Genomic DNA, 72,089 nt, shown 5'->3' on the forward strand with positions numbered 1-72,089 from the left:
ATTGAATAATAAGCTCAGTTTTATTTAAAAGGTCTCTGCAAGTAATTTTTAGAATCCTGTTGTTGATCATGTTAATTTTTTGTGTGTGTTTTTCTTGTTTCACATATACGTATCAGGACTGTGCACTCATTGTTTGAGAGCTGAACGACTAAGTACTGTATCGCGCCGTGTTGTTTAAACATTAGTTTCGCACGAAGTCGAACCTGAAGTCCTTTTTATTGAAGTTAGATCTAATCATTGTTATCAAATTTGTACGTGGAAGTCAATATGGTATTTTAGAGATCAAAGAATGCTTTCAAACAACGAAGATGTACAATAACCTCAGTGCCTGATACATACAAAGCAGAAGGCAAATGCAATTGCATTTATATGGTAAAGAAGACGCTACGCGTTTATTTATGACGATTCATTTTTACTTGATGTATGTTATGCTGATAACAGCATCGAAGCATCGCACTTGTGACATACCTCTCCCGAAGCAAACCGTCCTCAAATGCATTGCATATGTTTTTCGTAACATCTAAATATTTTTTTCCATATTTTGTTCTGCCAGTAATAAAAGGTGCGTTACGGCGTGCAGGAAAGTCTCTGGCCCCTGAATAGCCTAGTCCCAGTGCACATGAACCCGCTTTTTTTCCTTTATTGCATTTCTATCCTCCCCCCCCCCCCCCCCCCCCCTCGATGACGGACGTTTTATCCGACATCTGATCTTCTCTCAACACTTGCGAATCATTCTTAAATTCAATCTCCAGTTCCGCTGTGGGTATTACAGCTGCCACTTTATAATCGATTTCCGGAACACTACTTAAATTGTTCTCACTGACAGTGAATGTACTTTCTACTGCCGTGTATACAGCTGATCTACTACTTGTGGGCGCACTCCTTTCTCTTAACACTGGCACACTCTCCCGCCGTTGATTATTCCATACGGAATTTTCATAACGACGACACCTGGGTTTTCTCTTGTTATTGGGCCTCCAAAATTTCACCACGCCCGGTCGGCCCCTCACCGGCGCGGCTAATGGTTCCCCTGTCTCGTCCCAGCAGATACGCTCCCCGGATGCTGCTGAGGCGGCTGATCACACCCTCTGGCGTTATTACTATTCTGCGAAGCCCGTATCACGCTAGTATGATACTGGTTTCCGTCATTCCTGTTATTATTTGCATTGTACCGATTGTTATTACAGTCCGAACCATTATTGTTATTGCTGCCATGGTTGCGGTATGCATTATTCCAATGGTTATCGTTGTTGTGGTTGCTGTAATACCCGTTGTTGTTACCACGGCCACTACCACTATCGCGATTATTGCACCAATTGTCCTCGTCCTCAACTCTTTCCAGGAAATCATTGATTGTCCTGTAATTGCTTCCTATGTAGCGTTTTGTATCATCTGGAAGCTTCTTGTAGAGTTCCCAGACTATTTCGGATTCCGTGCGGCGATCACGCAAATATTCCAACTTGCGGATCCAGCCCTCACAAAACTCCTTCATCGAGCCGCGCGAATTCGCATCGAAAGGCCTCGATACGACAAATTCGCGCCAGACACTTTGCTGTTTTTGCTCTGACCAGTATTCAGCCAGAAACAAATTTTTAATCTCGTCAAAAGTCAGGTTCGTAATGTTGAGGTTTAAGTCCCAACGCTTGGCATCACCAGCCAACACATCAATAACCGCATTAATTTTTCTCTCATTAGTCCATGATCTGGGTAAAACTCTTTCACAATTTTTAATGAAATCCGTCGTGTGTGTACCGCCTTTTTTCAAGGGGTCGAACCGCTCCTCTTTCGTCAACAATTCCGAACTATGTGCACAGATTGGCACATAGCTCTGTTTTTCGTCAAGTTTCTTTTCTAATTCCGACACTCTCGTAATTACTTGGCAAGTGGTTGTCGCAAGCGTTTCTACTTCCCTTTTCTTCTCTTCGCAGGTATTAGCCTGCTTCGTCACTTTGATATCTACTTCGGATGCTAAAGCCTTTAAAGTTTCCACTTTCTTTTGATCCTCTTTTTTCACTAACTGAATTTGTTCCGTCACCTTATTCTCGATGATCGGAGCAACTGCTTCACCTAAACTTTTCTCGATTCTGCTAATTTCGGAATAAAAACGAGTATTTATGCTTGCAATTTCCGCCTGAACGCCTATCATTTCCTGTTTAAGATTACCGATTTCGGTATTAATCACAACAATATCTTCTTTGATTTTATCAACTTTTGTGTTAACAACTCCAACATTGTTGTTAACAACATTAATAGCTTTGTTCTGATTGTCTAGCTTTCGTTCAATTTCTTCAGACTGAGCTTCTTGCTTGGCAGCCTGAGCTTCTTGCTTGGCAGCCTGGGCTTCTTGCTTGTCAGACAGATCTTTAATTTCTGCCGATTGACTCTTGATTTCGTTAATCAAAACATTCAATAAATCAGTTAAATTCCCGGAAACTACCGGCTTTACTTCCGTAGCGGCTTCCTCTTTAATTGTCCCCCCGTATTCGTCATCAAGGGATTCAGATTTGATTTTCACTTTCGATTCCGAAACATTTTCTGAAGTTTGGAATTCCATTTCTGCTCTTTGTTGCGTTTCGGCGGTCGCGTCTTTCATACTAGCCGCCTGCCCCTGAACAATGGGTACCGCGGTGCGCGTTTCCCACTGTTCGACCGATTGTTCCGTATCCAAGTCTACCAAATTTTGGCAATTGCTGCCTTCACTCATTTTAATAATTTTCAATATAAATGCCAAATCTCAAATCTAATTAGGATTCCACACACTAATATTCTCGCTAACGTATCGACCATTTCGTAACCAGTACTTTGTTACGAGATTTGCACAATGCAAAATTCGTGTCCAGAACAACCTCAAATCTGAAGATTGTCCTGTCACCAGGTCGCCACGTGTAACCTCCCCCTCACTTATCGACCTTAATGACAGTGAAAAATTAAACCGCGTGTACCTAATGGAAATTTGGGAAAAGCAATCGTCACCGAAGTTAATTTGTCGGTAAAGAGGGAGGAAAGGGTTACATCTAAATGAAAGGAAAAACGCAAATGAAACTGGTGGAAATTAATTTTGAAAAGGGGTAAAGTTAATAAAGAAAGTAAATGTGCGGCCGTTACGTTAACAATTAACTAGCGGTAATTAGATATTTGAGATTTGGGGGAAATTACGGTCGCCAGTCCTAAGGACAACTACTATGGTAACTGAAAAAAGAAAGGTTATTACACATATAATTAGCACTAGAAGCGTGGCAACTGAAGGTTGACACGTGTAGTGTGAAAACTGAAAGTTTGTCAGAAGTAATAAATTTCGCTACACTCTGACTTAATTTAGCAAAAGAATTAATAAAACCGGAAAATCGAAAGTTAATTTAGTGACTGAAGTTAATAGTGAGCTTTCTTTCTGAAGCATATCGAAATTCAGTAAAATAGGTTAGTCTTGGACTACCTCAACAATCATTTCAAAAGCTACTTGAATCTACGCAATTTAGAAATAAGAGATTTAACTTTGAACTTGAATTAAATGATTCTGAACAATTAACAATAGTAAAATTTAGTACGTACCAAGCTGAGCTGCAGTCACAGGTAACTAAAATACGGTAACAAAACTCGCACTCTTAATTTGTGCTTGTGCAATCTAAATATTGTAGCCAGCTGTGAATACCTTAACTGAACTTTGAAATTAAAGCAGTGAAATCGAATGATGCTGGCGTTTGAATTTCAACGACACTCAGGCTCATTTCGGAAAAGGAAGGGACCCTGCTTGGCAATGCAATTGGGACAATGAACAACAAAGGTTCATGCTAAGTTGCTGTAATTTTGTGATGCAACAATTTTAAAAGTTTGAAAAGCTGAGGACTGCCATACAGTTCTAAAACTTTACGTGCTTCCAGTCTTCCTTGTTGGCTGATTGAAGGTTTGAAGCCGTCGATCGAGGAGGTGGCGACAGTCACTCATTGTCGGCCGTCGCTGTTGCAGAAGCTGGATGTTGGCGCGCCTTCTTCTCGACACGGTCACCAGACGAAACGGGCTCTTGATGTGCGCCAGCTAATGCTTCCCGTCCGCGACACCATGTCAGAAACTATCATCGCAAGTCGAGCGCAATTACATGCTGCCAAACCCCGAAAGCGCGGCAACTCGCGGGAGCTTCACACAACACACCTGCTCCACTGCACCACCCCCAGCCAGACTCTCCCAGCTCTGCCCGCGCTCCACGCGGCAGAGTTAACACTACCAAAGATCCTAAACACTTTGGTTCTCCACACGACCTATCGATGTAATAGTTCGATAGCATAGTTTCCCTAGGCCAGACCCAGCGTAAAAATACAAATAATCTTTACACAACAAACCAATTATACATCGACATAAATGCATATATGTACAAATAGTAAAACAATTACAATATACAAAGACACAGAAACGTCATATATTCAAGTAACAAAATAAGGAAAAAAAATTATAGTACAATAGATGGAAATACGAGGATATGCATTTCTGGCGTTACAGGCACTCCAACCCAAGTTCTCGATACCGGTAATATCGTACTACTTTTCTGCAAAGTAACAGACATATTTTTGTGACAATGTTCACATTTGGTCTTATTAATGTATAGGTACTCCGATGTATCGATATATTACAGTGATACAGTTCTTGTGTGTATTCATTTCTGTGAGACTGTCATAATCTTTGATTTACTTGTAACCGTTTTGGCGCGAATGCGCACAGAGGAGTCTTTGTTTCACTTTGCAGAAGCTGTTATTTCGCTTTGTAAAAAACAGTCAAGTCTTGTGTTTGGTTAAAGTGGAAGTTAAATATATGAAGATTAAATATATGAAGTTAAATATATGAAGATGTGACAATTAAGAAGAAGTATATGTGAATTTACAAGAAGTTTAATAAAAATATGGATCGTGAACACCAAGTCAAAAATTATTTCTACCATACCATTCATCTGATCTGGGATTGTTTGATCATTAAGAATTTCCTGAAAAACACATTTGTTAGGTCTTCAAATATTGCTAAAATACAGATCTGGACCTTCTAGCAATCAAAGTGGAATCACCCTAGAATCAACAAGATGAGCCATAACGACTTCGACGAAATCTACGTGGGAATCCATTCAAGTTAAGTGCCAAAATTAATGACTTTTTTACAGTGACTTGTTTATTTCCATTCTGACGATACCATCCACAGTCAATAACTTTGTTGCTGCCCGATAAAGCGAACATACGCTGCGTGAGCAACATTATTAATCTGATTTGTAACCTACTTTGCAAGTGGTGGTACTGTTAGAACAGGCACAATTTAAAAAAAAAAAAACAAGGCGTCAGTCTGGTTTCTGTTCGGGCGAGATAAAAACACAACTATCGACAGTATGGTGGCTGTTCGCAACACTGACAGGGGACGCACAACACTGAACACTCATTTAAAACAGCACTATACAGGTGACACGGCGGCAGATGGGAGGGGGGGTCCGGGGGGGGGGGGGGGAAAGGGGGGAGGAGAGGAAGAGAAAAAAGGGGGAGCCGATGGAGGGAGGGGAATGGACCCGCTAATATAGTCACATTCTTCAGTCTACGAGTTAAAATGTTCAAATCATATCTTTAAAATGATAACAATAAATGTTGGAGAATTTGACGAACCACATTCGCCTCTTTATTGATATCAATTATTTACAAAATTGCATCCACTGAGAATAATGAACGCAGACTGGAAAACTGATGGATCGAGCAGCGAGTGCGGCGAGGTGGCGCCCCCGCGCGGACGCGTCAGCCGCTGCCGCTGCCACTGCTACTGCGCTGCCGTATCGCCCTGATGGACTCCCAGACGTCGTCGGCGAGCAGCTGGGGCTCCTCGAAGGCGGCGAAGTGCCCTCCCCGAGGCAGGACTGTGTAGCGCACCAGGTTCACGTGCTTGTCGCGCGCCAGGGACTCCGGCGTGAAGATTATCTCGTTCACGAACTGCGCGCACGCTGTCGGTGTCACATTTGGAATGCTGGAAAATAAGTGTTGTCTTTAAACAAATCCCTCCTCTTTATTCTGTCTTCATGTAAGGGCGCAACAAGAAAACCACCTAAGGTGATCCTCAATACACCTAACATTGAAACTTCCTGAAAGACTAAAATGACACACTGGGCCGGAAACGGTTTTTCGCGAACAACACTCTTGCCAACATTACTAACGGAACGCGTCTCGCTGGCTGACTCAACCAGATGTAAAAGTGTGAAACCGGAATTTCCCTATAGAAGGTGCTAGCCGTATGTGTAGGGTAGAGAGCCTGGGTGAAGTTGCCCGTGATTGGTTGATTAGCTTTGGCGCCATTTTTCTGACAAACGTCTCTCGCGCTTCTTATGTTCGCCGTGCTTTTGAGTTGAACTGAAGTTCAGAGGACTTTTGGAAACGATTAAAAGGTATTTGAATTATTGAAAGACTTGTTATGCGTGGTGCACGCATGTTCGAATTAGTTGTATATCGTTTTTAGTACGTAAAGCGTTTGCGATCTTAAATACGACTTGAAATAATGATGCGTTTTGTGACGAAGTCGGTAGGCCTACATGTTTGAAGTAAACACGTTAGTGCTTGTACAGAATTGGTTTTGACATCTGTAATTCGTTCTGCAGACGTTTGTAAACGATGCCAGGTTGTGCTGCATTTGATTGTTCCAATAGAGGCGAAGGTGGATTTCGCATGTTAGCATTTCCACGCAATGGTTGCTGAAACATTATTCGTAGTAAATAATTGTAGGTACTCTTGAAGACAGTTTTTAATAGGCCTACTTACTGTGGGGTAGAAGGGATACGGTAGTTTTCTTGTTATATTTCGTCGTTATTACAGTAGCCTACATTTAACGTTACCTGATTTTTGTAATCTTTTTCGTTTGTTATCTACGAGAGCTATTCATGTCGTAAGCAGTTGTTTACTTGTGACATGCATAAAGTTTGAAGACGTGACAAGAAGTATTAATACGTCTCACACTTTTTTCATGTCACACGTAAACAACTGCTTACGACTTTCATTCATCTGACGTAATACAGGTACATTAAATCTTTAGCGTTATGCACTTCCGATACAAAACAAATGCTATACACTATATATTTTTATTTACGTTACTTTCATTGCAATATGTCTAGTAAACGAACTTTAAAGGAGATAAATCCAAGTAACGAATAATTTTCACAGCCACTGTATCAAATTTTCCTGTGCTGTACGTAGTAGGCTACTATGAGTATATTATAGCTATAAAAAAAGGCATTTAACGAATGATTTCGCCATATTGTCTTGCGCTTTTGATTCGGTGAGTGTGTACTCCACTATTGGCCATTCAAAAGTCAAAAGTCCCGCCGGCAGTTTGGCAGAAAAATGGCCGCCGTATCGTCCGGTTGGCCACTCTCTCCCTATACAGGCTCTCTAGTGTTGCGCCCATGACACCGCGTCTGCAGCGCCATCTGCTTTCTATAAAGGCTGACGACGGATGTCAACACACAGTAATCCGTAGGGTTTTCTATTATCATTTGAAGAAAACTGCTGCAGAATCGCATCGACTGCTTGTCGAAACTCTCGGCGAGCATGCTCTTGGGAAAACATAGTGTTTCGAGTGGTTAAAAAAATTCGTAAGTGGTGATTTCGACGTGAGAAACGACGAGCACGGGAAACCACTGAAAAAGTTCGAAGACAACGAACTGCAGGCTTTATTGGATGAAAATGATACTCAAACTCAACAGGCACTCGCGGAATAATTAAATGTCATGCAGAAAGCCGTTTCTTTTCGGTTGAAAGATATAGGAAAGGCGCAGAAAGTGGGAAAACGGGTTTCTCATGAACTGAATGAAAGACAGCAAGCAAATCGAAAGATCACTTTTGAAATGCTGCTCGCCAGATACAAAAGAAAGTCGTTTCTCCAACGAATAGTGATACGTGAAAAAAAATGGATATATTTTGAGGATCCTAAGCGTCGTAAATCGTGGGTGAATCCAGGCAAACCATCGACATCCATTGCAAAACCAAATCGCTTTGGAAAGAAGACAATGCTCTGTGTTTGGTGGGATCGTAAGGGTGTCATCTATTATGAAATGCTAAACCTGGTGAAACTGTTAACATTGATTGCTAGCAACAGCAAATGATGGATTTAAATCGAGCATTACGTGAAAGACGACCGGCATATAGAAAAAGGCAACACAAAATCATATTGTTCCATGATAACGCCGCATCACACACACCAAAACGGGTCAGAGCAACTATCGAGGCGTTCAGTTTGGAAATACTAGGGCATGCGGCTTATTCTCCAGACTTGGCTGCGTCCGATTATCATCTATTTGCATCACTGGGCCACGCTCTCGCTGAACAATGCTTTAATTCGTATGAAAATGTACGAAAATGGTTCGCTGACTAGTTCGCTTCAAAGGAAGAATTTTTTTTTTTTTTTTTTTTTTTTTGCGTGGCATTCATAGCCTGCCGGAGAGGCGGGAGAAATGTATAAATAGAAATTGAGATTATTTTGAATAAAATATTGTTTATCAGTTTCAAACAACAGACGTGTAGTTATTGCAACCAAATTCCGGTTTCACACTTCTACACCTGGTAAGTAGACAGGATACAGCGGAGAGCGGATTTACCACTGCCTTCTGATCGTTACCGTAATGTATTTCTCACCCTGTAGTGGAGTGAATGCTACAATAAAACTAATTTGCCGATAATGCATTGCTGTTAAATCTAGTTCCAGTTCTAGACACAGTTTTAACACAAGAACTTTCACTACAGCATGTACTTCGCTGGAGAGAGACAGATTCATTTCGGAAGCAACCCATAAGCTATCCACCGCTGTATTACTTGGTACAGAGATGTTGGAATATCTGCAGGATAATGCAAGAACGAGAATGCCCCAGGCATATCGTTCTCGTACGGAAAGACATAAAATTACTAAAGGACACATTAAAATTGGCTCAAAGTATCTCACAAAATTGAAGTAGAAGTAAATTTGGGTGTTAGATAAGTACGATATGTCCCACGCTATTTTTAATATACAGGGTAAGCCACCTAAAACATGCACAGCAGAGATTGCGGAAATGGAAAGTGCTATTGATGCGTGGTTTTCACGGAATGAATTGGTAGTCAGTGTCTGGTACTGCTAGCCAATCAGTAGACTGTAATAATACTCTAGAGTATTTTCTGAGAAAACATTCGCACTTTTTAATGGAGCAATGCCTGTTGACAATAACATAGTAAAGGTAGGGTAAACTAGAATGTCGTTGGTGTTTGTTGCAGGATTCTAGTGCGAGTCGTTTACGAGATATCGTATTTTGAAAAATTCTCATACCGACACTTGTATAATACAATACATGTGGTAGCACACACTAAAGAACAACGCAAATGCGTACACTAGGTATGTGGATTCTGACTAGTAACGAGACAACTGACCATCACAAGCTGTGTTCAAAATGACCACCGGCAACGGCAATACACGCTTCCAGTCTGCTATCGAACGACTTCTGCACACGTGCTAGCATTTCAGCGAAAGTGACCCAGTAGGCTGCAGCAGCAGCATATCATCGAATGTTCGTATGTCCTTGTAGACAGCTCCTTCAGCTTTCCCCATAGCAAAAGGTCTACAGGCATCACATTCGGGGAACAGGCCGGCCAAAGTACAGGTACTCTGCGTCCGATCCAACGATTTGGGAACAGACATGGTGCAGTACTTCGTGCGCTATGGACATCCATCATATTGGTACCACTTTGGAAGACGGCCTGTTATGAGGCTGCGGTACTTGCGCGCGTTCGGTGTTTCGTATATGAAACACGTGCCTATGAGCTGATGGTTCACTATCCCACACCACACGTTTACACGGCATGGACGCTGACGTTCCACCTGACGAAGCCAGCGGGGATTGTCAGCAGACCAGTAGTGCATGTTTCGGTGGTTTACCTTGCCATGATTGGTAAATGTGGCTTCACCACTAAACAAGATACCCTGTCTTAATGCCCATGTACAGAAGGTAACACGATTCTCATAACCGTTTCCATGCAGTTCTTTATGGGGAGAGATGTGATGGGAATGGAATCTATGTCGATGGAGAATGCGTGGGACTCTTGCCTGACTCATGTCACTTCCTCGTGCGATTGCGCTGGAGCTACCGAGCGGATCAACTACAACAGCACCAAGAACATTTGTTTTCCCCTCTTTTGTCGTCAACTCTTTCCTTCTGTTACGTTGTCTAGGTGTTACGCTACCACTTTCACGACACTGGCTGAAGACGCTGATAAATAATTGCCGAGATGGTTGACATCTATTGGGATATCTTGCCGCGAATGGCACAAGCCAGTGTGCGTGTGGAAATTTTTCAAAATACTATATCTCGTAAACGACTCGCAATAGAATTCCGCAACTAACGCCACTGACATTGTAATTTACCGTACTTTCTGTCTGCTAATGTCAATAGGCATTGTCCAATTCAAAAACGTGTATGTTTACACAAAAAACAGACTTTAGAAGTGCATTACAATCTGTTTATAGGGTAACAATACGAGCCCCTGACTACCAATCCATTCTGTGAAAACCGCATACCAATAGCACTTTCCATTTCCGCAGTATTTGCGGTTCAAGTTTTAGGTGATTCGTCCTCTATATAGCGACAGTCTCTTGAGAGAGTGGAAATTCGTTGGTCACTATGGTTTAAAAATATCATACGAAACACAAATAAACGCTTGTTCGTCGCTGATGACCATGGAGATCGAAACGGATGGGATGCTCCCTTTCCTAGATGTTTTGATTAGAAGACGAGCTGACGGCACTTTGGGCCACAGCGTCTATAGGAACAAAAGTATGGCAAAAGTATGGCGTGCTCAAAACTCTTGTACACAGAGATGACACCCTCTCCGACAGGGACAGTCTCCAACAAGAATTGGACCATCTGAAGACCGTGTTTTGGAGGAACGTTTACAACGAAGGGCAAATTCGGAAGGCTCTACATCCCACGCCTGCAGCACCGGCGGAAACTGAGGATGAATCTCAGGAGGAGGCGGCCTTGGCTATTATTCCGTTTTGTGGGGCCTTATCCGGAAAAATTGGATGCATTTTACGTAAACACCAAGTGAAACCATCTTCTATCCTCCAAGAAAAACCAAGAGCCTTCTTGCTAGTGTCAAGGACAGCCTTGGTCTACGTAAATCAGGGGTTTATCAGACACCTTGCCAATGCGGTAGTGTATACACAGGGCGGACCATTCGTACCATTGAGGACCGATGCCGAGAACATCAACGGCACACTAGACTGCAACAGCCCAGTAAGTCGGCAATCGCTGAGCATTGCCTGTCGGAACTCCACAGCATGGATTATGACCAAACCAAAGTCCTGGCACAGATTTCCAAATACTGGGACTGTGTCATCAGAGAAGCCATAGAGTCCAGAGTAAGGGAGCCACAACTAAATCGTGACAGCGGTTACATCCTTAGCAAGGCGTGGGAAACCGCGATCACCCGGATTAAGAAGAAAAATGATATTTCCCAGAGAGTACCTACTTCGGGGGAGGAGGGAAGAATAACGAGAGTGGTGGCGGCAGACCCCCCCTGAACGAGAAGACCTAGGACGCAGCGCCCAGACGGCGGGAGAACGGAAGCTGTACCTGGACCGCGCGCGGGGCGCGGACCGCACCGACTCATAGGAAGCGCCTGAGGGAGGAGCGGGAGGGGGATTGTCCTATATACATGGCGCCGGCCCACCGCCGGTCAGTGCATCAGCGCACCTGATGATGGCAACGTGGTCGATTGCCGAAATATTGTGTCCTATGCCCACGTATGCCAGGCTGTTCACCCGAGATTTATTTCGTCATAAAATACGCCTGGAGAAATTGAAGAATCACAGTTAATTACATATTATGATGAAGATAAACTGCAATTGCTGTCCACAAACTAAAGTTACTATGCCAGATCTCTGTTGATAAGACAAAAGTAATTGCATTTCCACGAGTCGAACATATAACATAAGAACTGTCACTTATGAATGATAGTAGCACAAGTAAAATGTTTTCCTATCTTGGAAATTAAATAAGTTATCTAGACGATCAAGATGCACATAAAACGAGTAAAAGTCGAAAATATGTAGACCCTATTGTACTGTAAACAGAACTTTAAAACATAAGGCGACGAAATAAACTAAATTTTATAAAACTATGGCAGAGTAACTTGGACATTTACCAAACAAAACGTAAAATTCGAAGCATCTGAAATTAGGTTCCTAATAGGTGTGAAACGACGTGAAAAATTAAATGAGAGTTGAAAGGTGAACCAATAAACAATAGAAAAGATGAAAATAGGTATAAATTGAAGGGTTATATGGAAAGGAAATCTTAGTACTCTATAACAACGCATTTCATTTCAAGCAGCCACCGTGCCTGAACTTGACATTTCAATATTAGAGATAAGCTTATGTCTCAGAAAGTCTTCTTCATCTTTGTATATCAATTATCTGTGAAAGACATTTTCTTTCCTTTTTTTGTTAAACTAATAAAATTTATATTCCTCTCTACTTCTTTGAGCATTCCTGTGATTTGTACTCTGTGTTAAATAGTAATGCTAAGTCCGATTGTAATAATTATTATTACTATTATGCAAACTAACTTTTTGCATCAACGATAATACCATTTCTTGTCACCAGGCACGCTGCTTTCCAACGACTGCTTGATACGAAGCCAGTTCTTGCTCGAGAATGAAAGTAAACTCAAACGAGTAAAAACAGTTTTATGCCGTAACGAAAAACTAACAAAGCTAATTCCTTCTTTTCAATGTTATGATTACACGTTTTCTTTTCTTATTGGCAATTTAATGTATCTTTCCTTCGACAGCCGCGCTGGATTAGCCGAGCTGTCTAAGGCGCTGCAGTCATGGACTGTGCGGCTGATCACGGCGGAGGTTCGAGTCCTCCCTCGGGCATGGGTGTGTCTGTTTGTCCGTAGGGTAATTTAGGTTAAATAGTGTGTAAGCTTAGGGACTGATGACCTTAGCAGTTAAGTCCCATAAGATTTCACACACATTAGAACATTTTTTTTCCTTCGACAACAGTTTACTGTCATTAACAAATTTAAAATAACAAAACCTACGCAGGGGGACAAAGGTGACAGACTGTTACAGGACCCGAGAAGAGAGGGCAGGAATAAGGCTGACCCACGAAGATAGAACAGGCATTACGCCTGATCCCTGAATGGGAAGATAATGATGAGTTAGTCCTTCAAGATACGTGTGAGAGCCTCTGGATGTTCGGAAAACAGGAAAAAAACTGCTAAGGTATCTTTGATTTTGTTATCGACATGTCTCAGTCGATACGACTGTTGCCCGCGAAAGTCAAGACTGGCGCAGAGCTTTACCCTGTTAGGAAGTTACATTACAGTTTATATACCGTTGCTGAGTGAAATCTAACATGCCAGGTGGCTATAATTAAACCGCAGCTAGTCACACAGGTCCAGTATGATATGTAATTATCTTATAGCAGCAAAACTTGGTATATATTTTAATGCATTAACGCGAACCGATTTACGGTGGCAAAAATTAGTTCCAGCTTTAGCAATAAGGCGCAAACCTGGCACTGTGAATTCGCCGCTTACACAACTTGCTCAATATGATTACCGGAGACGTCGACGAGATAATGTACAGCGCCAGATTTGTACCAGGTGGCCATAATTGGAACTATTATTTTTCCAGTGTAACTCTGTTCCGAATTAACGCATTGGCTTATTTACCAAGTTTCTCTGCCATATGATAGTTACAGCCCACGCTGTACCTAAGCGAGTAGTTGCACTGTAATTATGAGCACCCGGTACCAACATACTTTCCAACAGCAGTAAAAAATTGTAGGAATTGAGCTTCCTTTCACAAAAAAGAAAGGTAGTAGAAAACAGTTAGTTTATCTTTGCACTACGCATTAACCTTACTGAAAACATAGATTCATGTGAGAGTGAACTGGGCACCACAGACGATAGTGCTGCTGTGTGAGGACGACGCCATCAACCACGTAACGATGGCTAAGGGGTACTACGTCGTAAGCTAGTTGAAGTTGACGCACATGACGCGACAGGAATCTCGAGAAGATATTATCAACTACAGATGAGTGTTACTTACGACTCAAGGTTCAACGCGTATTGCGCCTTATTGAAGGACTCGCTGTACAGTCGGACTGAGGTGGTGATGGAGCCAGTGACCCAGTAGATCATGATGTTGTCCAGCAGGTCAGTGAGGGTGTACTTGCGCGTCAGACCACCGTCAGGGAGAGACTTCCAGCTGGGATTCGTCCACGTGGAGAATTTTTCCAGGATGTAGGCAGCCAACGCTGCAGGCGACGTCTGCAGAGCGATGCCTGAAACAAGGATGCTTATAGACACATCGCATTCAAGCACACAGAGAGCCACGAGAAAATGTCGTGTGAGTGTCGCTCGCGCAAAATAACGTGGCAACAGCGCAGAAAAGCATTGTCGTCGTGAGTGCTGTGCGATCCCAACCCGTAGTTCCAAGGGTGCGGCTGTCTCAACTGACAGGCACCTGCAAACTTCGAGCATGCTCGTTGTTGTATCTTTGTTACAAAGTATGACACTGCGATCTTCGCACACCATAGGTGCCAGGAAAGTTCTCCATAGTCGGAGAAAAAAATGGCTCTGAGCACTATGGGACTTAACATCTATGGTCATCAGTCCCGTAGAACTTAGAACTACTTAAACCTAACTAACCTAAGGACATCACAAAACTCCCAGTCATCACGAGGCAGAGAAAATCCCTGACCCCGCCGGGAATCGAACCCGGGAACCCGGGCGTGGGAAGCGAGAACGCTACCGCACGACCACGAGCTGCGGTCATAGTCGGAGACGGACATATAATTTCCATGTGACACATATTCTATATTTTACGTAGTCAGTACATAGGAAACGATATTCTCACTATGCTAAATTTTTGAACCCCTTTTTTGAGTTTTTCTAGCGTGCCGTTCGAGAGTGGAACGGTAGAGAGACGGCTTGAAGGTGGTTAATTGAACCCTCTGCCAGGCACTTTATTGTGAATAGCAGAGTAATCACGTAGATTTAGATGTAGGTGAAATTTCCTTTGTACAGCATATGGTCGTTTCTTGTCTTGCTTTGAATGACCCATTGTTATCTTTTGTTTATGTGACTATTTCTTTTTTATCCTTACACTGGAGAGAAACTATCACTGTCTTTCAACGTTCATATTCGTCTTATTGGTCATACAGACAAACACGTTAATACGAGTACTTGCGGACTCGCTGGCTGTATCTTAAAAGTTACTCGAAGTATACACGGTCCAGTCACCTGCCAAAAGCCTGAATAATCGTCTTTTGCAGCGCGCACGTGCAGGAAGAGTGTCAGTGAGGTTCTAGAAAGTGCCGACAGGGATGTGGAGGCATGCCGACTCCAGTACCATGGGCACTGCACTAGGTTTATCGGCTGTGGATCATGTCCGAACAGCCCAGTCGAGGTGGGCCCAAAGATTCTCGTTTGGGTTTAAATTCAAAATGTTTGGTGGACAGGGAGAACGGTAAACGCATCCTGATGCTCTTCAAACCACGTACATACACTGTTAGTTGTGTGACCCGTTACTTTGTCCTGTTGGTAGATACCACTGTGACGAGGAAAAAGAAACTGCATGTAGGTGTGGACATGGACCCTCAAGGGTAGATGAATACTGCTGTTGATCCAGTGTTCCTTCTAGAATGACGAGATCACACAGAGAATACGACGAAAACATTCCCCAGACCGTAACACTCCCTCCTCCAGCCGGGTCTCTTCCAATTATAGTTGCAGGGTGTTTGCTTTCAGACTATTTAACGCCGATGTGGTATAAACGTGTTTCATCTGAGAAGGTCACCTGTCTGTACTCAGTGGATGTCCTGTTGCGGTATTGGTGTGCAGATTCCAGCCTTCATCGTCAGTGAACAGCAGTCAACATGGTTGCATGAACCAGACGCCTGTTGTGGAGGCCCATAAACAACAACATTCACTGAACAGTCATTGAGGAGACACTGTTGGTAGCCTCTTGGTTCATCTAGGCAGTCAGTTGCGTAACTGTTGCAAATCTGTTCACCTGTACACGTCCCCACAACTGTCGTTCACCTCTGTCATATGTGGCCTATGGTGCACCATAGTACCATCAGCACTGTTTTGCATAATGCCATTTTGCCTTGCATGCGAAAAGTTCACAAACTTACTCGTTTCGGAAATGCTTCCATCCTAGGCGTGAAAGACAATGATCATACGCTTTTGCACGTCAGGTGTTTCGTTCCATTTCGGCATTACTTCGACGATGACGACTGCAGTGTTTTCCACGCCCCCCCCCCCCCCCATCTCTCACCCCAACATACTTCATATACCCTCCACTGCTAGTGCTGCCACCTAATGTCAATGAATGATTATTACACATTGATATCGAACGAGGGCGATGGTCGCTTTAACGTGACCGGGCCGTGTAAGTTTGTGCACAGATTTCAGCTGTCAAAATGCAGCCTCTTTATTGCTCACTGGTCGTTCGCAATGGAGCCCCCACCACTGCCACTTTCCCCTTCCCCATCACGCCGTCTGCACAGGTATGAGCCAAGTTGTTTCGTCCACAGTGTATGAGAGTACTGATTTGAACAATGGAATCTGTTGGGAAGAGACACAAATACACAGATTATTGTAGCCAGAAACAGCTGCTGTATTATCCTGTAATAGAAATGACTGTGTGATGGGCGGTGCAGCGCATCCTTTCAGATGGAAGGTCACGTGTCTGGATGCGGTGTGCCGCTTGTTGCAGTTATTCTTCGGCGTGCAGAGCACAAATCCCACGCTCATGGTCGCTGAGAGTACGCGAAGGAACTTGCCCCCCTTCTTGCAGAGGTGTACCGTAGGTCTCTAGAAGAGCGTAGCGTTCCAAAGGATTGGAAAAGGGCACAGGTCATCCCCGTTTTCAAGAAGGGACGTCGAACAGATGTGCAGAGCTATAGCTCTATATCTCTAACGTCTATCAGTTGTAGAATTTTGGAACACGTATTATGTTCGAGTATAATGACTTTTCTGGAGACTAGAAATCTACTCTGTCGGAATCAGCATGGGTTTCGAAAAGACGGTCGTGTGAAACCCAGCTCGCGCAATTCGTCCACGAGACTCAGAGGGCCATAGACACGGGTTCACAGGTAGATGCCGTGTTTCCTGACTTCCGCAAGGCGTTCGATACAGTTCCCCACAGCCCAGAACGCAGCATGTCATTCTCAATGGAGAGAAGTCTTCCGAAGTAAGAGTGATTTCAGGTGTGCCGCAGGGGAGTGTCATAGGACCGTTGCTATTTACAATATACATAAATGACCTTGTGGATGACATCGGAAGTTCATTGCGGCTTTTTGCAGATGATGCTGTGGTGTATCGAGAGGTTGTAACAATGGAAAATTGTACTGAAATGCAGGAGGATCTGCAGCGAATTGACGCATGGTGCAGGGAATGGCAATTGAATCTCACTGTAGACAAGTGTAATGTGCTGCGAATACATAGAAAGATAGATCCCTTATCATTTAGCTACAAAATAGCAGGTCAGCAACTGGAAGCAGTTAATTTCATAAATTATCTGTGAGTACGCATTAGGAGCGATTTAAAATGGAATGATCATATAAAATTGATCGTCGGTAAAGCAGATGCCAGACTGAGATTCATTGGAAGAATCCTAAGGAAATGCAATCCGAAAACAAAGGAAGTAGGGTACAATACGCTCGTTCGCCCACTGCTTGAATACTGCTCAGCAGTGTGGGATCCGTACCAGATAGGGTTGATAGAAGAGATAGAGAAGATCCAACGGAGAGCAGCGCGCTTCGTTACAGGATCATTTAGTAATCGCGAAAGCGTCACGGAGATGATAGATAAACTCCAGTGGAAGACTCTGCAGGAGAGACGCTCAGTAGCTCGATACGGGCTTTTGTTAAAGTTTCGAGAACATACCTTCACCGAGCAGCCAAGCAGTATATTGCTCCCTCCTACGTATATCTCGCGAAGAGACCATGAGGATAAAATCAGAGAGATTAGAGCCCACACAGAACCATACCGACAATCCTTCTTTCCACGAACAATACGAGACTGGAATAGAAGGGAGAACCGCAGAGGTACTCAGGGCACCCTCCGCCACACACCGTCAGGTGGCTTGCGAAGTATGGATGTAGATGTAGATGTATATGTAGAACTGTCGCGAGTCGACATATGATTGCTGACGTACCAGCTACGAAATGTTTCCCACGGAGGAAGTAGTTGTGGCTGCTACAAGCGTTGTTATTAAGAATAATAACAAATTATATCTCTTCATGAACGAGAACTTTGGGAAAATAAATCTATACATAACATCTGAGGGTAGCCATGCGGCCTGAGGCGCTTTGCCACGGTTCGCGCGGCTCCCCCCGCCGGAGGTTCGAGTCCTCCTTTGGGCATGGGTCTGTGTGTTGTCCTTAGCGTAAGTTAGTCTAAGTTAGATTAAGTAGTGTGTAAGCCTAGGGACCGCTGACCTCAGCAGTTTGGTCCCATAGAACTTACCACAAATTTCCAATTTTCCAATAACAACTGATGTATCCTGGAACAACGGATACGCCATTTGTATTTGTTGCGGACGTGGCTTTCGGTTCACCTAAGAACGAGATGCGATCTTTTGCAGTAAGAGTTTTATCTCTGGACAACAGAGCCCTTATTACCTTGTTGATGCAGCAAGACATCTTACTGAACGTACACTGCCCGACGAAAAAAGTAAAGTACCCTGAATGGGAGGAGGTTAGGAAATGAAACTTCACGATTTGAGAGCGTAGGTGATGTTTCAGAGATTAGAAAATAGAGCCAAATTTACAAAGAACTTGGCAGTACAAGCCCAGTTATCAGTATGAAGTTTCAACTCTTCTGGCCAGGATTCATGCAGAGATTCGATTGAGAAGCACATCATAAAGCCGTTGCATACCTTCACGATGCAAGCTGACCCACAACTGTTGTAACTAGTCCTTGACATCATGGATACTGGCACTGGGGCAGAGTTGACGCCCGAGATGTTCTGACACATGTTCAACCAGGGACAGATCTGAGGATCTAGCTGACCTCGGCAGTACCTGAAATCACGCGCACAGCTCAAAGAGACACGGACCATGTGTAAATGAACACTGTCCTTTTTAAAAGTGTCGCTACACTCCTGTCGCATGGGAAGTAATACACGAGGACGCAGAATGTCTTTGACGTACCATTGAGCCGTCGAGTTCCCTTAGTCATTCGTGACCTGAAGTTATATCCGATGCTGCACACTACATGATGCCAGAATTATCACCAGTATGCCTCTCGAAAGCACTGGAAGAAAGGGACCTCTCCCCAGGCCGGCGCCATACTCATCCACGGTACTGATAGACTGCGATTCACCACTGAACTCATTGCGACGCCATCCATCAACCGTCCAGGCCTTCCGCTCGTGGCACCACTTCAGACACAGGATTTGAGGTGTGCAGCGGGCGAAACATAGTACAATGAACTGTACACTTATTCGAGCTGTGCTTGAACGACAGATATGGGTGCGTCATTCAGTTGTGTGCCACAAATCGCATGGGGTGGTCAGTGTTGGGGCATTGTTGGGAGCACCACCGTCTGCGTTTCTCTCTCGGCTGTCTCGTCAAGGGAAACTGCAACAATGGCCGCTGTGCAGAGAATCAGTGCTGCTCTAGACGTAGTCGCGCTGTCCATGTGGATGCTTGCCTTGCAATAAACGAACCATTTCCTGACTAAAGCACGCGACGTGACTGTGCGATCGTGCTCGGCAAGCGAAAGTATGTCTGTCCTATCGGGCGCTGGTCGCGTGGAAGGCATTGAGTAAGGCACTGCTGAGCCGGTCGATTCATTGTTCCTATGACAGCCGTGGGATCCCGAACAACGAATGAAGCAGCAGCAAGTAATGGTAAACTGCAGTCTCGATAGGCTACGACCCTGCACTTGTCCAATTCCAATACATACAAGTAGATGTTTCCCCTTTTACACGACACACTGCATAGTCTTCTGCCAAACATCCAACATTCAAATGCGATTTGCGACTAGGAAACTAGTTGCGTAATCTTTGCTTGTATAGAGAACGTACTTTATGCATTTGCTTATCCCAGTGTGTGATACACTTCATGCGATTTTGGCACTTGTTACATGCTGCGTGCCGTCATTGTGTTGATATTGTTAATAGCCGGTAGCTTAAACTTCTAAACAAAATAAAAAATCTTATTCTATTGATCGCCTATACGTATAAAAAAATAAAACTTACCGATAGTGTCTGGTTTGGATGACTGAATGTGCATGTAGCCCGACTCCTCTAACAAGTGGGCGAACATTTTCTCGCTGAGAGGATAAACTTTATCGACGTACTGTTCTTCGACGATGAGCGTAGGCCAGAAGCTGCCGAGTATCCTCTTCAAAGTACTCGTCGCTGTTTGCGAGAAACACATGTTGGAGTGGTAGCCTAATACTCTGAAATGTAGATCATGTAATTTATTAGAGTATAACGGTGAGTGAACATTTCGCAAATACAGTCAAATTTTTTAGAACAAACTTCCTTTTAAAGGTGAACATCGACTCGTATTCATCGAAAATAATGTGTAATATCACCTAAAAAATCCAGAAAATAGTCTTTTAAAGACAGGTGTATAATGAAAGTTGAATAATAGTCATCTAGGGTACATAGGACAACTAAAAATAAAGTCACCTTACAAATTACGCCTCTCATTTTCTTTTCCCCGTATCCCCTGTATTTTATGTAGCACCAGGTACTTTATTCAGTTGGAGCCAGTTTCTTTCTTCTCACCCAGCTGCAATTCGATGCCACCCAGGCATTTCAGATTTTTATCCTCACTTTTCGTTTTCTGTCGCTTCTTTCATTTGTGAAGCATCTTCAGTGGTCTATCATACATGTTTGTTTTTGTATGTATAATAAGTACATTATGCATTAGTTACAAGTATGTTAATATGTTACGTTCTCTCATGTCACTCTCCTGTTTTCCAGTTTAGAAACGAGTTTTGCAGCACAAGTTTCGTGGCGTTAAATTATCGTTCGGAAATCGTAAATAACACCAAACGATAATTTAATCTCACGAAAGATATGCTGCAAAATTTGTTCCTAACCTGAAAAACAAAAGAATGACATAAGAAAACCTAACATCTTAACACACTTGTAGCTAATAAATAATGCATTCAATATCTATATAAAAACAGACATGTATTGTAGGCCACTGAAGGTGCTTCATAAATAAAAGAAGCGAAACAGGTACAGCAAAACTGCCTTTCAGTTATTTGCAGAGACAGAACATACCTCCATGGCAGTGTTTATACTGATTGTCTGTCATGTTCGCTCGAAGTTGAGCAACTGGATGCCGTTCCGTTTCCAAAAATCATCGTCATCACTTTTAGTCTGTTCACAGTTTGATAGTATTTCATTACGTCTTCCTTACAAGGGAACATCCCCATCGCTCCCCCCTCAGATTTAGTTATCAGTTGGCACAGTGGATAGGCCTTGAAAAACTGAACACAGATCAATCGAGAAAACAGGAAGAAGTTGGGTGGAACTATGAAAAAATAAGCAAAATATACAAACTGGGTCGTCCATGCGTAAGATAGGCAACATTAAGGGCAATGTCAGGCGAGGAGTGCCGTGGTCCCGTGGTTAGCGTGAACATCTGCCCTCGACTGAAAATTTTGCTTTCTTTATTTTCGCAAAGTTATGATCTGACCGTTCGTTCATTGACGTCTCTGTTCACTGTAATAAGTTTAGTGTCTGTGTTTTGCGACCGCACCGCAAAACCGTGTGATTAGTTGACGAAAGGACGTGCCTCTCCAATGCGAACCGAAAGCATTTGATCGCAAGGTCATAGGTCAACCGATTCCTCCACAGGAAAACACGTCTGATATTTTGTATACGACACTGGTGACAGCATGTGCGTCACATGACAGGAATATGTTGTCGACCCACCTAACTAGTACACTTGGCGAATGGGTGAAAAGATTCTTCTACCTTGCCCGATTTAGGTTTTCTTGTGGATGTAATAATCACTCCAAAAGAAGTGATGAAAACATAAGAGTTTTTCACATAAACTGAAAATAAAAAGTTAAAATTTTCAGTCGAGGTCAGATTTGAACCGAGGACCTCTCGTTCCGCAGATGTTCACGCTAACAGGACCACGGCGCTCCTCGCCTCACGTTGCCCTTAATGATGCCTATGTTACGCATGGACGACCCAGTTTGTATATTTTGCTTATTTTTTCATAGTTCCACCCAACTTCTTCCTGTTTTCTCGATTGATCTGTGTTCAGTTTTTCAAGGCCTATCCACTGTGCCAACTTATAACTAAATCTGAGGGGGGTGCGATGGGGATGTTCCCTTGTTAGTTTTTATTTGCCATTTGGTTATTTTTCGTACATTGGGCATTCCATACTCTGGCGCTTCGTTTCTATTTTTTTTTTCTTACTTTATCTAAACTCTTGTCTCCTCACCTGTCACATTTAAATGGAAGAATACGTCAACGCCATTCTCAAGGCGCATAAGAAGTGAGAAGATGGAGAAGAGAAGACGGCTATCCACAAGAACTTTCTAGTCAACTTTTTTCTTCAATTCTGCCGTTACAGAAGTAAGCTGGATCGGAATATTCCTCGTCGTGAAAATAAACGAACATCATGTACAATTTCGTGATTTATACTTCGTTCCTTTTGTGATCTCCATACAATTTTATTATTTGTAAATTAATATCGGTGAAAAGACGCATTTTGTGAAACTCATAATTGACAGATATTTATCCCACATTAGAAAAGCAGATAAGAAAGTGGCTTTTGCCTGGCTCGCCTCTCTGCTTAGACTGGGCCGGTCTCTTGGGAAATGGAATAAACTGGCGGAGAAGCGCGCGGCAGGGTGGGGGCACAGTATCGTATTACAAGGTCGACCGTTGTTTTCTTTTTGGATGATCTTTGTGCGTGCAATTAAAGACAAAACAAGATATCAACAGTGTCAGTCACAGGCAGATTTTGCAACAGGCGTAGCATGCAGGCTACCACCATGCAGGGCCATGAAAAGGCGCTTCACTGCGAGATCTGTATTTCCTGCTCAGTTATGCATTAAAGACGCTGACCCCACGTTCGCGTTTCTATACGGTATTTTAACCTTAAATATGCAATAACCGATAAACTCAATACTGACGGACATTTCTTCCATCTTTCACATCAGGCTTCTTCAAATGGTTCAAATGGCTCTGAGCACTATGGGACTTAACTTCTGAGGTGATCAGTCGCCTAGAACTTAGAACTACTTAAACCTAACTAACCTAAGGACATCGCACACACCCATGCCCGAGGCAGGATTCGATCCTGCGACCGTAGCGGTCTTGCGCGGTTCCATACTGTAGCGCCTAGAACCGCTCGGCCACCCCAGCCGGCCAACAGGCTTCTTGCCCGAATCTAATAAAGCTCAAGAGTCTATCTGCTAGGTCACGTAGGACACCGAAGGTCATCTTGTTCAAAATCTGATCAATCTAACAGTCTAGTGCGCGAAAGTTCAACATTAACGTAGTAAAAATAATTTTGCTGTGTAATAACAGCTTATATTTACGGTCGGAATTTATAGAATATAACCACCTCCGCCCCCCATCACTTACTTTTGGGGGAGGGGGTAGTGGAAGGGGGTCAGATTTTTCATGGTCTCCATAAATCGATTAAGGGAAATGTTGGGGGTGTTCATTTGAAAAGGACACAAGCATTTCCTCTACCCTCTCTCAATGTGAGCTCGTACTCCGTGCCTAACGACTCGTCTTCGACGGTACTTCAACCCCCAACTTCCCTCATAGCTGCTCTGCGCTATCTGACACGCATGTGACCACTTATGGGTCTCTAAACAGGTGTCGAAATAATAAAAAAAATTGTGTAAGTTACTTTATTGTTGAAAGTTTCACAACGCATTTGTATAGTTAAGTGTTCACCGTAATATGACATGATTATTGTGTAGGCTCACGACGAGGAAGAATCACACACAAATTTAATTTAATCGCATACTCGATCAATGATAAAATAGTGGCAGCGTTCAAGACAAGAAGCAGTCGACCCAAATATTTTGCTACCGTGAAGAAGTAAATGGAGCTGAATTACTGTGAAAATCAAACGGGGACATGGAATTACAGTTTAAAGACTGTTCTCTAGCGTTCTGATAGAGCCTCTTAAACTATAAGAAGCGCGTACTATAGCAATTCCTTGGAGCTCAGCTCGTCACTGTTTGCTTATGGAGTACATCTTCCTCTTATGTGTAAATCAAGCTCTTAAATATATGATTATATTGCACAAGAAGTGGCTCTGCAGTTGTGGAGGGCCGTTTAACAGGTAATTTTTAATATTTGCTAAATAACTGCGTTACTCATTGGAACACGTAACACGTGATTTTGCAGCAATAACAGAAATTGTATTTTCTCACTGTTACTACACGCTGAGGTGACAAAAGTCATAGGATACCTCCTAACATCGTGTCGGACCTCCTTTTATTCGGGCTAGTGCCGCAGCTCGACGTGCCATAGACTGAACAAGTCGCTGGAAGTCCCCCATGCGGGAATACGAAGCCTTGCTGCCTCTATAGCTGTTCATAATTGCACAAGTGTTGCCGATGAGGGGACTGACGACCTCAGATGTTAAGTCCCATAGAGCTCAGAGAGCCTTTTTTTTTTTTTTTTTTGCCGATGCAAGGTTTTATACACTAACTGGCCTCTCGATTGTATCCCATATGTATTCGATAGTATTCATGTCGGCCGATCTGGGTGGCCAAAGCATTAGCTCGAATTGTCCAAATTGTTCTTCAAACCAATCGTGAACAATTGCAGCCCGGTGACATGACATCGTTGTTTGAGAACATGAAGTCCATGAATGACTGCAAACGGTCTTTAAGTAGTAGAAATAACAATTTCCACTGAATGGTTGATGCAGTTGGACCAGACGATCCAATCCATTCCATGCACACACGGCCCACACCATTATGCAGCCACCACCAGATTGCACAGTGCCTTGTTGACAACCAGGGTCCATGGCGTCGTAAGGTCTGCGCCATACTCGAACCCTACCATCAGCTCTTAGCAACTGAAATCAGGACTCGTCTGAGCAGGCCACGGTTTTCCAGTCGTCTAGCATCCAGCGGATATGGTAATGAACCCAAGAGAGGCGCTGAAGGGGATGTCGTGCCGTTAACAAAGGCACTCGCGTCGGTCGTCTGCTACCGTTGCCCATTAATGCCAAATTTCGCCGCACTGACCTAACGGATACGTTCGTCGCACGTCGCACGTTGATTTCTGCGTTTATTTCGCGCAGTGTTACTTGTCTATTAGCAGTGACTACGTAAACGCCGCTGCTCTCTTAAGTGAAGGCCGTCGGCAACTGCGTTGTCTGTGGTGAGAGGTAATGCCTCAGATTAGGTATTCTCGGCACACTCTTGTCTCTGTGGATCCCGGAATACTGAATTCCCTAATGATTTCCAGAACGGAATGTCCCATGCGTCTAGCTCCAACTACTGTTGCGCGGTCAAAGTCTGTTAATTCCCGTCTTGTGGCCACAATCACGTTGGAAATCTTTTCACGTGAATCATCCGAGCATAAATGGCAGCTCCGGCAATTCACTCCCGTTTCATACGTTGTGTAAGCCAACTGTATATGTGCATATCGCTATCCGACGACTTTTGTCACGTCATTGTGTGGTCAGAAACTTCATACGAGTGTTATTGGAAACGTATAGAATGTATGTTACGTACCTCTCGGGGTAAAGTGTCGCCATGTGAGTGCCAATGACGGAACCCCAGTCGCCGCCCTGGACGTAGAACTTGGTGAAGCCCAGGCGCTCCATGAGGTCTCTCATGACGACCGCCACCTGCGCGGCGCCCAGGCCGGGCTTCTGGGCGCCCTGCGAGAAGCCGTATCCCGGCAGCGAGGGCGCCACCACCTCGAACACGAAGTCCTGCCCCTCTCGCGGCGTGGTGAGCAGCGGGATGACGGAGTAGAACTCCCGCACGGAGCCCGGCCAGCCGTGTAGCAGCAACAGCGGCACGATGTCCACACCGTTCGGCACGTTTGCCGGCTTGACGCGCAGGAAGTGCAGCACCAGCCCGTCCACCGTCGTCTTGTACTGCGGGAACTTGTTCAGGAACTTCTCGCGCTCGCGCCAGTCGTACTTGGTGCGCCAGAACTCCAGCACTTCCTCCAGGTACTTAGAGTTGAAGCCGTACTCGAAGCCAATTCCCTCCAGTGGTGGCGTTAGCTTTGGAGTGGATTTGAGGCGTTCATGCAAGTCTCGGATAACCTTCAACATTTTAAATGGTTCATCAGGCGCAAAGCCGAAGGCAGCAGAGAGACTAAAGTCGAACTGTGCTCTAATACCCGATGCAATACCTGTCAGATTCTATACACTATTTTCCCCTCGTTAGCCCCTCTTTTAACCGTAAGATGCAAAAAATCTTTACCCAGCAGCTGAAGGAATGCACAGCTCACATTTGTCCACAAGAAGGTTGTCAGAAGTGTCCACAAAACTACTGTCTAATATCTTTGATATCTGTCTGTTGCAGATCCTTAGAACATGCACTACTTGACAAAAAAAGTGAAGTACCCAGAATAGATGGCTGGATGTCAGAGCAACTTCGTTAACGTGCACATTGTCAACAAGTATGTGAATGGATGGAGTTGTAGCTCTCTGTGATAGGTAGAGTGCATTAGTGTTGTTCACATCTAGTTTTGTTACCAGGCCTGCCGCATGAACAGCGTCAGCTGTTAAGTGATCATTTCAAAGAACGCAGAGATGTCGTGTTTTCTGTGAGTCAGTGTTATAAGCATTCATCCCCGGTAGCTGAGTGGTCAGCGCGACAGAATGTCTGTCCTACAGGCCCGGGTTCATGGCCGGCCGCGGTGGCCAAGCGGTTCTAGGCGGTTCAGTCCGGAACCGCGCGACTGCTACGGTCGCAGGTTCGAATCCTGCCTCGGGCATGGACGTGTGTGATGTCCTTAGGTTAGTTCGTGTTAAGTAGTTCTAAGTTCTAGGGTGACTGATGACCTCAGATGTTAAGTCCCATAGTGCTCAGAACCATTTAAGGGGCCGGGTTCGATTCCCGGCTAGGTCGGGGATTTTCTCCGCTCAGGGACTGGGTGTTGTGTTGTCCTAATCATCAACATTTCATCCCCATCGATGCGAAGTGGCGTCAAATCGGAAGACTTGCACCCGGCGAACGGTCTACCCGACGGGAGGCCCTAGTCACATGACGTTTACGTTTAGCGTTATAAGTACCTGATGGAATTTGAAAGAGGCCACATTGTGGGTCTCCATTTGGCCGCCTGGTCCAGTCGTGAAATATCCAGATCTGTGGAGAATTTGGATTTGACAGTGGACTGTTGTTGGACTGCACGGGAACGTGACGGCAGCCATACTTGTCGTCAAGGTTCCGGTCGACCACGTCTGACCACCACAATGGGAGGATCGCTGTACTGTGTACCAAGCGCGTCGTAACCTTTTCACATCTGTGCAAGTAATGGACTCCCTGCGATTATATGTCACCCTGCATCATTGGCCGGCCGCGGTGGTCTCGCGGTTAAGGCGCTCAGTCCGGAACCGCGCGACTGCTACGGTCGCAGGTTCGAATCCTGCCTCGGGCATTGATGTGTGTGATGTCCTTAGGTTAGTTAGGTTTAAGTAGTTCTAAGTTCTAGGGGACTGATGACCACAGAAGTTAAGTCCCATAGTGCTCAGAGCCATTTTTTTTTTTTTTTTTTTTTTTGCATCATTGGCCAGAGACAAGCAGCAGTCATCCTGCATCACTGCTCAGAGGTAAGCAATGGCCAAACTAAGGAATCAACAACACATGCGTACGACGCCATTAAAACCACAATAACAATAGCTGGGTTTCGAAGGGTGCCGTGCCTGGGAAGCATACACCACTGATGATTGGCGTCAGATTGTGTTCAGCAATGAGTCGTGGTTCTCCATTAGCCTGGTTGACCATCGTCGGTGAGTATGGATGCGACGTGGGGAGAGGTCCCTTCCTTCCTATGTTTTGGAAAGGCAGAGTGGAGCCACTCCTGGTGTGGCATACCACTGGGTGTGCTTCCAGGTCAAGGCTGATAGTGACTGAAGGTACTTTGACAGTACAACAGGACATCACGTACATGCTACATCCTCATTGTGTTATGTATAAGGCGAAAATATCGTGGTCCCGTTTTTCAATAACACAGTTGCCCGTCGACACATGGCATATGTTTCTACGAACTATCTGCTTGATGTTAAGGTACTCCTGTGACCACCAAAATCCCCAGGTCTGACCCAATAGAACATGCATGGGACCAGCTCAAACGTCAACTGCGTCCCAGTGTCAGTATCCAGGATATCAAGGGCCAGTTATACCAGTTGTGAGTCGTCTTAGGCCGGCCGCGGTGGTCGTGCGGTTCTAGGCGCTGCAGTCCGGAACCGCGGGACTGCTACGGTCGCAGGTTCGAATCCTGCCTCGGGCATTGATGTGTGTGATGTCCTTAGGTTAGTTAGGTTTACGTAGTTCTTAGTTCTAGGGGACTGATGACCTAAGATGTTAAGTCCCATAGTGCTGAGCCATTTGAACCATTTTTTTTTTTTTGAGCCGTCTTGCCTCAGGCTGTGATACAACGGCTCTTGACACCCTTCCCAACCGAATCAGTGCATGCATCCAGGCAACGGAGGGTGCAACGACATACTGGTGAGTGGGCTCGTACTGCCAACTTCTTTGTAAGTTTGACTCGATATAATCGTCGCTGAAATAACATCGTATACCCTCTCAACCCGTGATGTTTCATTTCTGCGGCTGGTTCCGGCGGAGTTCGAGTCCTCCCTCGGGCATGGGTGTGTGTGTTTGTCCTTAGGATAATTTAGGTTAAGTAGTGTGTAAGCTTAGGGACTGATGACCTTAGCAGTTAAATCCCATAAGATTTCACACACATTTGAACATTTTGTTTCAATCCCCCCTTCCACATTTTGTCAGGCAGTATATTATAGGTATCTCCAACAGAATGATCCCCACGCCAGCCATCACAGAATTAAAAAAAATTGTCATGTGATAACCCAGCTCTCACTCTTCTAGTATGACATCGTGAAAGTTAAGGAACTAGAAGTAACTCTAATATTGTTCATTGAAATTAATACAATTATAAAAATTCTACGATACAAAAGCTCATATGGTGTTGATGGACTTTCAAACAGAATTCTAAAAAAATGTTTTAACTTAATAAGTAAAGTCCTTAGTGATATATGGAATGGATCAATGACGCAGGGAATTTTTCCAGGCATATTAAAATATGCAGTTGTTAAACTTCTTTTCTAAATGTCTGACAAGAAACACTTAAATAATTACATCGAATTTCCTTACTGACATCTTTTCCAAAATATTCGAAGAAGTAATGTACAATACTCAAGAGTAGTCTCATATTTAAGTATAAATAATTTGCTTTGGATTTCAGAAGGGTTGCTCGAGTGAGAATGCTATTTACACATTCACTCATCAAATATTACGAGCCTTAAATAATAAAATATCACCAGTTGGTATTTTTGTGATATTTCTAAGGCATTTGGTTGTTAAGGGCTTGTTACATACACTCTCCAAAACTCAGCTTTTACGGCACTGATGGCTTTACACATAACTGATTTGATACCTACTTAACAAGCTGAATTCAAGAAGTTGTGCTGAATATTTCAAACAATAAAGATAAAAGCTGAAGTAATGAATTAAAATTTGTGCCCAAGCCAGGACTTGAAACCAGGTCTCTTTCTTATAAGGCAGATGTGCTATCCACTACACAATCCTGGCTAACAGAGCTAACACAAACTACAATTAACTTCTCAGCAAAACAAGCATAAATTTTGATTCATTTCTTCAGCTTCTATTCTTAGCTAAGATAAAGTCGAGACACAATATGTCTCCAAGAAAGCATAAATGTATCAGATAAATTCAAACAATGTTGGAAGGGCAGAAAATTTTGGTTACTGAGGAGAAATCACAATGAGAGTCCCATAAAGTTCAATTTTGGGTCCACTCGAGTTACATCCAGAAAGTAAGTTTCCCGATGTTGTTTCCTTTAAAGTAGACGTATTTAGCTGGGAAGATAGCGCATGCACCACAGATCTGTGACGTGACACTTAAATGCCGGCCGAAAAGGTGCCAGTACTGCGACACCAGAGCCCCAGAATGGTGTCTCTTATTCGTTCTTCCGCCGCCTACGAGGCTCGGCCAGTGATAAGGTTCTTTAATACACAAAACATAGCGCCATCAAAATTCATCTGTTGGGTCTACGGGAAGAAAACCATGCTCAAACAGTTGGTGCTTCGCTGGTGTAAGTTTTTTTCCGAAGGTCATCAAAGTATCATTGATAAACGGCGCAGTGGACGACCGTCCCTCAGCAGTGACCTTCTCGTTGAGCTGGCGCGGCAGCGTATCCTGCAGAACCGTCGCTTCATGATTACGGAGCTCAGCAGCTAATTTCCGCAGATATCGCGATCTTTCTTGCATGAAATCGTCGCTAACCACCTGCTGTTCAAGAAATTGTCTGCCATTTGCGTGCCAAAAACCTGACACCCGAGCACAAAACGAAACGCCTTGGGGCAGCACTGACATTTCTGCAGCGGCATCATGATGACGGCGACGAGTTCCTCGACTGGATCGTCACGGTCAATGAGATGTGGATTTCTTACTTGACCCTGGAAACCAAGCGGACGACTCTCACTTGCTCTTTCGGCTCACAGACGGCAAACTTCTACGACACAGAAATACAGAAGCTGATTGCACGATATGACAAGTGTCTCAGTTCTTTTGATGACTACGTAAGAGAATAGCTGAAACACTGCTTTCGTGTAACTAAGTTGTCGTTGTTTAAAAAAATTACGGAAACTTAATATATATATATATATATATATATATATATATATAAAAAATTGCCACCGTTCCATCGTAAGAGTTTTTTTTTTTTAAATCAAGTTGCACCATCGGTGGCAAGTTAATCTTTTAATGTTAGTGTTTTGTACCATTTCCATCCCTCCCATGGGGTACATAGTTTATGTGCTTGTGTGAGTTGTTAAAATTTTTAGTTTAAAGCAATACGGTGGGTTGCAGATTTCCACCAGCGTAGTCTTTCAGAGGTTGCTGTGAGCGGTCTTGACTACGGCCGTGTCAAAAGGGAGCGGCAAGGTTCTCAGCCTGAAAGCTCATACTGTCAAAAATTTGTTCTTCATGCCTCTGAATAAATTGTAACTTGATATTTAGAGGGAACTTTCTGATTATAATTTTAAATCTGTTTCTAAAAAAAAAAAACGTTTTTAGGAATAAATTTCTATTTGTTGAAAGAAATTTGATTTGTTTTCATCAGTTACCCACTGGCAACTACTTCCACGCTCACAGAGTGTGATCAAATGTGTTAATGTTCTTGATGAATCGCTAGTAAATAAAGTAAATTCTTAAGAAAAAGTTTTGTAAGTAAATTCACGGTTCACATTTGACTCATTATCACAGCAACGTTTACTAACGAAAGTGCATTCGTATGGAGTATCAAACGAAATTTGTAAGTGCACTGAAGATTTTTTGCTATGGAGGGCATAGCGAGTAATTTTGGATGGAGAGTCATCACCAAATGTACACGTAACTTTAAGTGTGCTCCAGGAAAGTGTATCTAAATTTGTTGTTGGAAATACACTTGGGTGCTCGCTGACTTAGGGGTGAGCTGAACAGTATCGGCTTACACTGTCTGAGATGTTGATGGTGAAGGGCCGGATGGAGCCGTCGGCCTTCTCGGGGCGGCGAGTCACCCACCAGGTGCTGTCCAGCCGCGGCACCGCCGGAGTCTGGTTCAGCTTCAGCCACACCAGCACCGACACCACCGCCACCAGCAACGTCAGGTACCTGAGCACGGCCATCCTGCAGGGAGAAGAAACGATGCAAAAGGCTAACTTACATTTCGTTACAACCACACATTGTTTGGAAGGACATGACTGAGGAAACAGGCACGAGTACACTATTGTCTTATTACACCCAATCCTAAGGCGAGGGATCAGCTTAGAGACAAATTACCTATACTGATATGGACTTTTCTTTGGTTGGAGAACTAGAACGAGGCACTTCCAGATTCTTGAGGTTGACTGATTCTCAAATGAGAGGAAGTGGCTCCAAAAAATACTGTTGGCCATTAAAATTGCTACACCAAGAAGAAATGCAGATGATAAACGGGTATTCATTGGACGAATATATTATACTAGAACTGACATGTGATTACATTTTCACGCAATTTGGGTGCATAGATCCTGAGAAATCAGTACCCAGAACAACCACCTCTGGCCATAACAACGGCCTTGATACGCCTGGGCATTGAATCAAACAGAGCTTGGATGGCGTGTACAGGTACAGATGCCCATGCAGCTTAAACACGATACCACAGTTCATCATCAGTTGCTCGGCCACCATTGACCAGACGTTTTCAATTGGTGAGAGATCTGGAGAATGTGATGGCGAGGGCAGCAGTCGAACGTTTTCTGTATCCAGAAAGGCCCGTACAGGACCTGCTGAAATGTAGGGTTTCGATGGGATTTAATGAAGGGTGGAGCCAAGGGTCGTAACACACCTGAAATGTAACGTCCACTGTTCAAAGTGGCGTCAGTCCGAACAAGAGGTGACCAAGACGTGTAACCAATGGCACCTCATACCATCCTGCCGGGTGATACGCCAGTATGGTGATGACGAATACACGCTTCCAATGTGCGTTCACCGCTATGTCGCCAAACACGGATGCGACCATCATGATGCTGTAAACAGAACCTGGATTCATCCGAAAAAATGACGTTTTGCCATTCGTGCACCCAGGTTCGTCGTTGAGTACACCATCGCAGGCGCTCCTGTCTGTGATGCAGCGTCAAGGGTAACCGCAGCCATGGTCTCCGAGCTGATAGTCCATGATGCTGCAATCGTCGTCGAACTGTTCGTACAGATGCTTGTTGTCTTGCGAACGTCCCCATCAACTGACTCAGGGATCGAGACGTAGCTGCACGGTACGTTACAGCCATGCGGATAAGATGCCTGTCATCTCGACTGCTAGTGATACGAGGCCGTTGGGATCCAGCACGGCGTTCCATATTACCCTCCTGAACCCACCGATTCCATATTGTGCTAACAGTCATTGGATCTAGACCAATGCGAGCACCAATGTCGCTATACGATAAACCGCAATCGCGATAGGGTACAATCAGACCTTTATCAAAGTCGGAAACGTGATGGTACGCATTTCTCGTCCTTACACGAGGCGTCACAACATCGTTTCACCAGGCAACGCCGGTCAACTGCTGTTTGTGTATGAGAAACTGGTTGGAAACTTTCCTCATGTCAGCACGTTGTAGGTGTCGCCATCGGCGCCAACCTTGTGTGAATGCTCTGAAAAGCTAATCATTTGCATATCTTCTTCTTCTTCTTCCTGTCGGTTAAATTTGGCGTCTGTAGCAGGTCATCTTCGTGGTGTAGCAATTTTAATGGCCAGTAGTGTAGGAAGATAAGAATGGGTGGGAGAGCGTTGTGCATCCCACTTCCAAATGGTGCTGAACTGTACCGACTTTCAAGCCAACACATGTAGAGATGGAAAACGGCTGTTCAAGGATTTGAAACACTACTGCACGAATACGATACTACATGTATTTCGTGTGCCCATCCTGTAAGAGATTAAGTGAGATGTGACTATAGTTGTTGGGATCTCACTAGCTCAACAGAAAAAAATATAAATCCTCAGTTGACCAATTCTGAACGTTCGTGTTATCTTAGCTTCATATGGAACACTGTACCTCCAAGGATCATTAAGTGTGAATGTTCCACCACGAACAAGAATCTAAATAATCTTCTTAGGCTGTCTACACCTTCTTACAAGGAAGCTGAATGTAGCTTTAAGGCCGAGTGCAACTACAGAATTTTTGAAGATCAAGAGTATGAAAGTGAATCGGTACTGCTGCGAGAAATTTGAAAAATAAGAGAATCGAAGCACTTGACATGCATGTTAGAGAAGGATGCTAAAAATTAAACGAACTGAGAAAGCAATGAGGGGGTTCATCGCAGAATCGGCAAGGAGAGGAATGTTTCGAAAACATTACCTAGAAGACAGGGCAGACTGGTAGGACGTGCGTTAAGACAAGGGAGAATACGTTCCATGGCATTAGAGGACAAAAACCTGTAATATATTGATTATTCCTTGCTACTGTAGTGTTATCTTGAAGCTGTGGGAAAGGAGGACAGACGTTCCAAGGCGCGGAAGCAGAGACGATGCTGAGGGCAGACGAAACTAGGAGAGATATTGTTACACGAAGTAAACCGTAAGGGGAGAGCCTCGCAAAAATGCAGACGCCCCCAGACGTGGTCCCAGGGCGCTAGTTACTCTTCAAGGAGTTAACATGTAACTTCATATGTCGTCTAGACGCTGTGATAGGTTGCCACCGAAAAACTTTGTTTACCAACAGGCAGGTACTAGCGTATAAAGCTATCTTGATACCAGCCCTGAGAACAGCAACGTCAGTAGGCTCACAAGGGTTAGAAAGAGCGAAAACGCCCAAAAAACTGTTGACCTAGCAGTCCCTACTCTGGGGAGCCCTAAGTGCGGGGCTAAATGACGTATAACAATAATGTTGCAAGCCTTATTTGGCAGAGCAGTTACGTTTAGCCTTCAGCTGAACAATGCTGATACCAAATACGGACTGCATTAGTGCAACTGCATTAACGTCCCCGCCTTACGAGCAGTAGAGGGGACCTAACTAAACCGTGATTGGCAGGCGCCTGCAAGAGACCTGAGGGATTGGCTGGGTGGCTTTGAGTGGGAAAAACAGTGCCCCCACGCGACTCTTTAAAACCCCTACATTCCGCATTTTGGCGGAGTTCTCAGTCAGACGATCTGGGTACCGAATCTGCGTCCGTTGACTCCAGCCTCGGTCCAGCTTCGCGTAAGTCTGCTCTCTCACTTGGAGTGCCTCAGTGAACAGTGTCACATTAAATATGTTTTGTTTTGCAATTAAGTTGTTGCCTTAAGATGCTGCTAGTGGTTGCTACTGTGATTAGCATCCACTCCTGGGACTTCTGCATTGGCTTATGTTGTAACAGTGTTATTCATGCTTTTTCTAACCCTAGAACTAGCCTCCAGTGTATTAGTTAGTCCTGTCTGGAATAAACAACTATTTCAAAATCCTGTTTGTCCAAGAATCCCCACAATGAGTTCCCTACCAAGTCTCACCACCTGCATTTCTAGTAAATGCCTGCACTAGTGTTGGTTCAGATAGAAGAAAACAATTAAATGCGTTCACTGTCAATTGTCCTTCTGCCTTCCGATCTGTACCGCTCGGGAGCGCAGACTGACCAGTAACGTCAGTTGGATAAGCAGCTGCAGCAGCAAGTCGTATTCTCCTAGCTCACTCATTTGTTACATAGTTTAATTCTTAATTTCTTTGCGTGTTTTTGGTACTTGCATTGTTTAATTCATAAATTTCGGGCGTATTATAGTATTTGAGAGTTGTAGCATCGCGTTTTAGTACCTGAATAGTGTAAATTCGCGTAGTCGTTTGTCTACTGTTTTGTTTTGAACTGCCAGTGTCGGTTGGTCGCAGTCAGTGTGCTCCCTGCCGCCGTTGGATAAGCAGCTGCAGCAGCAAGTCGTATTCTCCTAGCTCACTCATTTGTTACATAGTTTAATTCTTAATTTCTTTGCGTGTTTTTGGTACTTGCATTGTTTAATTCATAAATTTCGGGCGTATTATAGTATTTGAGAGTTGTAGCATCGCGTTTTAGTACCTGAATAGTGTAAATTCGCGTAGTCGTTTGTCTACTGTTTTGTTTTGAACTGCCAGTGTCGGTTGGTCGCAGTCAGTGTGCTCCCTGCCGCCGTTGGATAAGCAGCTGCAGCAGCAAGTCGTATACTCCTAGCTCACTCATTTGTTACATAGTTTAATTCTTAATTTCTTTGCGTGTTTTTGGTACTTGCATTGTTTAATTCATAAATTTCGGGCGTATTATAGTATTTAAGAGTTGTAGCATCGCGTTTTAGTACCTGAATAGTGTAAATTCGCGTAGTCTCCTTCCGCCTCCGAGCAGTGTCAGCAGTGCGCAAGTAGCAGCATTACTGCATTTACTAGGCAATCTTGTATTTTAATAACCGTTTAAATTTTGTCGATTTGTTTGCGCTCTCTGTAGATTAGTTCAGACGTTCTTTGCAAAACAGTTTTTAGCATGGATAGGGACTGCAACTGCTGTGTTCGGATGCAGGCTGAGTTGGCATCCCTTCGCTCCCAGCTTCAGGCAGTGTTGGCTTCGGTCACACAGCTTGAGGCTGTTGCCAATGGGCATCACTGTGGGGGTCCGGATGGGGGTTTGTCGGGGACGGCCAGCTCGTCCCACGCATCCCCTGATCGGACTAAGACTGTGGTTGCCCGGGATACTGCCCGCATTGAGGCTGATCCCTCACCTGTGGTAGAGTGGGAGGTCGTTTCAAGGTGTGGCAGGGGGCGAAAGACATTCCGGAGGGCTGAACGGAAAGCCTCTCCAGTTTGTCTGACGAACCGGTTTCAGGCTCTGTCTCAGGCTGATACTGATCTTCGGCCTGACATGGCTGCTTGTCCTGTTCCAGAGGTTGCCCCTCAGTCTGCAAGATCCGGGCAGTCGCAGAGGGTGGGCTTACTGGTAGTTGGGAGCTCCAACGTCAGGCGCGTAATGGGGCCCCTTAGGGAAATGGCAGCAAGAGAGGGGAAGAAAACCAATGTGCACTCCGTGTGCATACCGGGGGGAGTCATTCCAGATGTGGAAAGGGTCCTTCCGGATGCCATGAAGGGTACAGGGTGCACCCATCTGCAGGTGGTCGCTCATGTCGGCACCAATGATGTGTGTCGCTATGGATCGGAGGAAATCCTCTCTGGCTTCCGGCGGCTATCTGATTTGGTGAAGACTGCCAGTCTCGCTAGCGGGATGAAAGCAGAGCTCACCATCTGCAGCATCGTCGACAGGACTGACTGCGGACCTTTGGTACAGAGCCGAGTGGAGGGTCTGAATCAGAGGCTGAGACGGTTCTGCGACCGTGTGGGCTGCAGATTCCTCGACTTGCGCCATAGGGTGGTGGGGTTTTGGGTTCCGCTGGATAGATCAGGAGTCCACTACACGCAACAAGCGGCTACACGGGTAGCAGGGGTTGTGTGGCGTGGGCTGGGCGGTTTTTTAGGTTAGATGGCCTTGGGCAAGTACAGAAAGGGCAACAGCCTCAACGGGTGCGGGGCAAAGTCAGGACATGCGGGGACCAAGCAGCAATCGGTATTGTAATTGTCAACTGTCGAAGCTGCGTTGGCAAAGTACCGGAACTTCAAGCGCTGATAGAAAGCACCGAAGCTGAAATCGTTATAGGTACAGAAAGCTGGCTTAAGCCAGAGATAAATTCTGCCGAAATTTTTACAAAGGTACAGACGGTGTTTAGAAAGGATAGATTGCATGCAACCGGTGGTGGAGTGTTCGTCGCTGTTAGTAGTAGTTTATCCTGTAGTGAAGTAGAAGTGGATAGTTCCTGTGAATTATTATGGGTGGAGGTTACACTAAACAACCGAACTAGGTTAATAATTGGCTCCTTTTACCGACCTCCCGACTCAGCAGCATTAGTGGCAGAACAACTGAGAGAAAATTTGGAATACATTTCACATAAATTTTCTCAGCATGTTATAGTCTTAGGTGGAGATTTCAATTTACCAGATATAGACTGGGACACTCAGATGTTTAGGACGGGTGGTAGGGACAGAGCATCGAGTGACATTATACTGAGTGCACTATCCGAAAATTACCTCGAGCAATTAAACATAGAACCGACTCGTGGAGATAACATCTTGGACCTACTGATAACAAACAGACCCGAACTTTTCGACTCTGTATGTACAAAACAGGGAATCAGTGATCATAAGGCCGTTGCAGCATCCCTGAATATGGAAGTTAATAGGAATATAAAAAAAGGGAGGAAGGTTTATCTGTTTAGCAAGAGTAATAGAAGGCAGATTTCAGACTACCTAACAGATCAAAACGAAAATTTCTGTTCCGACACTGACAATGTTGAGTGTTTATGGAAAAAGTTCAAGGCAATCGTAAAATGCGTTTTAGACAGGTACGTGCCGAGTAAAACTGTGAGGGACGGGAAAAATCCACCGTGGTACAACAACAAAGTTAGGAAACTACTGCGAAAGCAAAGAGAGCTCCACTCCAAGTTTAAACGCAGCCAAAACCTCTCAGACAAACAGAAGCTAAACGATGTCAAAGTTAGCGTAAGGAGGGCTATGCGTGAAGCGTTCATTGAATTCGAAAGTAAAATTCTATGTACCGACTTGACAGAAAATCCTAGGAAGTTCTGGTCTTACGTTAAATCAGTAAGTGGCTCGAAACAGCATATCCAGACACTACGGGATGATGATGGCATTGAAACAGAGGATGACACGCGTAAAGCTGAAATACTAAACACCTTTTTCCAAAGCTGTTTCACAGAGGAAGACCGCACTGCAGTTCCTTCTCTAAATCCTCGCACAAACGAAAAAATGGCTGACATCGAAATAAGTGTCCAAGGAATAGAAAAGCAACTGGAATCACTCAATAGAGGAAAGTCCACTGGACCTGACGGGATACCAATTCGATTCTACACAGAGTACGCGAAAGAACTTGCCCCCCTTCTAACAGCCGTGTACCGCAAGTCTCTAGAGGAACGGAGGGTTCCAAATGATTGGAAAAGAGCACAGATAGTCCCAGTCTTCAAGAAGGGTCGTCGAGCAGATGCGCAAAACTATAGACCTATATCTCTTACGTCGATCTCTTGTAGAATTTTAGAACATGTTTTTTGCTCGCGTATCATGTCATTTCTGGAAACCCAGAATCTACTATGTAGGAATCAACATGGATTCCGGAAACAGCGATCGTGTGAGACCCAACTCGCCTTATTTGTTCATGAGACCCAGAAAATATTAGATACAGGCTCCCAGGTAGATGCTATTTTTCTTGACTTCCGGAAGGCGTTCGATACAGTTCCGCACTGTCGCCTGATAAACAAAGTAAGAGCCTACGGAATATCAGACCAGCTGTGTGGCTGGATTGAAGAGTTTTTAGCAAACAGAACACAGCATGTTGTTATCAATGGAGAGACGTCTACAGACGTTAAAGTAACCTCTGGCGTGCCACAGGGGAGTGTTATGGGACCATTGCTTTTCACAATATATATAAATGACCTAGTAGATAGTGTCGGAAGTTCCATGCGGCTTTTCGCGGATGATGCTGTAGTATACAGAGAAGTTGCTGCATTAGAAAATTGTAGCGAAATACAGGAAGATCTGCAGCGGATAGGCACTTGGTGCAGGGAGTGGCAACTGACCCTTAACATAGACAAATGTAATGTATTGCGAATACATAGAAAGAAGGATCCTTTATTGTATGATTATATGATAGCGGGACAAACATTGTTAGCAGTTACTTCTGTAAAATATCTGGGCGTGTGCGTACGGAACGATTTGAAGTGGAATGATCATATAAAATTAATTGTTGGTAAGGCGGGTACCAGGTTGAGATTCATTGGGAGAGTGCTTAGAAAATGTAGTCCATCAACAAAGGAGGTGGCTTACAAAACACTCGTTCGACCTATACTTGAGTATTGCTCATCAGTGTGGGATCCGTACCAGGTCGGGTTGACGGAGGAGATAGAGAAGATCCAAAGAAGAGCGGCGCGTTTTGTCACCGGGTTATTTGGTAACCGTGATAGCGTTACGGAGATGTTTAATAAACTCAAGTGGCAGACTCTGCAAGAGAGGCGCTCTGCATCGCGGTGTAGCTTGCTCGCCAGGTTTCGAGAGGGTGCGTTTCTGGATGAGGTATCGAATATATTGCTTCCCCCTACTTATACCTCCCGAGGAGATCACGAATGTAAAATTAGAGAGATTAGAGCGCGCACGGAGGCTTTCAGACAGTCGTTCTTCCCGCGAACCATACGCGACTGGAACAGGAAAGGGAGGTAATGACAGTGGCACGTAAAGTGCCCTCCGCCACACACCGTTGGGTGGCTTGCGGAGTATCAATGTAGATGTAGATGTAACCCCTTTTCTCCCAATCCCACTTACGTCAGGACACGACAAACAGTTGTGGAAGACAGAGATTCGAATATATTCAGATATTCAGCTATAAGCTAAAGTCAGTCTGGAAACGGAAAAAAAGGAACCTATGAGAGGTACATTCTATGAGCAGAATGACTGAACTATGAGTTTTCATGGAGGCGAGGGAGAGGGAGGGAGGGAGGGGGGAGGGAGAGAGAGAGAGAGAGAGAGAGAGAGAGAGAGAGAGAGAGAGAGAGAGAGAGAGAGAGGGGGGGGGGGGCAGGGAGAGAGACAGAGAGGGAGAGAGAAAAATGTCTATGTTGTTGCTGCACTGAATGATTTAATTATATGATATTGTAACTGTGGATGTAAACACACATATATATAACTGGGATTTCTGTTATATAGGTATGGATATTTGTGGTAGAGTCGCTTGTTTTGTACGCCAACGTTTATCTGCAGTATAGACTTTTTTTCTCTTTTTCACATTTTTCATTTCGTATGAAATCGGGTAGAGTGGATCATTATCCGTCTCCCGATTCTTTTCGGCCATACATCAGTGAGCTGAGGGTGTGGCAAAGAAGTGCCCAATCGAGAATACTTGGGACGAGGTTCACAGCTGCGGCGCCGGCCGGAGTGGCCGAGCGGTTCTAGGCGCTTCAGTCGGGAACCGCGCGACCGCTACGGTCGCAGGTTCGAATCCTGCCTCGGGCATGGATGTGTGTGATGTCTTTAGGTTAGTTGGGCTTAAGTAGTTCTAAGTTCTAGGGCACTGATGACCTCCGCTGTTAAGTCCAATAGTGCTCAGAGCCGTTTGAACCATTTGAACAGCTGCGGCATTTGCCTTACAACCACGAAAAACGTTGGTCGAAACTACAGAGCTGGCCGATTGGTACTGTAGGGAAGCAGCCTACTCACGCCGTATAAAATTCACATCAGTCTTTCCATTGTGTGCCAGCCAGTCCGCTGTAACTAGCTCTGACGTCATAAATGTTGCGCAATACCTTAAAAATCAAGTAAATAACCTGAAACATTTCTAGCATTTCAGGAGTAATACTAAATCAATATGTGTTGAATATCAGTTCAATAACTTTAACCATTTTCGAAATTTGGATGTTTTTCTGTAAAAATCATTGGCGCAACAGAAAAGAGCTAGAAACTTAAAAATTTATATTTAGATTCCTTTTTCATAATAATTTAGTAGAAACAGTATTCTGGATCTCACAAATTAAAATTTTAGTTGAAATTCATGATTTTCTGGTTTTTGTCTTAGAAATTAAGGAAGCAAGATAGGCAAGAAGTAGGCGAATAAATAAGGCTAGGATGTTTAAATTTAAGTAGAAGGGAGATCCGCTATAATCATAAAGATGTGAGAAGTTTCAACTGAATAACTATAAAACTATAGCGATAGCGTATCTCCAAAGGGCAAGTTCAGAGCTCGTCTACTGCGTGTAGTGTAATTAAATTAATTCTCTCGCCCAAAATATTTGACTTAGCCACGTCAGACATTTATTATGATTACTTACCTGTGTGCTGATTGCACATTTAAATTGAGAGCTTCATCGGCCATCAGCAAAGGAAGCAATGATTTATTCAATAACTTAAAGTGACGCATTACTAGCCCAGCGGCTAGTCGGGAGAGCGGATTTGATCAGGCGTTCCCTTAGCCGTTCGCACTGCGGCTTTATATGTAAGAACGCTGCGCGAGAGAAAAAGGCCCCAGTTCTCTCCAGACGCTGATTAGCGCACCACCTGTGCCGGGAGTCGCGTCGCCTCGGTATCATTGCTATAAACAGCCTCGGATGCCGTAATAAGTTACTCGAGATATGCGTAACCATTAAATTGCTTTCGAGTGAAGTGTTAATTCTGGGATGACTTTAATGATCTATCTTCAGTTTGTGTATGACGTATTTTCATGTGCCGCCACGGGACAGACATTCTACCATTATTTAGCATGGCGTTAGATGAACATTATCATCAAATTACGGCGAGCATTCACTTAAACATTTAATTTGAACAGTTATAGTTGCATCAGCGCATTAGACTCTGAACTGCTCTGGTAGTTGGATTGTGTGGATTCTTTTTGGTCTGTGACTTTCAGAATATAGTGAATATTTGAGAGAGAATCGTTTTTGATTATGAATCCCAGACAATCTCCTAATTCCTCAGAGCTATAAGCTGTAGCTATAAATGTATTTCTCAGATGAAGTGTGCACTAGGAATTCTAATTACAGGCTTCACGTTTTGCTAATCACTTTCTGGTTGCCAATATTGTAGTTTGAGAGCCAGTGTTGAGAACGGCAAACAGCATAAATAAATAAATAAAAGGAACATTTAATAACAATAATTGCACCCGCCGCCCCACATAAGTTGCTAATCGGCTGGGAAATGCATATTTTCTACATTTATAATTAACAACTAATTTTCACCCGCCGCCCCACATATGGTGCATCGGCTGGGAAATGCATCGTTCCTACAAAACATTTATATAACAATTAATAAACCCGCCGTCCCACAGTACCATCTTTGATTTACTCCCAGGGCACAATGTCCCATTCACGAATAGGCTAGTACCCGCCTATGTTTCTGTTTGTGAGTGACGAAGGATGAAATCGATGATCTGCTCGTCATTCACTGTGGGGTCTATGAGTGTCTGTGACCGCTGAGTGTGTGAGCGTTTCTTTGTCACGTGACGTAGAAATTACTACTGTTAAAATCTTTGATGTGCGAATAATAACGGGAGCCATGGAATCAGGTGAGACTGTAATGATCAGCTGCTCGCATAAGGCTAAATGTCACATCAGTAGTAAGACACATGTTCTGTCCCTTTACTGCCTCTAACTATACTTGCAACGAAACTGCATTCTCTGTATCCCAAAGTACGTAAATGATTTCACAGTTCGCATACACTCACGGAAGTGGAAAGTGTTACAGAAGTGACAACTCGACCGAACGCTAGCCAACAGATAGTCTAGAATTTCCGTGATGTGTTAATAAAAACTTCATCCTTAATCGAACTCATTTTCAGTACAGAAAAAAAAAACAAATCCTACAGATTGAAAGGGTACAGTACCGTCCGACATTGAAAATAGGTACAACATACTTCATTATTTTTGTCAGAACAACACATTTTTTTGTAAAATAACTCAATTTCAATTAATACAGCGAAGCCGGATACCAGTGTGGGAAAGAATGACAATTTATTTATTTAATTGATCACATGTGCACTCCCACAAAATAAATACCTACATCCAGTTTGGTGAGATCTGTGAAATGAATGAATGTATGGTCGTCTGCTAACTGCAGATAGTGAATGTGAATATATGATCATCTTTGAGACGATCCTTTCGCCACCTTTGGTGAGACCAAAGGGATGAAATTTACCTGAGCTTTGAGCGCCTGAAATGTGGCTGACCGGGCCGCTGGATCTTGTGCTGTTAAGACCTGTCTTAGGTGCGCTCCGTAAAGACAAAAGAGTGGAGACATGGTATGCATGTGGAATATTTAAGAGTAGTTTGAAATAATAATTTCTCTATTTCAGGAACTTTTGTGGGGAGAATTAAATGTCAGGCAGGTAATATTAATGGGATCGTAGTAATCTTCGGAAGTGACTAACGGTCACAATGAAACCACGTGTAGCAATAAGTTGAAATACTTCCGTGTGCTTAAGTTAAGCTGAATTACTAGCGTGTGTACTATAAGTTGAAATATTTAAGAAATGGCGTGTGCAGGACTTGAAATTAGAGACGAGTACTTCCACGTGGTGAGTACTGTGTGAGTCTCAATCTGTGCATGAGACAAAGGATAAAGAGAAGTACTCGTCCATGGTATCAGTTGAGGACTCGTGTGTGTGATGAATATGTTCTTAATATTACTTTGCGAGATATGTTTCCGTGTGACGCTTGATTCAAACTATAATACTCTGAGAGAGAAGCAAGGTGAATCAGCCGTCTATCCAGCAACGCCACATGGCTTGCATTGCACCGGAAGACGTGCTTATATCTCCAGAGTTCATAGTAGGAAACTAGAATTACGAAATGGGGCAGTGTCGTGTGAAACTGGGATAAATATTAATTGAAGTGGGAAAGCTGAAAGTGATAATGTTGTGACTATTCCCTGTGTAGTATTTCATGTTGTAGTGTGGTGTATGTCATGTAATTTAAGTATGTGTGGTTTGCATGGGAGAGTAGCAAGGTAGTTTCAGAGGTAGTGGGTTATGCGTGTTCCTTTTGTACTGCTCGGTCTGGAGGAAAGTTTCGTGATGATGATTGTGAGAGTCGAAGTGTGAGAAATAATAAATGATCCACCATCCTATCCAGAAAGTGCACTGTAGCGTTAAATAATTACGAGACCATAAGATAGAGATTCACCAATGTAAAGCCATGCCCACTGGGCGGAATTTCTCGTGTGTTATTGTTGTAGGTTATAGAATTTGTGTGTTTAGGTTACAGAATTTATCGGAATAAATAAGATAGTGAAAAGAAAAAGATTGGTGGCCTATTCCTTCGAATTGTATGTTGTCATGATATCCAGAATTTATAATATGTGCGCCACTCATATTCAGTGCGATGGCCACGTGTTGATAAAAGCCGTTAAATAAAAAGAAAAGAAAATGTGGTATTGCCAGTGCGCAGTGAACAGTCAGAGTTCTGTAAATTACTGATAGTCAGATGTGCGTTTCCGTTGCGTATTATTCATATAGGAGGATAACTTGTAAGTTAATTGTGAGCACAAGAGTTCATGTTACTCGATAAATAAGAATGAATCCACTCGCTTGGCAGACCACTCATCTTGCAGGCCTGACTGCTTGATGCCACAGTATGAGCAAGGCATGTGGGTGCCTCTCAAGATGAAGAATGGTGTAAGTTCATGACGTTTACAAGGTGTGTCTACCGTTCCTGGAAATTTTCATCGGAGATCGCAACACATCTTGCCCCGAGGACGTGCACCGTGTCTGAGACCTGCAGGTTAACGTTATCTTTCGGACTTTGTGAAAGGTCCAGTCAGTGGGATGAGGGACATGGGAGCACCATACTGACTGATCCCAAACATACTTGCTGTAGTGCAATGACTACATAACGAGTGGTGACGAGACAGGACAACAGCGTGGTAAGAACAGTACACACGTGTTCTTCCTGAAGTACCACGCCACAGTGCGATCCTCAGGTCGCTCAACTGGCTGTGACCAATACGCAGATTACAACAGTTGAAATACGAGAAGAGGCTGCACAAAGCGTTGAATGAAGTCATTCCGCATATGGCTGTGAATAATTATGGACGTCGTTTTTATTTTATTCTTTTTATTTTTACGCAAGGTGACTACTGCTTTTGTGCTTCGCACGTGATTCATGTTGATATGGTATGTGGAAGAGCGGCTATACTTTTACCATCATGGGCATTTGGTTTCAGATTGCTGGAAACTATGTTCTAGTACGTAATAATTTAACGTTGTAAATTGAACATCCGACCCGCCAGGGTAGCCGAGCGTGCTAACGCATTGCTTCTTGGACTCGGATAGGCGCGCCGGCCCCGAATCGAATCCGCCCGACGGATTACCGACGAGGGCCGGTGAGCCGGCCAGCCTGGATGTGGTTTTTAGGCGGTTTTCCACATCCTGCTAGGTGAATACCGGGCTGGTCCCCATGTTCCGCCTCAGTTACACGCGTCGCAGACATTTGCAACGCGTCCGCACTATTTCAGGATTTACACTAGACTCAGATTGTTGGGGTACACTGATTCCGTCCTGGGGGGTATGGGGTGGCGGCAGGAAGGGCATCCAGCCATCCCTAACACTAACATTGCCAAATCCGTTGTAACCATGCGATCGCTGCGGGACTACAGCGAAAGCAAAAGAAAGAAAGAAAGAAAGAAAGAAAGAATTGGTGTCTAACATCCCCTAACGATTGACAACGACAAAGTGTTGGAATTGCAATCGTGGAATGACTTCATTCACAAATTTAGACTGTGGAGTCAGTCCTCATCAAAATTCTACAGAAAGGATGTTATTATGAACAATCTGGAACAGCTGATTGTAAGCTGGGCTGAGATCTCGAGCTACCATGCACCAACTCCCGCTGAAACCATACCACAGATAATAGACTTGCTTAGTGTAGAGCCAGAGTAAAATGGGACGTTGAGTGGTGTTCAGTGGGGTCCAGTGATAAGTCTGGTTTCTGTTTGTGGCTATCAGATCTACGTCAACGTGTCAGTAGACGACCTGGTGGAAGGTCTCAGGAACCACCGATTCTTAAGAGCCATACCTCTCAAGCTCCTGGAAACGGGTCGTGGAAGCTATTGAATGACAACAGGACTTATAAGGTACTTGTCGAAAGGAGGCTGAATGCTCGCTAGTCCATGGCAACAATGGTGGAACCTGCAGTCACACCTTTCATGACCAGTGTACGAATTTTTCAACAGGATAATGCAAGATCCCACACTGCACTTCACTCCACAGTCGCCTTGAGGTGTGAATGGACTCTTCAAATAGCTCTGAGCACTATGGGACTTAACATCTGAGGTCATCAGTCCCCTACACTTAGAACTACTTAAACCTAACTAACCTAAGGACATCACACACATCCATGAACGAGACAGAATTCGAACCAGCGACTGTAGCAGCAGCGCGATTCCGGACTGAAGCGCCTAGAACCGCTCGGCCACAACGGCCGGCTATGGACTCTTGACTGGCCTGTGTGGTTCCCTGATTTGTGACCAACAGAGCATGTCTGCGATACCAACCAGTATTCAGTAATCGTCATGAACTTCCACAGCACTTGTTTCAAGCATGCTTCCGTGCCACAACGAATACAAAAGCATTTTCGCGTCTGTGATGTTCACTTCTTACACTAATATTGATTACGGACTTCTGTCCCGAATATAACGAAAATTTAACAATTTTATAGTCATTTTGTGATGAACATTTTTAAAAATTTTATAAATATCGGCAGAAATATCGTGAATGTCACTGACTTTCCTTTTACCTATAGTGTCAACACTTCCCTGTTGGGCCATATCTCTCAATTTGAGACTAGATAATTTATCTGCTCCTGGTCCAAAACCTGTGTCATTATGACGATCAACTTCCTGAAAATTGAGAGGCTGGGGTGGGGGGCGGGAAGGGAAAAGGGGAAATTTTCGTGTAAATATCACTTCTCTCTCTCCGTCTACGCACAGCTCTTGCAGTCCTCGGTGACCGCTTCTCGCTGCTGCTATAATGACAAAGAGCTGGGCTGGAACTAGAGCGCTCCCGACGTTCACGGTAGTATGCTCTTTCAGATGGTCCTCATTTCGCCATAGCCATTTTTATTGACCACTAATCCCACTTTGGTATGATTAGTTAACAGCCATTGGGCAGGTCGACTTCTCATGAAATCGCCGGCCTCATTTACCCTGATTACAATATTCAGCTAATATAAAGCAAGAGCCTAAGAAATAAAGGCTTCGCTTATGGGGATAATACCACACATCCCAGTTCGTTGCGAATTTACTTATATATGATCACGCCATCAGCTAGCGAATTGTAACAGTCTAACCGTTCTCCGTTAACCTCTCTTTTCACTCCTATCGCCGCTCCATGATCTATTTCGCCTTGGTAATACTTTATTCACGTGGCAGTAACTGTTCCTTCGCCAAACAGTAACCCCTGTCTCAACCTCACTTTGACTTCAAATTCAGCTTCCTTATTTTCCACGGATATCATATGCATCACTCTCGCACAACATTAAGTCTTCCTTTGAGACACTGTGTCCCCCTGCTCCTACACCAAGCTCCTCAGAAACGTCATATGAACTAGCGTTTAACAATCGCCACACACAGTGTAATGTTAGTTCATTAGGACACGAAGAGGACTGACCACGTCTTGGCATCCTTTTCCAAAGGAAGCCACACCAGTTCTTTATTCCGAGGATATTATGACATTTCTCAAGGCCATAAAATCGTTACGTTGCTGTCGTTTGTATAGTCTTGAGCCGAAACTAGAAAATAAAACTTCAAATACCCAGCGGGGCAATAATTGTAAATAAAATAACCTTATGTCAATAAATGTCAGTTAAGTTCTTGTTACAATGCAATTGTACCTAGTTTAAAAATAATAAACTAAAATATGGACATAAGCCATTTTGATTATTTGTTCCCTACAGTTGTAGTAATTTCTCGAGCTAGGACAATCACACACACTATTATATTCACAGTTTACTTACAGCAAATTATACTATTTACTAGCCGCCCCTAGTGACAGAGCGGTTCTAGGCGCTTCAGTCTGGAACCGCGCGACCGCTACGATCGCAGGTTCGAATCCTGCCTCGGGCATGGATGTGTGTGATGTCCTTAGGTTAGTTAGGTTTAAGTAGTTCTAAGTTCTAGGGGACTGATGACCTCAGAAGTTAAGTCACATAGTGCTCAGAGCCATTTGAACCACTTGAACTATTTACTAACCTATTATGAAAAAATGCCATACCAACATCAGATACATAAGAAGTAATTTAGGAGATTTTATGAAGCACACGATATCTATTGCGAATAGTTCTTTTTCTTTTTTCAGTTAATACTGATTTCGAATTAATATGACAAACACTGATATCAAAACGCACTTGTAAAGTTGAAAGGTGTGGTAAAAGATGTAGAGATTAAGCTGCTGTTTCGGGACGATCTTCCTGTTTAGAAACTAATTCCATTGCTCAAGCTACAGTATTAGTGGCACTACATCGCTGAAATTCGATTTTCCTGTGTGAGGAATCATTATACATAGCATTCATCAAGGGTGTACATCATGACTCACTAAGTTTAGAGTGCCGAGCGAGGTGGCGCAGTGGTTAGACACTGGACTCGCATTCGGAAGGATGACGGTTCAATCCCGCATCCGGCCATCCTGATTTAGGTTTTCCGTGATTTCCCTAAATCACTCCAGGCAAATGCCGGGATGGTTCCTCTGAAAGGGCACGGCCGACTTCCTTCCCCATCCTTCCCTAATCCGATGAGACCGATGACCACGCTGTCTGGTCTCCTTCCCCAAACCAACCAACCAACCTAAGTTTAGAGTACTGCAGCGATACCTCAGAAGCACTGAATCGCTGTACGGCAATCATTCAAGTGATGGTAGCATTCCGATATTACTGCTGTGTTGTGTGTTTTGCCGGCCGCTGTGGCCGAGCTCTTCTAGGCGCTTCAGTCCGGAACCGCGCTGCTACTACGGTCGCAGGTTCGAATCCTGCCTGGGGCATGGGTGTGTGTGATGTCCTTAGGTTAGTTAGGTTTAAGTAGGGGACTGATGACCTCAGATGTTAAGTCCCATGGTGCTTAGAGCCATTTGAACCATTTTGTTGTGTGTTTTCTTGTGTTTCTGCGGTGATATTTCGCCAGCATACTACATTTAGAGACTTCGGTATACATCGGGAAGTGATTATTGCAAATCCAAATGTGATGGTTTTTGAGATTTCTGCAAATGGTTCTAGACTTGAAACTTGTTTTCGTCATTAAGAAGCGAAAGACCAATTTATTTTCCGACCCTTGTTAGCACTGAGTAACACTCTCTAACGACATTGCTACAGAAAATACATCTGTTTCTGTTCAGGAAAGCCGAATAATAGTCAAAAATATATCTGTTCTAACCTCTATATATTTCGACAAAGCAAATTGTTACATACGAGTATATCGAGAAGTACTGTGGTTGCGGAACCAGTATTAGGACGATGGGTACAGAAAAACTTTCATGGTACGATTAAAAATGAAGGTTTGTCCTCAAAGAGACTTACAAGTGTTATTTGAGGCCTCTTTCTGAGTTGTTTCTTTTGTAAACATTAATTCCCGTGCAGCGATGGAGTCAACTATGGTGCACTATATATTACAGTAGATCGTAAAATGTGAGTACGAGTGCTAAATGTATCAAGAAATGTCTTAAAAATTTACCTATCCCTATAAGAAACTAGTTAGCAACGCAAAAATAACAAAGTAACAGTTTCGCAGTTGAAATGCGAGCTGCTGTGAGGAACGCTTGCTGCTTACCTATCTACACACAGCTTGTCATGTGGAAAAGCCGGCGCTGACTGTTCAAGACGGGAGCTACACCTGTACTTATCTCCAACGCAGCAGTCATTATCTCAGATAAACAGACATATCTGATACAGGCTGTTTCGTCCGGCACGTCTTTTGCAGTTTTAGTTCAATATTCCACCTAGGTTGCACTTCGTATCAAATGCAACGCATACAAACGTATCCAGCGATCTCAAACTCTACAGACCATGTGCTCCTTGAACAAACTACTTCCATTCCTTTCTGTTTTGTGCTCTGTTCCTCCAGGTGTTTTCAAGCCGGCGTCTGGTGATTGGCTTCCCCTCAAGTGCCTTCCTCATCTGTGTTTGTTCTAGCACACGGACTACAGGCCCGCCAACTGGATTCTTTACTCTCCAGCTTTTGTAGAAGCATCAAGAGGTAGATTTCCTCGTTCTTCCTCCTCTTCCATTCTTCTTTATCTAAGATCAGTCCCCATATTTTCCTTATTGCTCTTCATTCAAAAGTTAATAGTTTTCCCTTTTCTCGTTTGGTCATGCTCCACGTTTCTGAACCGTACATGACTGCTGGGTGTATCACTGTGTGATCGATTCTCATCTTAGTGTTTTCTGATCTTGATTTTGAACTGAAGTTCTCCATTAGGGAATACATACATTTCATTCCCACTGCTATCCTTTCTTGATGTCCATTTCTATGCTGTTCCCACTAGTAATCCAAGATCCCAAGTATTTGAACTGGTGAACTCTCTTAAACCTCGCGCCATCTACCTCAAGAAATTCTTCCTGCTCTTGTGTTCTTCATTACTGCATGAACTCCGATTTGACTTATTAACTTTTAGCCCACCCTTCCGTGAACAGTCGTCCATTTTCTTGTACATCCGTTTCAATTCATGGTTTGATTCACTTAGCAGTACTATATCATCTTGAAACGCAACAAATAATTTACATGCCTTTCTCATCAAAATTAGAGAATGATTTTGTAATTCAGAGACCGAAAACAGGATACATCGGTACGAGATCCTTTATTGATGAGATGAATTCACACTGACTGGGAGTACGATGTTCTATGCAATTGTCATTTCTTTCCTTTATTAACATCTTGGTGGGCTCATTGGATTGTGGAAGTTTCTGGTGCGCATGCTAATAAACAGCATGTTCGTTTGATATGGCGATCAGGGAACGTAGCTTCCTAACAGGACCGTCTGGGGGCAAGGACTGGGCACCTGGGTGGCGAATTCTTACAACAGAAGACGGAACGCCCATTCTGTGGGGCGGTCAGCTGCTGTCCACCTATACCACTGCACAGGCTAATGTCCGGTCGGTGAGCAGTGCGGTGTCAAGTGCGGAGACGGGGGTACATTTCTGTGTTTTGATGACCTCCTTTGGAGACAGCCATCTGCCGGTTGTAGAAAGCGTGGTCTAAAAGAGACAAAGTACAAAGTCTAGTCTCGTACGGATTCTGCTTTATTTCTTGAGCCCTGAGGAGCGAGGCTAACGGCATATGTGGGAGAGCGTGTGGTTGGCATAATAACGTGTGACGTCAAGAGCGCGACTCTGAAGTCATTGTTTTTTGATAGTAGGGAAGATGTTCTTATGGCGATTGGCGTCTGAAGGTGACGCACTATTTTGGTGAGATTTTCTACTTAGAGGGAATACTCACGATTGGGCAGCAGAACTTCTTAATTTTGCAATTGGCAGCTAGCACCGTTTTTCTGAGAAGGAATTAGGAGGGCATAAGTGAGCACCTTGAGAGAAGGCGTTTGGTCACGGAGGCGTCCGCATTCTTTTGCGGTTTGGTCGCGGAGACGCCCGGGTCGAATGCATGGATGGTGGTTATAGATGGTGGATCGTCTTGGCGTTGCACCACAGTTGGGGTTGAAACATCTTCGCGCTGCTGCAACAGAGCGCTGACACCGTCTTCTTCACGAAGGGCCAGCACTGCTGCGGCGTCGACGACGGTGCAACAACGCCATACTAACGGTGAGCATAATTCTCAGCACCGGCAGAGTAGTGACTTTTTGGGGTAGTCATCTACTTCCAGTCACTGTTTCTGTCAGGAATTTGCTGGGTTGTAAAGAGTGGAATTATCGTTGTGTTTTATTTGAGAGTAAATTCTCAAGTGAGCAAGTAGTAAATTCATAGGTAAATAAGGAACGCTGCTGTCCACTTAAAAGTACATCTGAGTTTGGAAACAGGATTGTCACGTTTCTCATAGTTGAATTTATATGTCGTTAACGGATGGGTTTGTGAATAAATCTGAGTATTTAACTAATCTATTTGGTACCTTCATTACATCAAGCTAGATGCAATTAATCAGTGATCAGGAAGTCACTTTCGATCATATTATATTAAATGCAAGTACATTAGTCCAGTCAGATGGCGTAAATCACATTCAGATTTATGCTAATTCCCTACTTTAAGGTCTATGCCGAGGGCCGTAATTTCGCTTTATCCACTTAACTTTGCTCACAATTGAAGTTTAAAGGGTAGGTCGTAAAGGAGTGACCAGCCTGCAGTTAGTTTCGAGAGGTTGGGAATATAATCACTATCGTGGATTTGCAGTATGCTTATGCGAGACAGTTCAGATTACCATCCACCTTTATTCCAGGCCTCTCCTGTTCTCTGCTTTGCCTAATTACCTTCTCTAAGATAACACTGAACAGAACACGTGAGAGAGAATACCCATGACTGAGATTTGTCTATTTGTCTCATTTTCGAACGTTTCTGATATGGCCTCTGGGAAACGCACTGCTGCTATTGCCCATCCATGCAACAAGCACAATAAAATGTGTTAGCCTACCTAATAAGTTGTTTCTCATTTCGTTTTCTATACGAGATACGGCTGTTCGTGGTGGTAACGTCAATATTTAACGATACCCCAGCCCGTGTACCATACGCCGGCGATTTATCTGGCAAATATTGCGAGTGAAACCGTTCAAGGCCAAAAGCATCTGGCGCGCTGCTGTTCCGTAAAACTGATTAGTCATTGGCATGCAGCATCACGATGACATACATTTCGTGTAGAGCTTCGCAGATACGCCTTAGATTTCTTAAATTAATACTGATTCATCGTTGACCTGAAAGTACTTTATTTACAAAAAAGGCATGTGACGAAAGGAAGGCTTAATTCTACCACAAGAGCATAATCAGAATCAGCACAGACCTGTGTTATTCTCACAGCCCTCAGGGCTTTATTATGAACTATTATCTTTGACACTGGAGGTTTCCCTGTAGTGATGACTTGTGCAGTTTCTTATAGAGTTGGATGTTGCCTTGCTTGGTATATGGCTCCTGTAAAGACATTACGTCGAATCCCATCTCCTCATCCAACTACCTGACTTCACACATAATCAGTATGCTGCGCTTAGGGCTGAGTAGTGGTATGTGTATCCTTTTCAGCTGTTTTAATATACGAGACATTTTCACGTTAAACAGCATGATTCTTGTGGGCTAAAAGCCGTTCTGCCATACTTAGTCTCAAATTTGCTGTAAATGATTTCAGTGCCAAAATGTTCATGTACCGAAACAAATAGATCCATCATCTCAATTTTACTGGCAGGGAGTTTCATAGGCTTCAGCTAAATTCTGTACACCGTCTCCGGAGCGGGATAGGTGATATCATCTGCCCTGGAATATACCGGGTGATCAAAAAGTCAGTATAAATTTGAAAACTTAATAAACCACGGAATAATGTAGATAGAGAGGTAAAAATTGACACATATGCTTGGGTTGACATGGGGTTTTATTAGAACCAAAAAAAAAACACCCCATATTGCTAGACCCGAGAAAGATCTATTGCGCGCGTCATTTGGTGATGATCGTGTGCTCAGCCGCCACTTTCGTCATGCTTGGCCTCCCAGGTCCCCAGACCTCACTCAGTCCGTGCGATTATTGGCTTTCGGATTACCTGAAGTCGCAAGTGTATCGTGATCGATCGACATCTCTAGGGATGCTGAAAGACAACTTCCGACGCCAATGCCTCACCATAACTCCGGACATGCTTTACAGTGCTGTTCACATTATTCCTCGACAACAGCTATTGTTAAGGAATGATGGTGGACATATTGAGCATTTCCTGTAAAGAACATCATCTTTGCTTTGTCTTACTTTGTTATGCTAATTATTGCTATTCTGATCAGATGAGCGCCATCTCTCGGACATTTTTTGAACGTTTGTATTTTTTTTGGTTCTAATAAAACCCCTTGTCATTCCAAGCATGTGTGTCAGTTTTTACCTCTCTATCTACATTATTCCGTGATTTATTCAGTTTTCAAATTTATACTGACTTTTTGATCACCCGGTACATTTCGTATCTTGTGTCCAAATGCCCTTTTAATACTGCGACCTCTTCGATTCTGGAGAGCTGTCGGATCCCCTCGAAACCCTCAGATTCCCTTAAGGTCGACTCCATCTGTTAGTTTTCCTGGGTAGACGTCTGGCAGACATGTATGCGAGTTATAATTTAGGGTGTTACGACATTTGCGGATATTTTTCTGTGTTTAGATGCACGTCAGAGGAGCTCGTAACCTGGTTTTTCTAAACGTTTCCCAACAGTGGCGTCTTCATTTCTAGACTGTAATGCCTGCATAAGTCTGAGATCCACAAACGCTGATGAACCAAAACATTTTCACCACTGATGGCGTTGGGGGCATGCGAGGCGGCAACGAAAGAATGTTAGCCGAACAGGGACGAGTGGGGAACAATTCCGTCTGTGATAAGGACCGCAAGTGGAGAAACCTACTGACATAAGCGACTTTGACAAACGGCAGATCGTTATGGCCCGGTGCCCGCAAACGAGCGAAGCTGGTCGGCTGTTCGCGTACGACTGTCGCGGGCGTCAACAGATTGAAGAATGGTGAAAGAACGAGTAGGCGACAAGGTGCTGGACCTCCACGCCTCCTCACAGAACTTAGAGGTCGGAGGCTTGCCAACTCTGTTAAGCAGGATAGGCATCGATCCATGGCAGGTCTGGCAACAGAGTATAATGCCGTTGTTGACACAAGTGTTCCGGAGCACATCGTTCAGCGCACACCGTCGAACATGGGGCCCCGCACCAGGCGACCCCTTTATGTTGGCATGTTCACTCCACGATAAATTCGAGACTGGATCGTGGATCGATGGAAACGTGTCACCTAATAAATCACGTTTCTTATTAAACCAAGTTGATGACCGCGTGCTGATACGCTGCCGTCCTCGCAAAGGTGCAATGCGCCAGAGTTGTTATGGACAGTATTGTGCCTGGGTTTCCATGGGACCTGTGATCGTAATCGATGGCACCGTAATGGCTACGGACCACCTGCTTCTCTTTATGCTTGACGTAGTCCCCGTTAACATCTTCCTTCACGATACCTGGCCATGTCACAAGGCCAGAATTGTGACACTGTACCGAATTAGTAGTTTTGTGAGCCATACCAAATCAAGTGTTCGTTTTGCAGGGGATTTGTGTTTACGCAAGAGTTTGTCAGAGATATGCTGCGGGATTTATTAGCGGCCATAGTCAGTGCATAGAATTTATCTTTGCATTAGAAGTTTGAACGTCTCAAACTTCATTCCATGAGCAGAATAACTTTTCACCAGACGTTTACTGAGTGTAAACACAAGAGGAAGATCCTGCTGGAATAGTTAGTTCATAGCTGTCATCCCAAAGTTGGGTACAAATAGATTTCACTTCACTGCGTTGCTTTGCGGCATGACCCAAATTGGTGGTGTTCATACTCTTGGTTACAGGTAAACTATGCTTTAATAGACTTCGTCATTTATAAATAATCTTTAATGACAAGTGTTCTGTAACCTACATATAGCCTGTTGTTACTTAAGCTACGTTTTCTTATTTCAAGCGGTACGTCCGCGACTTAGTGGTTTCCCGTAGATTCCCAATGAATCTCAACTTGGTGCTCTTTTGTTTGCAATTTGCCCTTACGAATATCGTCAATTTTTATTCAGGGATATATGGTAAAAGATCCTTCTCTGTGATCTTGATTCCTACCTTACTAATAACAAGTTTGGGTCGACTCTTTTTGGGTCGTTAATATTCCATGATTTTCGTTTAAATTGGGATTACTGATTATGCTGCCAATTTGAACCAGATAACTGATTCCCAAAACCTATTATTTATTTAATAGGTTGCACGTAGAACGTGAACAACACTGAAACCTGCAAAACACGAAACGAGAGGGTAGAAAGTGAATAAATACTGTACGAGAACTCATTATTACTGCTTGGCCAAAGACACATGGACGTCAAAAAATAATGATAGATATGTAACCGTGACAGCGCATTTCGTAACAGGTTCTCATACAGGCTTTGAAACAAAGGTTGATCACAAATATCGCGCTGTGCGATCTAAGAAGTCTCGTGTCTTACAGAAAACTATTGTCATAAATAAGTAGATTTCCGCTTATTTCGTTCCTTTTTTTTTTACAACTGCACGAAACTGCGCACACATTTCAATGTGAAATTTCCATACTTCACTTTCATGTAGTATACAAGGTGTAAATTTTAAGTTGACAAACCAGAATAACTCGAAAAATAAGCTTCACACGAAAAAATGTGTGGAATCCAAAGTTGATTATATTCGAGGGGGACATCTGCTGGTGCTAAAATTAGTCCGCCACCCCAGCCCCCCGGGGGTGCGATGGGTGGCAATTTTGAAATTTCAAATGGGAACCTCCATTTTTTATTGCAGAATCGGATTCTACATTAAAAAGCTACGTACATTTTGTCTTAAACATTTGTTTAGATACTTGGCAGATGGCGCTGTAATTCAAGAAAATCCATGTTCTCATTTTTGTGTGGAAAATAGTTACGGATAAATAAAAAATACTTGTTTCCTTCGTTAATTTTGATTCGTTAAAACTAAAACTGTCCCTCTCTCCCCATAGGGTGAGGTTTGAGTGAGAGAGAGAGAGAGAGAGAAATTAGAGTTTTACAAATGTTGACCCAAATATTAATTTTTTCCGCAGATATTTGGGTCAACATTTGTAAAACTCCCAACAATATTTCTGATCAACATCGTTTGGTTGCAGATGACAAGTTACCTGTAATAAGTAATACACAAGTGGTCCTGAAAAATCATGCACACCTAGTGTAAAGGTATTAACAACAAGAAACGAATTATTGTTTGAACTAAATATCCACATAAGTTTGTAATCATTTAGTAAAAATGTTCACATTACAGATTAAATAAAACGGAAACCCACTGATTATGGCACAGTGGTGCTGAAACATGTTTGGGTACTTGGAAAAAACGGTGTTTTGCGTAACTTGCGGACCTCACATCCTACAATTTTAACTGCAAACACGGTAAACACAATGAGCTGCAAATCCAAATAATGAAGATTCTGCGTTGTTACTGTGGAACTGTTTGCGAAGGGGAAAAGCTCTTCACTCTGACCCTGTTAACTGTTACCGGAAGAACGAATTCGTACCACCTGCGAATTAGAACCTGCCCGGATGGAGCTGTTGCGGAGTCACGGCTGCCGCAACCAACTGGTGGGACGTTGCTGAGCAGCGCAAGTTCTGCAGGCGCGGTAATAACACCCCACCCTAGCAAGCAGTCTGGTTTAAAATTACTAAAATTTTAAGAGCAAGAAGAAAAGTATTATGTTAATAGCTGAAGATTTCCCATTGCTCCCAAAACGAGGTGAATGCTGAAAGCTGGCTTTTCTGTTGGTGAATCTTCTCCTACACAAATTTAAAGAGGCCCTGCGTGCAACGCATTATTTGCATAAAGAGTACGAATGTGTAACACTAGTATTTAAATAGATACTTCAAATATCGCCTATCCCTTAATTAGTAGCTGAGTCTATAATTAACACGTTTATTGTGGTTGTTATGTTTGTTACAAGTGTTTTTCTTACTTTGGACTTACAGGTTTCGTGAATACGTCTGATTTCTGTAATATCCTCGTCTTTGTCAATTTAATTAAGAAACTGGCTGCACAACGAATACCGTCCCTTTCTGTGATGTCGAATATTGAAAGCCCAGTGCAAGGTGGTTTTGTCAATCCGGAATACGACTGGCGGACCTTAGTGTGCTTCCTCGGCTTGTCATCTTCCTCTTTTAGGATCTTAATTTGACATACAAGCTTTGTTTGGCAAAAAATTCGGAGATTGTGAGAGGCTGTTTTCTTTTAATTTTCTTCGACAACCATCCAGGAATCGGCAGCAGCCTAAAAGCACACGCTGCAAAAGTGGTGATGGAGACGCTCCCGTTGTATTCTCGCCATGCTGAGAATACAAATCAAATGGCCCTGAGCACTATGGGACTTAACTGCCGAGGTCATCAGTCTCCTAGAACTTAGAACTACTTAAACCTAACTAACTTAAGGACATCACACACATCCATGCCCGAGGCAGGATTCGAACCTGCGACCGCAGCGGTCGCGCGGTTCCAGACTGTAGCGCCTAGAACCGCTCGGCCACCCCGTCCGGCCTGATAATACAACTGGAACGTTACGTCACGACTTGTAGCACACACTTCTGGAGTTTTAGTTTGTTGACGACGACTGTCTAGACGAAACCAGTTATGTAATGTGAAATCCTTTTGATTCTTGTCGAAGAAAAACAAGTTTGCTCGGTCTGTTGCCCATCTTGATAACATCCACATTAGTTCGTTGTTTTCCCAGTTTGGCACCGGGAGTACTCTGACTAATTGCCAGACCGTTGTCCACTTACCGTAAAAACTCGCCACAGTGCTGTGGAAAACCCTGTTGCCGTCCTCTCGACTAGGCAACTCCGAGAGACACAGCTGGCAGCCGGCAACTGACTGGTGGCTGGCGCCTTGGCGTCGACTGAGCACGTGAGCACACTGGCAGCTCCGTAACAGCTGCACGCTGCCCCTGACGACTGCAGTACTTGCGACGTAGCGTGACGCGACGGAAGTGACGCGCCATCCGCGCTGGAAGGTGTCACTGGAGACACACAAAACTGCGCTCACAAAGTTTTCTTACGCCCGACATAAAATAATCCAGTCATCCAGATTTACGGTCAACAGTGGACACAGTCACGTTGTCTGCCGACGTGCAGCAGGCCATTTGCAATGATTCACGTTGTGGCAACCACGGAGCATGCGTCTTTTTGGAATTCGTAGCTAGATCTGTCTACGTAGGCCCGTATCTAGAGGTGGGGGGGGGGGGGGGGGAGGGGGGGCACAAATCTGGCTATCTGCCCCTGGTAGCAATTTCATGGACGCCAAATTCATATTCTTGAAAAAAATATCTTGTTTCACAAATGGCCTAGCATCCAGCGCAGGTTGGTTAATCGATTACTCATATGAGTTTGAAACGCATTCCTGTTGGTTTTTGAACATTTTTGAACACATTCTAAGTTGATTTCTGAACGAATCATAATTTGATTTATGAACGTGTGCTTTGTGTATGTGGTGTCATTGCCAGGGGAATCCCAACCACATACAGAAAAATTATAAACTTTCCCGCAGACAAAAGGGGACACGGCCATACGAGTTGAGCCGAATAAACCCGAACGGGTGAATGTCAATCGCAGTCTGTTTATGAGGTTGATTTGGTGTGCGAATGATAAGCGTTCATATAATTACTAGCGAAATTCCTAGATTCAGGCTACCAGGGTGGAAACAAACAAATAACAGGAAATTGTGGTCTGGCGGTCGCGTTCTCGCTTCCCGAGCACGGATCCTGGTTTCGATTCCCGGCGGGATCAGGGATTTTCAGCTGCCTCGAGATGACTGGGTGTTTGTGTTGTCCTCATCATTTCATCATTTTTCATGTAAGTGATGAGACTGGGCTGAGGAAAGGTTGGGAATTTGTACGGGCGCTGATAACCGCGCAGTTGAGCGCCCCACAAACCAAACATCATCATCAAAAGGAATATCTCCTCGCTGTATCCAAGAAAATGAAATTTTGACAGAAAATTTTTGCCATATAGCGACACTACTAAGGGCCAGTTGTATAGTCTCCCGTGAGCAGCCGCTTATGGCGTGGAAAACGCGCTATACAAACACGTAATAACGCCTGACCGGAGAACAAACGCGGGATAACTGAACTGGTGATTCTGGCAGAGTTAGTGAAGTTAACCGGAGAAACGTTTTGACAGTGGTACGGATAGCTACAGAATTAGTGACGACAAGCTTGTTTGTTAGGACGAGGAAGGAGAAGAAACAAGGCTATCACACAAATTATATGGAAGAATATGACAGTCCCAAACGTATATAAAAATTTCGTACTGTTACTACTTTTCGATCTCATTCTTGAGAAACTGGAGCCTTTGAATGAAATTTGAAACTATTTCCTAACATAAAACTTTTTTCTTATTGTAGGCCTCATAGACATTTAATATTGGCACTTCGTGAATTATATTCTGTAGTCTTGTTTATGTAAACAACATAGATAAAGATGATCATTTCTGCCAAACAGTATCGCTAGTTTGGCGTGTGTTACAATTTTCTGCAATATTGGAATGGTCTATTTCGTTTTATCTAGCAGATTGTGACAATATAGATGTAATCAGATTGAGAAACCACTATTCGTATTAACAGCTTTTTCAGTATTAGACAACGACATTTTGATTTTTAATGTAGCAAGAACTTTGATGGAGTAGAAAATTCTTTTGCAGAAACGAAAGCACGTCGTTTTAAGCTGTTACAAGATTAGACAGAAAAAATGCTGGAACCTAAGGATTGAAGAAATGTGTACTGTCTTGCTTGTCTCTTGTCTTTACCGGTTTTACGTTTCCTACGTTTAATTTTATGTCACACGAAAGAGAAAGTTATTAGCTAATACGCAATAAAGAGTGCAGAGTTTCTGGAGAGTTCTTTTTCTCCTGGTCACAAATAATACCACCCAGTATTAACGGTGAGGTTTTTTTTTAAGTGGGCGTAGCATATCAAACCGGCCGACTGGGAGCAGGAGAGGCGCCACAGGACATTTTAATTTCCACTGACCTGAATATAGGTCTGATGGCTTCCATTACAAAATACACATATTTGAATTCCACGGAGCGAAATACAGTGACATCCGATAGAAGAATGCTGTACTAAGATGCGTGGCACTGCACTTCGGCACACTTAAGACCACATAACAAGTCTTACATTTCCTCGAATATATGTGTTTTATGAATCAAACTCTTCAGAAAAATGTGCGCTACAAAATGAACATATTTTTAAAAACTGATTTTTTAAAAATTTTTGACGGCCTATCTCAAACGCTCGAGGGGGACGCGGGGATACACCACTATCAAGATTTTGTCCCGATTAGTAAATATCGTAGATCCGGGGATGTATCTACGTCTGTTACGTTTTCCTGTAGCCAGTATCTACCTTACCCCTAGAGATATATGCCTCTACATCCTTACATTTGTCCTCTAGCCATCCCTGCTTAGTCATTATGCGTGGTAGCCTAGCCCCTACCAATAGATTTTCAAATCCACAATTCCCTCGGATTGTCGATTATCGTATAGCATGGTTGACTGGGAGACTCTTCAGCCCCCTAATTGAAAACACTTTTCCTTCCTTCGTCTCGCATCGTGAGAGTTGTGTGTAGTGTAGAATCGTGTATGAAGATGAGAGAAAAGTGTGAAACCCGACACCGGCATTTAGCTTTCTCCTTTCGAGTAGCACGAAATGGCTTGTCAGGATTAACATACGCGTCAGACGTACGGATCACCATCAACAGTATCAAACTCTCTCACTTCGTGAAACATTGCGAAGCTGCTTGAGATTTAATCCAGAATATTGGCGCAAAGTCTAATGTTTGTTTGTTATTATTCAGCGCTAAAGAGAAACGTATTGTTCCACTTCAGTTTGGCATTCTCAGTGTTGCCACCAGACCATTTCTTGGATTTGAAAAAAGGAAGATTAGGGTTAAAAGTTTCTTTGACAACGAGATCATTAGAGACGGGTTCTTAGAACTGAAGACGCACAACATAATGTGAAACTGTTACCCCCGCCACTCTGCTAGTAACACTACTAACTCCCTTGAAAACTGTCCAGAACTGCCCACCTACACCTAAGACGGCTTCTTCTATTATGATGACTTGTGACGTCATTCTTAACGGGTGAACCAAGTACGGCGTCGGAATTAGATAGTGTCTTAGGAGTCAAATGATCACTTGTACAATTTCTAGGCGCTTCAGTCTGGAACCGCGAGACCGCTACGGTCGCACGTTCGAATCCTGCCTCGGGCATAGATGTGTGTGATGTCCTTAGGTTTGTTAGGTTTAAGTAGTTCTAAGTTCTAGGGGAATGACCACAGATGTTAAGTCCCATAGTGCTCAGAGCCATTTGATTTTTGTACGATTTCCACTGACAGTGGAGGTCAATATTAATATGGTTTACTGTTTAAAACTAGAATTTGAATACCCTCACAGACTGCCAGTTCCATTTGCATGCAAATCATGTTCATAATATATTGACTGAAACAGGCTGACAAGGGAATGGAAGGGCTAAAAACGCGGGCAAAAATTAAAACTACTCCCAAAACGTCAAAAGAAAAGTTAAGCACAATGTGATTATACACTGCCTGAAGGCAAAATTGAAACGCCGAGAAGCGGAGGAGGTTGAAAGGACATGAAATTTTACTTCAGCAATTACAGTATCGAGTCAAATGTACGAAGAACTTGGCAGTATGAAATCACTTACTGGTACGACGTTGTACCCCCTTTGGTCTGGATGCATGCGTTAACTGCGTAGAGAAGTGTGTCATGAAGAAGTTGTGTACTCTCCTGAGACAAGCTGGTCAACAACTCTTGTAACTGGTCGTTGATACACTGGATATCACTGGGACGAAACTGACGTGCGAACTGACAGATCTTGGGATCTTCCTGGCCATGGGAGTACCTCCACCTCACGCAGACAGTTAATAGAGATACGTTTCATGTTGTTGTGGTTGTAGTCCTCAGTCCAGAGACTGGTTTGATGCAGCTCTCCATGCTACTCTATCCTGTGCAAGATTCTTCATCTCCCAGTACCTACCGCAACCTACATCCTTCTGAATCTGCTTAGTGTATTCATCTCTTGGTCTCTCTCTACGGTTTTTATCCTCCGCACTGCCATCCAATACTAAATTGGTGATCCCTTGTTGCCTCAGAACATGTCCTACCAACCGATCCCTTCTTCTAGTCAAGCTGTGCCACAAATTTCTCTTCTTCCCAATTCTATTCAATATCTCCTCATATGTTAAGTGATCTAACCATCTAATCTACAGCATTATTCTGTAGCACCACATTTCGAAAGCTTCTATTCTCTTCTTATGTAAACTATTTATCGTCCACGTTTCACTTACATACATGGCTACATTCCAAACGAATACTTTCAGAAACGATTTCCTGACGCTTAAATTTATACTCGATGTCAACAAATTTCTCTTCTTCAGAAACACTTCCCTTGCCGTTGGCAGTCTACATTGTATATCCTCTCTACTTTGACCATCATCAGTTATTTTGCTACCCAAATAGCAAAACTCCTTTACTACTTTAAGTGTCTCATTTCCTAATCTAATTCCCTCAGCATCACCCGACTTAATTCGACTACATTGAATTATCCTCGTTTTACTTTTGTTGATGTTCATCTTATACCCTCCTTTCAAAACACTGTCCATTCCGTTCAGCTGCTCTTCTAGGTCCTTTTCTCTCTCTGACAGAATTACAATTTTATTGGCGAACCTCAAAGTTTTTGTTTCTTCTCCATGGATTTTAATACCTACTCCGAATTTTTCTTTTGTTTCCTTTACTGCTTGCTCAATATACAGATTGAATAACATCGGGGATAGGCTACAACCCTGTCTCACACCCTTGCCAACCATTGCTTCCCTTTCATGCCCCTCGACTCTTATAACTGCCATCTGGTTTCTGTACAAATTGTAAATAGCCTTTCGCTCCCTGTATTTTACCCCTGCCACCTTCAGAATTTGAAGGAGAGTATTCCAGTCAACATTGTCTAAAGCTGTCTCTAAGTCTACAAATGCTAGAAACGTAGGCTTGCCTTTCCTTAATCTATCTTCTAAGAGACGTCGGCTTCTACCAGTTTTTCCATTCGTCTGTAAAGAATTCGTGTTAATATTTTGCAGCTGTGACTTATTAAACTCATAGTTCGGTAATTTTCACATCTGTCGACACCTGCTTTCTTTGGGATTGGAATTATTATATTCTTCTTGAAGTCTGAGAGTATTTCGCCTGTCTCATACATCTTGCTCTCCAGATGATACAGTTTTGTCAGGGCTGGCTCTCCCAAGGCTATCAGTAGTTCTAATGCAATGTTGTCTACTCCTGGGGCCTTGTTTCGACTCAGGTTTTTCAGTGCTCTGTCAAACTCTGCAAGCAGTATCATATCTCCCATTTCATCTTCATCTAGAGCCTCTTCCATTTCCATAATATTATCCTCAAGTGCATCGCCCTTGTATAGACCCTCTATATACTCCTTCCACCTTTCTGCTTTCCCCTCTTTGCTTAGAACTGGATTTCCATCTGAGCTCTTGATATTCATACAATGGTTTTCTTTTCTCGAAAGGTCTCTTTAATTTTCCTGTAGGCAGTATCTATCTTACCCCTAGTGATATACGCCTCCACATCCTTACATGTGTCCTCTAGCCATCCATGCTTAGCCATTTTGCGTTTCGTGTCGATCTCATTTCTGAGACATTTTTATTCCTTTTTGCCTGCTTCATTTACTGCATTTTTATATTTTCTCTTTTTATCAATTAAATTCAATATATCTTCTGTTAGCCAAGGACTTCTACTACCCCCCTCGTCTTTTTACCTACTTGATCCTCTGCTGCCTTCACTATTTCATTCCTCAAAGCTACCCATTCTTCTTCTACTGTATTTCTTTCCCCCATTCCCGTTAATTATTTCCCTTATGCTCCCCCTGAAACTCTGTACAACCTCTGGTGCTTTCGGTTTATCCAGGTCCCTTCTAATTAAATTCCCATCTTTTTGCAGTTTCTTCAGTTTTAATCTACAGTTCATAACCAATAGATTGTGGTCAGAGTCCACATCTACCCCCGAAAACGTCTTACAATTTAAAATCTGGTTCCTGAATCTCTGTCTTACCATTATATAATCTATCTGAAACTTTCCAGTAGCTCCCGGCCTCTTCCATTTATACAACATTCTTTCATGACTCCTGAACCAAGTATTAGCTATGATTAAGTTACGCTTTGTGCAAAATTCTACCAGGCGGCTTCCTCTTTCATTCCTTACCCCGATTCCATATTTACCTACTACGTTTCCTTCCCTTCCTTTTTCTACTATCGAATTCCAGTCACCCATGACTATTAAATTTTCGTCTCCATTCACTATCTTTATAATTTCTTTTATCTCATCAAACATTTAATCAATCTCTTCGTCATCTGCGGAGCTAGTTGGCATATAAACTTGTACTACTGTGGTAGACGTGGGCTTCGTATCTATCTTGGCCACAATAGTGCGTTCACTATGCTGTTTGTAGAAGCTTACTCGCACTCCTATTTTTTATTCATTATTAAACCTATTCCTGCATTACACCTATTTAATTTTGTATTTATAGCCCTATATTCTCCTGACCAGAAGTCTTGTTCCTCCTGCCACCGAACTTCTCTAATTCCCACTATATCTAACTTTAACCTATCCATTTCCCTTTTTAAATTATCTAACCTACGTGCCCGATTAGGGAGATGAGATTGCACGCTCCCATCCGTAGAACACCAGTTTTGTTTCTCCGGATAACGACGTCCTCCTGAGTAGTCTCCGCCGGGAGATCCGAATGGGGGACTATTTTACCTCCGGTATATTTTACCCAGGAGGACGCCATACAATAAAGCTACATGCCCTCGGGAAAAATTGCGGCTGTAGTTCCCCCTTGCTTTCAGCCGTTCGTAGTACCAGCACAGCAAGGCCGTTTTGGTTAGTGTTACAAGGCCAGCTCAGTCAATCATCCAGATGGTTGCCCATGCAATTACTGAAAAGGCTGCTGCCCCTCTTCAGGAACCACACGTTTGTCTGGCCTCTCAACAGATACCCCTCCGTTGTGGTTGCACCTGCGGTACGGGTATCTGTATCGCTGAGGCACACAAGCCTCCCCACCAACGACAAGGTCCATGGTTCATGGAGGGGTGGGGGATACTTGTCATATGTGAACGAAAATTCTCGTGTCGCAAAAGCACACAACAATACTGTCGCAAGAGAGGCGACGCATGAGGAAGCAGGACGTCCATCGTGCCGTCAGAGTTCCTTTAACCTTTACCAACCGTGACCTGAAGTCATACCAGATGGCTCTCGACGCCATGACGTCAGGAGGGTGCTTCTCCAAAACACTGGGAGAATGGGAATTCTCCCGAAGCAGCTGCCATGCTCGCCCTGCGATGGTCATCCGGAGTAGTGGACTCGAACTTTCCAAAGCAACGAATTTCGTGAACTGTCGATACTTCTGTATCTGTGAATTAATCGATTAAAATATCGTCGTTTGGTTGCAACAAAGCACCTGTATCGAGAAATTTCGATCTTGTACGATTAATGTGAAACGCCAGTAGTTTCAGAATGCTGTCCAAAGGAGTTCTCAAAAGGAAAGCTCTACTCTCAAATCAGGCTTTATAGAGTTAGTTCATGGAAGCTACCCCCATCCCCTACCAAATGTACTGTTACACTGACAGAATGTGGTGGTTCTGACTTCCAACAGATGTTAGCAACGCTAGGCAAAATTTCCAGAAAGGAATCCAAATAGGAAAACTTGAATTACATGAATGAAATTGGTAAATTAAACACGCCTGAATAAAAGGATCAATATGGAAGAAGACGGAAATTTTACAGCAACTTTATGTAGTAGCTGAAAGCGTTTGTTAACTTACATCAAACACAACTCTTATTATGGAAAATTTGGATTATGATGAACAAAGCGCCTCCTTCTGAAGCAATCGGTTACATGCAGAACGAGTGCTCGCAATCGATACAAAAAAGAGCAGAGAATTCAGTAGAACTGTATCGAAGTAGGTTCAACGTCCAACAGATTTCATAGATACAGGGAGTAAACAAAAATATGGGAACGCAAAAACACAATACATTACCATGTGGGAACTCTCTTGGCATTCAAAACAGTTTCCAGTCGTCTCGTAATGCATAAATATAGGCCCTATATGATTTTCAAGGGAATCTTATAGCATTTTCCTGCAAAATATTGGAGAATACAGGTAACGATGATGAAGGTGAATATCAATCAGGCAGTATTATCTCCAAAGCAGATCACAAAGGTTCAATAATATTCAGGTGTGGTAACAGTGGTGGCTAGGGGAGTTGTGACAATTCAGGCCAGACTGAGGTTTTTTTTGGAAGAATCCACAAGAACGTAGTCCACCCGCAAAAGAGGTAGCTTACAAAAGCCTCGTTCGACCAATACTTGAATACTGGCCATCAGTCTAACACCCCTAACAGATGTTGTTGTTGTTGTTGTTGTTGTTGTGGTCTTCAATCCAGAGACTGGTTTGATGCAGCTCTCCTTGCTACTCCATCCTGTGCAAGCTTCTCCATCTCTCACTACCTACTGCAACCTACATCCATCTGAATCTGTTTAGTGTATTCATCTCTTGGTCTCCCTCTACAATTTTTACCCTCCGCGCTGCCCTCCAGGTTAAATTGGTGATCCCTTGGTGCCTCAGAATATGTCCTACCAACCGATCCCTTCTTCTAGTCAAGTTGTGCCACAAATTTCTCTTCTCCCCAATTCTGTTCAATACCTCCTCATTAGTTATGTGATCTACCCATCTAATCTTCAGCATCCTTCTGTAGCACCACATTTCGAAAGCTTCTATTCTCTTTTGGTCTAAACTATTTATCGTAACAGATAGGATAGAGGAAACAGACCAGATCCAAAGAAGAGCAGCGCCTTTCGTTACTGGGTCATTTATTTAGCGCGAAAGTTCTAGTGGTAGACGCTGGAAGACACGCGCCCTGGATCACGGAGTGGATTGCTGTCAAAATTCAGAGTGGACGTTCCTGGAAGAGCCATACTATATATTGATTACTCCTACGCATATCTCGCGAAATGACCATGAAGCTGGAAGGTAAAATGAGATAAATTCTACTGACGCAGTGGCTTACGACCAATCGTTCTTTCTGCGAACCATTCGTGACTGGAAAAGGAAAAGGGAGGAGTAACGGTGGTACACAACTATCCTTCGCCACACATCGGAAGGTGGCTTGCACAGTATAGATGTAGATGCTACGATAAATATTCTGACTCTAGACCGTAGACTGTATGTGGACGGAACGGAACGGAACAACTTAGCTCCACTGCAAGGAAAATACTTCTGAAATTTTATGGACGTATAATACGAGTGAACGATTCATGATTAACCAACAAAATCTCCCGCACCGTGGAAAGCGAACCTGAAAAACTTAAGTACGATGGACAGCAACACCCAAGAGTATCTCATGGAAATCGCTGATGAACACTAACAATTAAATTGATGACAAACTGACTGAAGACTGATTCCCATAAGTTCACGTTTAAACTGTTAATCGAAAGGAAGTTGAAACTCAAAAAATCAAGGACGGTAGAGATACAACAAGTCCATATTAATAAGATGAAAATCTTGGTAAGGTAAGAAGATCAAGAAAAGTAAAGTTAACTATTAGTTCTCGTCGTCTTAGAAGCGCCGAGCAAAATAATACTAAAATTAATAACAATTATAATTTAACTGCAAGACATTTTCTTTTAAATGTGTGTAAACGGAATACGTTCACCGCCTCATTCGTTCATGTAGAGAATGGAGGAGGAGATTAGTGTTTAACGTCTCGTCGACAACGAGGTCATTAGAGACGGAGCGCAAGCTCGGGTGAGGTAAGGATGGAGAAGGAAATCGGACGTGCCCTTTCAAAGGAACCATCCCAGCATTTGCCTGAAGCGATTTAGGGAAATCACGGAAAACCTAAATCATGATGGCCGGAGACGGGATTGAACTGTCGTCCTCCCGAATGCGAGTCCAGTGTGCTAACCATGTAGAGAACGTAACATTCTATCCCGCAATTACACAGCCTATAGACATTAAATTATTGCACATGGATGAAGCAACATAGTCCCGCTTTTCATACGATCATTTACGAACATTCTGGATTTTACATGCTGTGACCGTAGTATCACCACCAGACAAGAAAATATGAAGTAAAGTGAAATGAAATAGGATTCAACACACAACGTTATATTAGACAGATCTGATCTCTCAAACAATGTTCCATATTCAGACTGGAACAAATAAAAGTGGCCCGGACGAGTGGATACGATGGGACGTGAATTGTGGCAGCAGTAACGGAGGAGGAAAAGACCTACAGTTACTTCCAGCAGGATGGAGCAACTGCCCATACAGCCGACCGAACCTTGTAACACATTTACACAATCTGCATGCCTGACAAATATGTTAGCACAGATCAGTCTGGTCGCAGCCTTGGGTGACCTCTCAGGTCACCTGATATGTCAGTGTGCAGTGACCTTGAATGGGGAGCCCTCACGTCTTAGGTGTATCGGAACAACAGTCTTCAAGACCTGCAGCAGAAAATTTCGGACGAGACTGCAGCAATTCCAGCAGTCCAGCTTCGATCCGCCTTCAGCAACTTGCTGGGAGACACTGAGGAACCGCATACAGTGGGCCGCCAGGTAACACACGTGGGAGGTGCAAGAAAGTTTCCTATCGAGCATGAGCCGAAGCAATTTCGTAGTTTCAACGAATGGAAGAAAACAGGCCCAAGATGTAAAGATGGTGGAAGAAACCAATTGCGCCGTCAAAAATTCACAGAAACGGTTTTATTAGTGGAAAAACGAAAGCCATTGTCGATGCTAGATGAGTGAAGATGTTCGAGACATCGCTGAATACGCCGCTCAATGAAACAAGTCTGTGCAGAACATCAATAGAGGGCAAAATCGTCAACGAAAAGGGAGCTAGAGATGCCCAGCAAGAGAAAGGCCATTATAGGGTTAATGGTGATAGCGAAGAGGACGACGCTCAGGACGGAATCCTGAGCCCCGTCGGTTTCCTGGATAAAGGAGTCCGACAAGACAGAACCCACGCATACCTCGAAAACTCGGCCTTTTAAAAATTCCTGAAGGAAACACGGCATGCGACCGTGGAAGCCCCACATGTAGAGAGTACGGAGGATACCAATCCTCCAGCAGAAGTCGTAGGCTTTTCCAAATCGGAAAACACGGCCACAGTCTGGTATTTCCGCAGAAAACCATTGATGACACGGGTGGATAAACTGACGAGATGGTCAACTGCAGAACAGTGCGCTCTTAACCCACACTGTGCAGCGATCAGTAAACTAAGAGACTTGAGCCACCATACAAGCCGGGCTTGAATCACATGTTCAATCACCTCGCAAACACAGCTGGTGCGATAAATGGGGCAGTAGCTAAAAGAGAGGCGTTTGTTCTTATCAGGCTTAGGTATGGGGATGACAGTGGTTTCACGCCAGCTTTTAGGAAACGTGCTCTCTGCACAGATTCGGTTGTACATATTAAGCAGAAAGTGCTTGCCCGCAAGAGAATGGTGCTGCAACATCCGAATGTGAAAAGCATCTGGCCCTGAGGCGGAGGATCGGGATGAAGTGAGAGCGTAATCTTGCTCCCTTACAGTAAAGGCGGCATTGTAGCACTCACGATTCTGAGAAGGGTATCACACGAGCCTCCTCCGCTCATTTCTGATGGAGGAAGGTAGGGTTATAGAGGGAGGAGCTCCAGATCTCCAGAAAATGGCGGCCCAAGGTGTTGAAGATAGCAACAGAGTCCACTAAGATATCATCTGCTACTGTCGGCTGGAAATTGGGAAAAGGATCTTAGTCCCAGAGAGCAATCAGAGGTTGGTCCACACGATGGCAGATGGAGCGGAACTATTAAAAGAACTAGTAAATGAAATCCAGCTAGCTCTTTTTCTATCCCAAAGTACACAATGACACTGTGCTTGCATCTGTTTATAGTGAATGCAGTTTGCCATTGTAGGATGACGGTTAAAATCGCGGAGGGTATGTCTCCACGCGCGAATTGCATCGTGGCACACCTCAGTCCACCAAGGGACCAGGACACAGTGTGGTAAGAATAATGGCAAGGAATGGAACATTCTGCAATGGTAAGGGGAATGTTTGTAAGATATTCCACCTGGCCATCACAAATGGGGAAATGTAGTTCGTCGACAGACGCCAGGGACGAGTAAAGCCTCCAGGCAGTCTTAGAAAGCTGCCATTTGGGCTTAGGTGGGGGAGGAGTCAGCAGTTGGATGGCACACAGGAAATGGTCGCTCGAGTATGGGTCAGAGAGAAAAGACCACTCAAGATGATGGGCAAGCTGAACAGTGCGGAAGGAGATGAGTCAGAAAGGAACATGGGTGCTCCTATGTTAAGGCAGATGAGGTTAAGGTGTTTGAGAAGGTCAGCCAAGAGCGCACTTCTGACAGGTTCTGTGCGAGCCCCAAAGGGGATGGTGCACGTTAAATTCACCAAGTGGCAGAAACGTGTGAGGTAGCTGGCCAGTAAGCTAGAGGAAGTCTGCCCTGGTGACATCGAATGATGGAGTATTGTAAATGGTACATAGGGAAAGGACAAGTGAGGAAGGAAAATGCAATCCGCAAATGTTTGGAGCCAGGTAGCCAGGGAGGTGGGCTGACTATGAACGTCATCCTGGATAAGCATGACCCCCATGAGATGGAATGCCGTCCCTGGGGGAAGGTCGAATTGGACTGGGAAGAAATTCGAGAACCCAAAGCGGTCGTGACGACGCAATTTTGTTTCCTGGAGGAAGAGTACAAACAGATACTATGATGCTGAGAGCAGCTACGAGTCCTCTTTGTTGAATAAAAGGCCACGAACATTCCATTGGAGGAGAGTCATGATGAGGAAAAATCAAGAGGTGTAACCTTAGGGTCTGCCGAGTCCCAGCCTTCAAAGACTCGCTGCACAGAGCCAAGAGGATCCTGCTCCATGAGGTCTACAGGCGTCAGCAGTCCCTCTTTGTCAGTCTGCAGAGTCCAAGGCAGAAAAAGAGTTGGTGATGTATAGTGGTGATATGGAGGTC

General features: G+C 43.8%; 1 protein-coding gene across 1 annotated transcript; it reads right to left on the reverse strand.

Moving 5' to 3' along the window:
* Positions 1-5,607: 5,607 nt before the first annotated feature.
* On the reverse strand, positions 5,608-58,922 carry LOC126469914 (juvenile hormone epoxide hydrolase 1-like). Its single transcript, XM_050097294.1, has 6 exons — positions 58,769-58,922; positions 31,729-31,903; positions 25,748-26,292; positions 20,256-20,458; positions 14,088-14,322; positions 5,608-5,979 (listed from the first exon to the last, which is right to left on the reverse strand). The coding sequence occupies exons 2-6, from the start codon at positions 31,900-31,902 to the stop codon at positions 5,754-5,756; spliced, it is 1,383 nt and encodes a 460-aa protein (XP_049953251.1). The 5' UTR covers position 31,903; positions 58,769-58,922; the 3' UTR covers positions 5,608-5,753.
* Positions 58,923-72,089: the final 13,167 nt, after the last annotated feature.

The sequence above is a fragment of the Schistocerca serialis genome, chromosome 1, assembly GCF_023864345.2.
Source record: "Schistocerca serialis cubense isolate TAMUIC-IGC-003099 chromosome 1, iqSchSeri2.2, whole genome shotgun sequence".
In the NCBI taxonomy this organism is placed as follows: Eukaryota; Metazoa; Arthropoda; class Insecta; order Orthoptera; family Acrididae; genus Schistocerca; species Schistocerca serialis.

Excerpts from the sequence above, each read along its gene's own strand:
- LOC126469914 (XM_050097294.1), bottom strand. The coding sequence starts at position 31,902 with ATGGCCGTGCTCAGGTACCTGACGTTGCTGGTGGCGGTGGTGTCGGTG. Across the intron at positions 26,293-31,728 it reads CCATCAACATCTCAGACAGT|GTTATCCGAGACTTGCATGA; the intron begins GTAAGCCGATAC and ends AAAATGTTGAAG. Across the intron at positions 14,323-20,255 it reads ATCCAAACCAGACACTATCG|GCATCGCTCTGCAGACGTCG; the intron begins GTAAGTTTTATT and ends TCCTTGTTTCAG.